This window comes from Colossoma macropomum, unplaced genomic scaffold (genome assembly GCF_904425465.1).
Source record: "Colossoma macropomum unplaced genomic scaffold, Colossoma_macropomum, whole genome shotgun sequence".
Taxonomy (NCBI): Eukaryota; Metazoa; Chordata; class Actinopteri; order Characiformes; family Serrasalmidae; genus Colossoma; species Colossoma macropomum.
The window spans coordinates 42,533,403-42,605,491 of NW_023494788.1; the positions used below are offsets into that span (position 1 = coordinate 42,533,403).

General features: G+C 40.8%; 3 protein-coding genes across 9 annotated transcripts; all 3 read right to left on the bottom strand.

Moving 5' to 3' along the window:
• Nucleotides 1-435: 435 nt before the first annotated feature.
• On the bottom strand, nt 436-13,408 carry rraga (Ras-related GTP binding A). 3 transcript variants are annotated; one of them, XM_036569414.1, is made up of 11 exons: nt 13,279-13,408; nt 12,126-12,239; nt 9,356-9,455; nt 7,323-7,389; nt 6,900-7,122; nt 6,591-6,686; nt 5,241-5,363; nt 3,343-3,434; nt 3,099-3,214; nt 2,722-2,862; nt 436-1,162 (listed from the first exon to the last, which is right to left on the bottom strand). In XM_036569414.1, exons 2-10 carry the CDS (start codon nt 12,150-12,152, stop codon nt 2,759-2,761), a joined length of 948 nt encoding a protein of 315 aa, XP_036425307.1. In that variant the 5' UTR covers nt 12,153-12,239; nt 13,279-13,408; the 3' UTR covers nt 436-1,162; nt 2,722-2,758. The 3 variants fall into 3 exon arrangements, with proteins under 3 accessions (XP_036425307.1, XP_036425308.1, XP_036425310.1); XM_036569415.1 differs by having other exon boundaries at nt 436-1,173; XM_036569417.1 differs by lacking the exon at nt 13,279-13,408 and adding an exon at nt 13,097-13,272.
• A 2,379-nt stretch (nt 13,409-15,787) lies between these two features.
• Nucleotides 15,788-53,990, bottom strand: LOC118807373 (fibronectin type-III domain-containing protein 3A-like). 3 transcript variants are annotated; one of them, XM_036569420.1, is made up of 26 exons: nt 53,772-53,990; nt 48,684-48,813; nt 39,541-39,616; nt 39,375-39,451; nt 39,007-39,208; nt 38,545-38,823; nt 35,590-35,648; nt 35,319-35,488; nt 34,092-34,151; nt 33,827-33,965; nt 33,310-33,363; nt 32,261-32,385; nt 31,952-32,135; nt 31,105-31,191; nt 28,779-28,917; nt 28,362-28,424; nt 27,438-27,550; nt 27,204-27,309; nt 26,871-27,046; nt 24,513-24,626; nt 24,269-24,418; nt 23,862-24,148; nt 23,557-23,769; nt 22,881-23,047; nt 22,637-22,758; nt 15,788-22,286 (listed from the first exon to the last, which is right to left on the bottom strand). In XM_036569420.1, exons 2-26 carry the CDS (start codon nt 48,780-48,782, stop codon nt 21,975-21,977), a joined length of 3,573 nt encoding a protein of 1,190 aa, XP_036425313.1. In that variant the 5' UTR covers nt 48,783-48,813; nt 53,772-53,990; the 3' UTR covers nt 15,788-21,974. The 3 variants fall into 3 exon arrangements, with proteins under 3 accessions (XP_036425313.1, XP_036425311.1, XP_036425312.1); XM_036569418.1 differs by having other exon boundaries at nt 27,438-27,556; XM_036569419.1 differs by lacking the exon at nt 53,772-53,990 and adding an exon at nt 49,295-50,179 and having other exon boundaries at nt 27,438-27,556.
• Nucleotides 53,991-56,242: 2,252 nt separating this feature from the next.
• Nucleotides 56,243-60,366, bottom strand: cysltr1 (cysteinyl leukotriene receptor 1). 3 transcript variants are annotated; one of them, XM_036569423.1, is made up of 2 exons: nt 60,325-60,366; nt 56,243-57,983 (listed from the first exon to the last, which is right to left on the bottom strand). In XM_036569423.1, the coding sequence occupies exon 2, from the start codon at nt 57,974-57,976 to the stop codon at nt 56,933-56,935; it is 1,044 nt and encodes a 347-aa protein (XP_036425316.1). In that variant the 5' UTR covers nt 57,977-57,983; nt 60,325-60,366; the 3' UTR covers nt 56,243-56,932. The 3 variants fall into 3 exon arrangements, with proteins under 3 accessions (XP_036425316.1, XP_036425314.1, XP_036425315.1); XM_036569421.1 differs by lacking the exon at nt 60,325-60,366 and adding an exon at nt 59,839-59,998; XM_036569422.1 differs by lacking the exon at nt 60,325-60,366 and adding an exon at nt 58,886-58,926.
• Nucleotides 60,367-72,089: the final 11,723 nt, after the last annotated feature.

Sequence of the window (72,089 nt, forward strand, 5' to 3'; positions counted from 1 at the left end):
CAACAGCGCTGGGAAATTAAAAAGGCTGGATGACCCTGAAAAAGGTGAAATCTGTTTCTGGCACTCGATCCAAATGCTTGAATTCCACAGCCTGAATTGTTATCAATTAAGAGCCGAGGAATGAGACTCGTCTCAAACGTTAGTAATCCAAAGCCTTTGACGCAAGCAGCTCAGACAGGGCTTCATAAATCTGATCTATCGCTCTTATTCATGTGAAGTCCAATAAAAACACAATACTTGATGCATTTATCAGACGCAGTGCTTGTTTAGAACTGACGTTTAAAAGCTTAGGCAAACAACTCAGAGGTTCGAGTCAGATTTCACAGGAGTGCAAATGTTTCTGCCACTGAACTCTTCAGAAGAGCTTAATCTAATGCAATATTCACAACCATATTTCAAACCAAACATGGACCCAAGGAATACGGAGTACAGCGGTTCATTTCTGAGGACAATCGTATTTCCTTTGATTTTATTTTGCAATCACCAAGATAATAAATATGGAAATACAAACAGTAAATCCTTTGTGTATATAAAAGGACAGATGTGACCATGTGCTTCCTTTGACACCACTTTTTACCAACATTGCAGTCAGGTCTCCTTAGACTCGTGTCACTGTTGTCTTGCTCCCAGTGTTTTGTAGAACAGACTGTACTGTGGCGAGCGGCAACACATGCAGCACTTAAACAATGCAAATCCATGAAAACTCAGTGAACAGAGGGAATAGAAAAAAAACAACAAAAAAAGTGAACGATATGTCCACTGTGTTTGTGTGAGGGGGTTGAATACAGGTTACTGTATGGCACTAATTACGTGTTAAGGGGACATTTAAATGTGCTTTCCCCCCAGTTTTTTCTGCTTTACATCCCAAACCCCAGGCTCCAGCACCCCCCGCAACCCAGAAGGATCAGCAGCTTAGATACTGTGTGTGTGTGATCCCAAACCCCACCCACTATCCCACCCTGTAGGTCATGATTTTGTACTTATGGTCAGATCTCCTTTAATCCCAACCAATATTACGTTCAAAAGATCCAGGGACCAAGCCCGGTCAAAGCCTTTCATCTTAAAGCAGGAGGAAAAAGTCTCTAGAAAACACCCTGGATGCAGTGAAGTCAGCAGATATGAGGAATTCCCGAGGGTGCCATTCCCCTGGCACGCACGCCCTCTAGTGGATGACCGGGAGAAAAGAAAATAAGTCATCAGATATATTCCAAGTTTTCCACAGTAGTGAATATTTGCAGTGGACATATTTGTCTTACATTTGTTGGACGACTCAGCACAACTATAACTCCACCATAACAGACGTCAATTATAAGGTTTCATTCTAAACAAACTCATTAAAGAACATTAAAGCCTTGTGCTGCTGTCATTAAAAGACCCTCTATTTTTTTATTTTATTCTTCAACATAAACATCTGATGCGCTGGTTTCTGACCATCATGAAATGAAGAGTATCATAGCTTTAAGGTTTAAGCCCAGAATAAAATGCCTAAATTTTAATTAAATTTGAATTTAATTAAATTTGAATTTGAAGTGTCACCAGACACTAAAGTAGCTGCAACCACTTTACCGTTTCACATGCTGTCTACAGCAAAGAGTGTCAGTTAAACACTGTGATAAAATGTGAGTTGAGTCATCATCTCATCTTTGTCAAGTAGAAGAACATCATAATGCTTTAAAGTTGTGGTTGTAATATAGTGTCATCTTTAATTTAACTACAAAAGTGTAATTAATTCAGTAATCAATAACAGAACTGTGCCACACAAACTTTAAAAAGTCTGTGGGCGCTTAGCTTAGTTATTTCTCTGAAGCCATTTCGCCCGATGAACAAGAGCTGAGACGTGATTTTACTTCTGTGTTCTCCTTGAGAACAAAGTCGTCTTAAAGCTGGCACCGCGATGTGAAGATCTCCTAAAATAAACACCAAACCACAGCAGCATCTTTTTGTATGAGGACGTGATCTGCCTGCAGCAGTGAGCGTGTTTGACCCTTTTGTTGCCATTTGAAGGCTAAAGCAGGTTTTACAGTGGTTATGGCTGTGTTTGGTGCTGTATTTCTGGGTTCTGGGACGTTAGAGCTGGTTTCTCTCAGTCTGGCTAGTGACGGCAGGTTCGTCTGAGTGATCTGATGTGAATCATGTCGCTATTTTTAACACTTTATTGTAATATGAAGGGCAAAAAGCAGAGCAATAATATCAGAATTTTTGGGTGATTTTCCAAGCCAAATTACTCACTGATGCTGACGTCACAGCTCGATGACGGTAGCCAGTTAGGGCTGGCTCTGCTGAATGGTCTGATTTGTGTATCATGTCTGTAACGTAAACCGTTCAGAAGTTATGAAGACTAGAAGCTACTTATTATTTTGGTCCTAAGGGTTAACACAGCTGCGTCTGTAGAACGTGGTATTCAAGTAGGAACTCACATTTAAAAGATCAGTTATGTTTATAAGTGTGGGATTACTGCTGTCTTGCTATGGTTTAATTATGGTTTAAATAAATGAATAAATGAACACCGCTTTTTTGTTTTTAAACTGGTGGTAAATGAGGTTTTACTGGTGGCTGTTACAGCAGTAATGTGATTAACCGTCACTAGGCACACACCTAATTGTTGTATTAATTTTTTTTTTTTCACCTAACCCAAAAACGGTACACTCTGACAACCGCAAAGAGCAAAACTAATGTCCAGACATCACGTCTACAGTCTGGGCAGCGCATTTATGGTCTTACCTGTTTAGAGAGCACTCACGTAGGCAGGGTCAGATGTCTAGCGCATGCGCATGTGCAAGCTGTGTTTGGGGCCGTCCACCCTCTCCAACTTCTCAAAATGCTTCCTGGCATTGCGAATGTTGATGAGAGTGGCAGCAGAAGCTACAGGGAATTGAAGAAGAACGGGAATAAGAAGTCTGCATGGGAAGAACCCCTCTATTCAGACTAAGCGATTTAAAATACCGGAATTATGTGCAACGTCAGTAAAATAACTTTTTAAATGAAGCAAAGTTCAAAACTAAAGCACAAACAGAACACATGACTCCACACACGCACAGACACATACAAAGGAAACTGCCCGACCGGAACCCCTGATAACCCTGAAGAGTGGTTCTTACGTATGGAGGGGTCAGACATGATCACCATGACGTAGGTGTTGGAGGTGAATACGTCAATGAAGGCCGCAAAGTTGGAGTTGCGCACTTCCATGCTCTGGAAGGAGGCAGCCAACTTACTGTGGGGTCAAAGACAAAGACTAATTGAGTTTGGCATCAAAAAACTGTTTTGTGTTTCATAACTGAGTTTTACAGCAGCTCAGAACCACAGTACAGACTGGAATATCCAAAGGGGAAAAAACATCACCTGCAGCTTAGCTTGAACTGTTTAATAATGTTGCTGATCTTCTCAAAGCGATGGGCATCACGTTGCTCCTTGCACTGATAGTGTGAGATCACCTGAGAAACAAAGACATAATTTAAACCCTTTGCTAAACTCAGACAATTGAAACTACTACAGTAAAGAGAAGAGAAGATGGCTTTTCAATTAAAGTTCCACTATGTTGCTTTGTTAAAACTGAAAGACAGAGCATTACTCAGCTAGGAGCGAAAAAACTTGCTAAGATATGGTGTCTGTATTTTCTACTGTTACAACTCTAAACCTCACACCATTCACTGTGTCTAATAATACTGTGCACAGTTCCACTACACTTCCTTTCTGTTTTCCTATTCAACTACGATACCAAGCGTTCATAATCTCTTTCCAAAGAGTCAGATCTTAGTTCAGTACCTCACTTCACCTACATTATGTCTGGAAAATATCCAGTTCAACACTCCTACGAAAGGAGATGAAGTGAACTGGCAACACATGCTTGTCAACATCTATAAAAACACCCCCCAGTGCGAGTAAGCAGGTACGCAAGACAGCCAGACGTGGTCAGTCAGGCCTTACAGTTTCATGTTAGCTAAGCATATGGAGCTGTACTCAGAGCTGGAGTCAGACAGCTGTTTTTAGGAAGTCTCCCAGGAAATGGCTAGGAGACATCCCATTTCTCTATTGCTTCACCATTTGGATCAATGAGTCACGCCGGGCGCTGGCCAGCTAACCATGAAATAAACCAGGATGGATGATGTTCCATTCTCATCTGCGCTATGATGGCAGTAAATGTCAGGAAAATATAAAAAGTTGGAGAAATTTACATCCTGTGGTCTTTACTGAGACACTCGTACAGATTTTTTTGTGAAGAATGTTTTATTACCAAGTGAGAATATTGATCACAAATATACACAACTATACACACAAAGCCCAACATGTACCCACAACAGCAATAATATAGAGTTGTTAGTTAATATTGGATACTAATGACAGATGATAGTGGCGGTCAGCGTTACTCATTTAAAAAAAAGGGGACACACAATACAAAATATGAAGTAAATGACCACAGCATGAAACTTTATTATATTATATTTCTATACACTCTTGAATGGTTACTCAGTTTACAGAGGTCATGAAGCTCTGATTACTATTAACAGTCTATTCTAGTTTTAAAGCAGGACGCAATCGTTCTTGCTCTGGCCTTATTTATCCGAGCCATCGTACATTCCAGAAGGGCGATGTCCCGAAAATAAGCAAGCCAAATAAGATGAGCAGGAGATTCTATCAGAACTTGAATTATTTTGAATGAGATATTTTCATCGGAGCTGCCACCACTGACAAAATGTGCATAATAAGTCATCAATCCTGGCTGATAACGGAGCATCAGTGCCTGAGAATCACAGCAAGTGTTAGTGGCCTGTAGACGCTACTGTAATGTCACTCACTTGGTTATACATCTTGTGTGCAGGTTTAGCAATGGTGCAAAGTCAGTGCACTGAATGTGGTTAAAGGCTAGAACGAGCAGAACTTGTACAGTTTCTTTCCCTAGGAAATTTGTTTTGGTGCCAGTTCTGGTGACTGGGAACGATTCTGTTGGCTTGACATATTTAGTGCAGTGCAATGTGTGAAGCGTTGAAACTACTGCTCAACTGCAGCTGCACTGTGATTTCCATCCTTTGCCAAATCAAACCACCAGTCCTTCTTTCTTCATCTGATTTGGAAACGGAAGTGACTGAGAGAACTATGGAGCTGTTCAAGCCTTCATTTCCTCACTGTGTCTAACATCCAACCTGTACTGTTCGTTTCAGATAAACTGTCAAAGTGACAATGACCAGTAAAACAGTACGCTACCAATAACGTGACGGTGGACCGGTTTTATTCATGCTTACCAGGAAAGTGGCTCTTTCAAAAAGCAGCACCTCGTCCGCCTCAATGATCTGGGCAAAATTGCGCAAGTTAGATTCTAGCTGCTGCACGTTGGGGATGAGCTGATACACAATGCTGGACCAGGCCTAAAAACACACAAACAGAAACACAGACTAATGAGCCACAGAGAGTCTTACACTGAAACACTCACAGAGAATCAAACACTTACTATCATTTTAGATCAGGTACTGGGCCCTTCTAACTCTACATGTACAAAGCCACAGTTCTCTCAGGCTGACCTAACTTTAATACAGCCTTATTGCAAAACCCTGAATCTGGGCATTAGGGAAGAATTTATGCAATGGGCCTTTACATCTACTGCCTGCGCCAGGACCTCACAGGCAAAAATTACTCGTTAATACACTCATTATAGATGAATACACTAAATCTTGCATGCCTTTGAACTGGCGCAGTTTAGCGGAGTAAACTGCTGAACTGTTCGACTGCTGGATATGCCTGTTACTACCATGATAACATTTTTCTGAAGCATTTATTCGTTCACAGGCCACTGCTGGGTCACAACCGCTACACATGCCAAATACTGCCTGTGCACCACTCGCTTGTTTGAAAACGTCTTTTAATCAGAGAATGTTGTGGAAAGTACAATTTATCTTTTGGTCTTAAAATAAGTTCTGATTTTACTCCCTTCACTCCATAACACTGTACCCATAAACTAAGAAACAGCTGATCACAGACCAACACATTCAAGCTGGATCTGCACAAGATATTGCGCACTTACTAGGGCTGGGAACCAAGCATGGCCAAATTTCAAAAAGGAGCCCTGGTAACAAGGGGTGTAACGATACACTCGGCTCACGATCTGATTCGATTCATGATACTGGGATTACGATTCAGCATTCTCACCAAATCTTAACCCAAATTCAAATGAAGAAAAATGATGACTGCAATCATGATGCTGCACAACTTTCTAATGACACTAGAGCTGCAAGGCAGGAGGAGTGCTGGAGTGAGGTGTTGACAGGTGCTGACCGGTTCCAAACTTTAGGATTCAAACACTGCAACTGCATCAGACGGCAAAATTAATTAATGTCCATTCCACATTGTCATATCTACACAATGCACACTGTCATGTCTTTGCATTGCAATATCATAATGCATTTTACACCCCTATTATTACCTACATTAGGTAATTGACTGTAATTAAAGACTCCCTGCTTTAGGTAGGCTCTCTAGTGGGGTTTCAGCTTCAACAGTCAGGTTATCATCATTCTGAGATGTTTCTGATCTGATTTTCCCCCAACTTTTTCATGCACACACACACACACAAAACAAAACCCAGCCCCAATGCTTACCTTATAAAGTGTCTCATCCCAAATAGAGGTTCTGAAGCAGGTGCAAGCGAGTGGGCGGGACAATCTCTTTAGGTCCTCTTCACGTTCTTTAAAGATCTGTAATGTAAATGTTGTGAAACATGGACACAAAGTTGTGGTCTGAGACATTTGACAATGCACTGGGAAACAAGAAGAATAAAGAACAAGAGAGAGACAGACAGACAGCAAGAGAGAGAGAGAGAGAGAGAGAGAGAGAGAGAGAGAGAGAGAGAGAGAGAGAGAGAGAGACGGACAAACAGAGACAGACAGAGAGAGAGTGACTTTTCTTACCAGGTCCCTCTGGTCTTCCTGAACGAGGTCCATTTTGTGCACTAGACAGAAGACCTTAGCATCGGGTGAATTCTGAAGGATGGCTTCCAAACAGGACTGGTAGTAGTGCATGTCTTTCTCTAACTCTCGGCTCTCCACATCAAACACATAGATCAGGACCTCCACGTTGCGGAAGATATTATCTCTCTGACTGGTGAAGTAGTTCTCCATGAAAGTGTCTTGTCTGAAGAGAGTAAAACACCCATATGATTACCTGAAGATGCAGAACTACATCCTGAAAAAGCACAAGTAATGACCTAAGATTTCAGAGTAAAATGGGTTGTTTTTTGGGAATGAAATCAAAGCTGGACAAACTACTGCAATTATAGATGTGGTTTGAAAATAGTCTTAAAATCTGTTGGGACTCTGAAGCAACACACTCACCCTCCACAGTCCCATAGGTTCAGCACCAGATTGCCCAGGAAACGCACGTGGGAGTGTTCCACATCAACTGAAAGGAACATAAGCATAGCTGTTATGCTTTCTGTTTTGGTTGGTAGTTGACTAACATTTAGCCCAATGAGGAAGAAAAGCGTTAATGTTGCATCTGGACCTGTTATAAAACTGAAATCACTCAAAATGGGAACTAAGCAGTGCATTGGATCATAAGTGCCCATGTTTCTGTTCTCCTTCTCAAAAGCACGAGACATGATAACAGAAACCAACGGCAGCCTGGACAACACACACACATACGACACTGCAGTTAAATCTGCAAAGATGGTCAGACAACATGTGCTTCTCGTTACTGGTAACACACCATTACATTTCCTGATTATGTAGGGATTTAAATAAATGAATTGAATTTTGAATAAATAGTAGAATTATAGTGCATAAAATTGCAGAATTGCAAACAAGCAGAACTGATTTTTAAGTTGTTAAAGTCTCAACAAAGTTATTTCCAGGATTATTTGACTCTTAGGTGTTTTGATTAAGACAGGCCTACAGGACACAACAGGCTTCATTAAACACACCACTGAATTCAATTAAGTGGGTTATTATGCTCTATAGAAGGAGTTGCTGGTAGATCAATAGCTCAGTACTAATTACCTGAAATTAAAAAACAAAGCATGTCTTTATAGAGCCTTTTTTACATTAAGCTGCTTGTTACTTTTGATTCCAATGCTGCTAAGCTTGTCCTACAAAACCAAAGGTGAGGGCACCCCCTGGTGGTTTGTTTTAAGCTTGTCACAAACAAGATGTTTACATTAACAACCATGACACTAGGATGTTGAGATGTTCTGTAATTCTAACATTACAGCTCCACATCGCTACACATTCAGTGTTACAGACCTTAACAGGAATTAATGTTCAACACTGGCTGTGTTTACATGCAGAGATTTTTGCCAACCTGATTGAACACATTCAGAGTACAGGTTAAGACTGAGGTGTTTATTCTCACCCTGCTCAACAATCTGATGGAAAATCCCCGTTCACATGCTCACCACAAGTAATCCTATCCAGAATTACGTGCATGCGCAGAGAACCATTTAGTGTGGATGTTACCATGACAACCAGCATCACGTGAGTCGTGTCAGAGTGAGATGAGCAGCAGTGAGCAGTGCTTGTGTTTGTAATTGCTTTAAAATGATGTCAGACTCAGGAAAACGTCCTTCACATGTGAGACACATAAGCTGGACGTCTTTTAAAGATCAGAACATAAACTTCGTCTCCTCTGCAGACCAGTTTCTGCTCCGCCATGTTGAATGGTATAAACTCTCACTATGACGCGACAAACATGATCAGAACGGACTTAAACTTTCCGATAGGGAATGTAATCAGATACAGGCGTTTACACAGAAATTATTCTTCTATTTAACAGATTATTTACAGGATTACTCACCTCGATCAGTCGGATAGAGATTGTATTCCAAATGGCCTCAATCAGACTAGACTACTCCGACTGAGTTGTTTACATGGACGTATTCTTTTCCGATTGAGCTATGAGTCGGATTATTAATTGGTTTAAAGAAGGCCGAGAGGAGGACGTCGTGTTCTGATCTTTAAGACGGCGGTGGGACGGACGTCCAGCTTATGTGTCTCAGAACACGACGTCTTCCTCTCGGCATTCTTTAATAAGGACATGTGAAGGACGTTTTCCTGAGTCTGACATCATTTTAAAGTCATTAAAAACACAAGCGCGCCAACTGAAAACTCATCTCACTGACTGGACCTCACGTGAGGTTCGTTGTCATGGTAACGTCTACACTAAGCGGTTCTCTACGCATGCGCGTCATTTTGGATCAGAGTTCTTGTAGCGAGCATGTAAGCGAAGATTTTCCATCAGACTGAATAGAGTGAGCATAAACACCTCAGTCTTAATCTGTGATCGGAATGTATTCAATCAGATTGGCGAAAATCTTTGCATGTAAACACAGTCAATGAAAATATCACATTAGCGAGAATCTTAATCATCTTACTCGTGGCTCCCAGTCGCCGAGTGTCTCTGGCAATATAATTGGCGAAGATGATTGATCTCATGCTGGTCTTTCCTGACCCACTCTTTCCCATCAGCAACACCTACAAATAATGATGAGATCACGCAGAATTTAGTGAGGCAACTTCAGCACTCAGGTGCAACTATAACCCGGACCCCACATTCACTTCGACAAGAAACAAATTAATATTCCCTACAGATTAATTCTGTCAAAAGAAATTGACAATAGGTCTTAATGCACATCTTAAAGTATTATTACATATAACAGAGGTCTGGTAACGGCACTGGCCCAGGATTAATAATGCTGTAAGAGCATAAGGTGGCGCTATGAGCATGTCTTAGTGAGAAGAGTCCAATCTGTTGTAAGCAGCATAAACAAATTCCAAAACTGCCAACAATGTGCTCTTGTGATACGTTCACAGGCATCATCTCTGGAGGGCGGGGAGGATTATAACCTCTGCAATGATAATAACTTGGTAGTGTGAACACCCAATAATTCACTTTCATAACGTTTTGGCAATAAAACACAACAAGTATTGGTTTTACTGATGCAATAAATGCTTTCGTAAGTATGTATCGAATGTATCAGCATCACTAATAGTGATATAATAAATATTGAGTATTAAGTTAGTTAATGTTATTTTAGCATTATCTGTCATTATAGCAGCCAGTGCTAACAGCTATCTCCAAAATGGTAACTTTACAGGAGAAGGAAAAAAAACACTTTACTTTTAATGGAAGTCAATGGAACCAGACTTTTTTCAAGTAATTTTAAGCCGTTTCTTTTGGTCCATTCATCATGAAATTTACACACAATGTAAAGGACAACAGGCATTCAAAACATGTCAAAAACTGAAAAACAACAAAAATGGAGATACAAGGTTTTGTTCCGACAACAGCGATATACAATCATAATTATAATAACAAAACAATGGATTGGGGGAAAACTTCTATGCATTTCTTTTACAGCATCCTGGTATCAAGGAATTATAAAATTATGAAAATACATCAAAGCTTAGCTGAATTCCAGAGGTCCTCTTCAGTAACACCATCACCACATTTTAGATCTGAATCTTGTAATTCAACAACTCACTTTAGTTAAATAAACAAGTTAAATAAAGATCCTATCCACGGGGGAGACCTTTCCCTTTATTGTGCTCTTTACCCTTGTTTTACTTTTATTATGTGGACAGTTACATAAGAAACAGAATAATAAATTAACAAGTGCTAAAATACCCTTTGATATCTTTGATAAGCTTTGTTTTGCTAATGTTTAAAGGCTGTAAAAGGTAACAGCTGCTGCCTTTTATTTCATGTGGCTGTGCAGCTCCAGACTCCCGGAGAAGGTTTCATCGTTCGAGCCAAAGTTACACGCTGCATTCTTACGTGACACCGACTCATTTCCTAGAATCGTATAAATAAACTACATGGCCAAAAGTATGTGGACCTCTTTTCTAATTAGTGGGTCTACATTTTTTACCTGCTGCTAAAAGACATACAAGGTCATGCAAACATGCTCTGTTCATAAACAAACAAGATGCCAGTCAGATTTCAGCAACACCTGGAGATGAACCAGTGTAGGAGTCCGGTGTTGTGGTTTATCTGATACGTTTATAAACGACTCAGCCAAAGGCAGAACAAAGACGAACTGCAGGGCTAGAAATAAGATAAGAAAGGGAATATTTTCACCATTTTCATTGACTTTTATTTTATTTCCTATTTCTGTTCCAAGTAGTGAACACGGCTTTTTAAAAGAAGAAAGTTGATGACGAAAACAGTGTCCAACAACGAACAGAAATCTAAATTTTTGTCTCCCTTATAAGTTCAAAAACAATGTGTATCACCTGTTTTGAGCATGTGGTGCTCGTCAATAGCGAAAACATTTACAGTCAGTAAACAAAACAAATCACTTTAAATTAATCTACCCACAAATTCCAGATCTGAGAACAAACAAACCCAAAGCTCAATATGAAAGTTCCACCTCAGTGCTTATCCACTCACTTACAGCACAACAGCATAAAACGTCCATTGAGAGTAGCCTTTATTGATTTTTATTATAATTAAACTGGATTATTAATTTATTTATTTAATGTTATGAAAAGGTGGAAATGTTTGTCTGTCTTTATTTTATCTATAATCTATATGTATATACACACACACACACACACACACACACACACAGAGCCAGTCGCCACACAATTTTAAAATGCTTGTTACATTATAAAAGTGTTTTAGTAACAGTTAAACTAGTAACAGTTTAACAAAATATCTTTGATTTATTAGTTGGCTGGACTAATCATTAATGATTACACATTCATTTTTTGTTGAATAGCCTGATCTAAGAGAAACAGCTCAGCTGTGATGTGAAAGCTGTGAGCCAGTCTCCTCAGGGAAATGTGTCAGCCTTCGTTAAGATCTGAGGATTCTAGGCCCTTTTCATCTTCAGCTTTTCTGTAATTACTAATATTACTTACTATAAATATAGTATATATACAGAGCTACATTAACTCAACTCTTCTCCAAACAAGTTTTGCACTCACAGACTTATGTTTTATCATTTGTAATTGTTTTTAACTGGTATATATGCTCAGATGTTTACAGACAGTTGTGGACTAATCGCATGTAAAAGTGATAGAAGGTTTTATATCTGACCACCTGAGATGGGACTCTCTAATGGAACTGGACAGCAGCGATTACAGAAGAACTGTGTAAGGAAACGGTCACTTTCGAACAAGACAGGACACAGAAAATACCTTTTTCTTCATGGCTGTGCTGGACATTTCCCCCGTCTGTGACAGAGTCTGCTGTGCACAATCTCAGGAGAGAACACTCGGCTACAGCGTGCAGATCTTACTGGGGTTTAACAGCTGCAGCAAAAGGAAAAACAGCTGTGATCAGAAACACTGGACACTGAGGATCATGGCACTGTCAGCCTGACCACAGTATGAGGAAGCTAAACGCTCACAGACACAGGGCACTTATTCAATATCAATAATAATAATAACAATAATAATAAGAACAATAACAATAATAAGTATTATTATAATTATTTTTTCCAGATTATTTTTCCCACACAGAACCAACATGAACCCGAACATTAACACAGACTTGAGAAACACCAGTCAGGTGACTGAATAATCACAAGTTGTCGTGTCACAAAGTTGCCCAAAGAGGCTTCAGGCTTGTTCAGAACGGCTTGTGTAACTCATCAGAATATAAAGCCAAACGTGCCTAATTATCACGCCGTATTCAAACACAGCGCATTCTAACGCTCCTCTGCTGTGAGGCGACTCTGAAAACAGACGCAGTCGCGACAGATGAGCCGAGCAGCCGAAGTTAGCGAGCTAGGCTACCGCGTTTAAGCTACAACCAGCTTAGCGAGCCAGCGGGCTAACGGCAATAGACGCGTTCACTGAAACCACGGAAAAGTAACCCTACAAACACGGAGAGTGAGCAGCCATGGGCAGGAGTGTAATCCGTCTCGTTTTGGTGTCAATTAGCTTGTTTTCTCACAACTGTGCTAGCCAGCCAGCTAACCCCCGCTAACCCCGCTCGGTAGGGAAATAATGGCAGCTAAACTAAGCTAAGCTAAGATAAGATAAGCTAACCACCGTCAGCTACAGCCTGTCCGTCAGTCCGTCTCGTTAAGCGAGCGGCACTATTTACTCACTAAACTCAACCGCAGAAAGTCCTCACAGAAACTCAGGAAGCCTCAGAAACTGACCGCATTAAAACACAGACTCTTCTGTCCGGCTTAGCGTCTGTGTGCAGCAGCGAACTCGGAGTAACCGAGTCTCTCCTGGAAACAAACCCGGGGCCACTTCCCTCTGACGGAAACCTACCGGCACCTGTAAGCGGAACGCTGACAGTGCAAGAAATTAAAAGCCCATTCAAACGGACTGAAACCTGTTAGACCGCAGAGCCTTGAACATCCTCGTCCCGAGATCCGCTCAGTCCCAATCCGCCGCTACAAGCCCCTGGACAAGCCGCTCGTCAGACTGAGCATGTGACCGGCCGTAAACACGGGCTGGTTCAACACCCGCTCAGGAGGCGTTTCCCAGCGCAGGGTTCACGCAGACGTTCAAACACGTCAAATAAACAACAATAATGTTCATAAATAACAACAAGGACAATAATTAAGTATATATAAAACGTTCAAAACACCACAGTGCTACAAAAGCGCCCATTTTTGTTACATGAATTGTTTTTTCTCCTTACACCACAGATCTTTCTCTAGATCAGGGGAGCTCAACTCCGGTCCTGGGGGCCTGGTGTGCGGCACAGTTTGGAGGTTTCCCTACTCAAACACACCCGCCTAACCTGGCAGTTAACAGACGAGTGTAATCAGGTGTTCTGGAGCAGGTAGATCACCAAACTGTGCTGGACAGCGGCCCTCCAGGACTGGAGCCGGGCACCCCTGATCTAGAGCCTTTCTTGTTTTGTTACTATGTAACAAAAAATCTCTTATTTTGAAATAAAAGTCACACTGATGACATCACTTGACTTCCTTTTACCCGTTTTCTGAGTATCTATGAAGAAAAGCTCATGGTGAGTCCACAGTGTCTTTCAGTTATCAGAGATTTTCTCATTTAGCTCATGATTTCATATGAAGCTTTTAGCTGAAGTCACTGGTGTGACCGACTTTATTCTGAGGTAATTGTGAAAAATAGAATACAAATGGATTAAATTCCATATTTTAGTGGATATTCCATGATTGACTACATGTGGTTTGATGTTCTGTAGCAGTTATTTTGTAAAATGTATTGTTCATTAAAATGTCTCTAGTGTTCCTTTATTATGTGGAACACCAATGAAGATCAGTAACACCAGTGACTCCTATGGACAGATAGAAAAGTGGACATTTCTGTAGAATGACCCTTCTATAAACCGCTGTCTTTTTGAAGGTGGGAAGTTCAATTTCTTGGCAGCTATACTGGTAACCAATCACCCAACAATAAAATCTTATGAGTACGTATCAAATCACCAGTATTTATTTTTTCTTTGTCATTTGGAAGATATATTTTATTAAATGTAAGTTATGTGGTGTAAAATACTGTGGCTAATTCATTAAATCAGGAACAATAACACTGTTTGAAAAAGGAATCGTCTTAAAAAGAGGTTTATGGCCAATAAGCATTTGTCTTCTTTCCAAGTAGTAAAAGTTTAAACAGTCAGGTGTCCAGTCTTATCCTCAAAGCGCCGGTGTGGCTACAGGTTTTCATTGCAACAAAGCAGGAACACACATGCTCAGCTGTTTAAAGACTGAGACGGACTGATTAAATGAGTGGATCAGTTGTGCTCTTCTTGTCTGGCACGAAAAACCTGCACCCACACGGCCCTTTGAGGATGAGACAGGACACCCCTGCTTTAAATTAATGTTCTCAGATTCTACGAGAACGAGAGTTCGGATGTGAGTAAAACAGGAAAAAAGGAATAATTAAGTGTTTTCATGACATTCATAATACAATTCACTGTTTTTTAGATATTCAAGTCCAACAGTGCAGACTTTAACACCATACATTATTATTTGCAATGTTCATCCATTTTTGATGGACACAGGAACTAAATTATGTTCTTCAGTTAAAGAGACCCAATCAACACCCTCAGAAGGGCCTGGCCGAGGAGACACCTGTTTCATTTTCACATGAGCTCATTAACTTTTCTACACCATTTCCTTTGGAGGAACCTCAGATTCCATCTTAAGGGCTGTTCCATTACTTTATTTGCTCACGAGGAGTTTGTTCGATGAGCCCTTGGAGGGGCGAGGGTGAACAAGTGTAGCAGAACCTGTCCAGTCATGATTGTGATTTGATGCATTTCCCTTTTCAAAACCCCCCAAAGTGGCAGACAAAGATGTTTATAAGCCAGTGAAATACTTCAAAAAACATAATATTTAAAAACAATATCATTTAATTTGTTACGTTCATCCTGGGATTTAAACATGACTGCTGTACAAGGCTGCTGGCGTAAATTCATTACTTTCCTTTGCTCACTTGCTGGTTAGCAAGCTAACTGCTACACAGATAAACACCAAAAATAAATACATCATTGGCCGAAACCAAAAAGCTTACAAAAGCAGTTAAATTCATATATGCTACATCTAGAATTCTCAATCTATCTATCCACAGTGCCCGGGGAGCAGCTGGGGGTTGGGTGTCTTCCTCAAGGGCACTTCAGTCACGTACTGTCGCCTCAGGGGATCAAACCGGCGACCTTCCAGTCACAAGGCTGGTTCCCTGACCTCTCTTATTGCTGAAGGTCTAACTGAAGATGCTTCAGTTACACAAAACACTGTTTTGAAAAAAGGAACGCGCCCTGCTTATAAACGCTTTTGGCATCAAAACATCACTTATGCTTCTATCCATCAAAGTAAAAGACAAACAAATAGCATAAGATACACACACATCACACTGAGTACATATAATGACTATAATTTATTTGCCATATTAAATATATTATCTATGATTGTTACAAGTCAGTTATGACATACAGTACATGGCAGTCTTTTAATGTGAGTTTTAAAAATAAGAAAAACGTTGATGCAGATAAATAATCTTTTTTGGAATGTATAATATTTTTTGTATTTCAAAATAAAATGTTCAGTATCAAAAAGTGTGGTCTAAAAATACTGGCATGACAAAAGGTAACCTAGAGCCTCTAAAATAGATTGACATAAGATGATTACATGTACAGGCAGGCATACAGTAAAGGCTATTGAATGCTTTTGTCCGTGTTGCCAATCTATTCCTCTAGTTTCTATAAGACAGTAACACAATGCGACGCTAGCTAGGCAGTTAGTTTAGGGATCTAAATAAAAAATCATCATAATGTGTTTGTTACAATTCATTTTAGTGTGACTTATTTTTAGCAGCGAGCCACAGAGAGACTGCGACGATCTGAGTCTCCTCTTTATGGCTTTTTAATGCTTTGTGACAGTCGTCGATCTGAACTGACAGCAAGTTTAAACTGACCAAAATGAAAGGAAATCAGTGTGAGCACAGTAAACTCGGTGCCTGGTAACAGTCTTTCTACTGGCTTTGGTTACATTTCCAGGAAACAGAAATACATGAGAGTAGAACCACAGTAGCTTACACTCAAATTTAAAGCACTCCGTTAATTTTATTTTGGCTACCAACAAAAAAAATATCTTAGTCTCAGCAGAACTTTTGGAAAACACAGGACGCTCACTGGCTTAGAACTACAGCACCATCTACTGGGGAAAAAAACTAACTGGGCTGCTTTAAAGAGACATTTCAGCATTTTTCAGCCTAATCTCTCTCTCTCCTGCGTCTACAGCGAATGGTTGCTTAACATGGACAATACTTTTGAAGCATTTCCATGCAATTAGTAAACAAACAGAAAATTCACTGACACTGAAAGCAGCTTTAGCGCCATCCACTGGCTACTATAATGTGTTTTCTCTCCTTTTACTAATTACAAAGAAACACGTTGAAATTACCGTCCATGGTAATTGACTGTATATTACAGATTCACCAAACAGAATTCGGCTGAAAAACGCTGCAGTATTGAGTTCTTTTAAAGGAGCATTCCATGCTGGTGGTTCACCAACTCCAGTCCTGAGCCTTATACGCAGTTTTGTGTTTTGTACAGAACTGTGGAACAGGTGCCATACAGGACCAGAGCTGGGACACATTTTCTGTGAAATTCAGAGTTTAGTATGTCCTCTGACCTTGAAGACAGTTGGGAAGGTTCAGTCAGGAGGAAATGTCAAAATGAGCTTGTGGTGTCTTAACAGCCTCAAAGAATCAGCTCTTCTGCTTGTGTCCTACTGACAGTCTGGGATGTTCCTGGACAGACACCAATTCAAAATGACTGTTAGGTCAGTTATGCATCAATCATATAGTCTGCCTGGAGAACGGCTTTATAATTAGTGATCTACATATCTTGAAGTAGTGATGTCTTTGGTTCTGAAACCCATGTATGTTTCCTGGTTTCACTGCTGAACGCTGTTCATTTGCAAAGATTCTGTAAAGCATACAAGTCTGACAAATCTGGCCTGTTTAAATTAAAAATCTGGGCTGTTTCCTGTTACCAGCAAAACAGCAATGCTGTAGATCCTAAATGTGTTTTATTGTTTCATTTTCATTGATCTCTACCATCAACTAGACCTCAAAAGGTGCGTGGCTACATTCGATAATGGTTAGGGGGCAGTTACGTTTATTGGAACTACAGTGCTGTGCCAAAGAACACACCTCATTTCTTTTTAATTTCCAATCATACCTTTAAGTTATTCATTTTTTAGTGTCAGGAAAAAAGGAAACATATTCAACAGAAAATTACACAGAAGCCTCAACAGCTACATATAATATCAGATTTTTCTGTATTTTGCATGTCCTCTCTTTGGCTTTATTACAGCTTCAGTTCTTTTTTGGAGACTTGCTTTCAGTTTTTCAAAAAAATCTGCTGGGATATTTTTCACATTTTCAAAGTTAATAGAAGTTTATTTCATTTTCTGCTTTTCACAGGTAATTCCAAACACTTCGAGTGATGTTAAGGTCTGGACTCTGGGGTGGACGGTCCATTGTTTTAAGAACACCAGCAGATTCTTTGTTTAATGCGCAAATTTTCTTAGTTTTTGTCTATTTCCTTTTCTCAGTACCAGCATGACAGCTACCACTGTTTTAAGACCCATAGCGCTGACTCGTCTTCTCACAGTGGAAGGATGGACAGAAACACCTGTGGATGTTTTCAGATCTGAAGTAAGAGTGGAGCCTGATTTTCTCCTCTGAAAGCTTTTAGTGCTGTTTATCTGATGGGGCAGTTTTGGTGTCTGTGCTTGTTAGGTGTTCTGTTTTCTTTTAATCAGCTTTTAAATTCCAGTTTAGGAAACTCCAGTTTTTTTTCTCCTTTTTCTTTGACTTTCCCCAAATTTATACAACGCAATTATTTTATATCTAACCTCCTCAGAAAAGCCTCCTGAAAAAAATGTATAACTTGTACTCAATGGGCGCACTGACTGCAAATAAAACTAAACGAAGGGCGCTCTCTGACTTTTGCACTGTACCTTCATGGTCAGGAATCACACATGAAAATATGAATTTTGCATGATATGCTCCTTCAACACAAACACATACTGTACTGTAAGCTCACCATGGACAAACTCTCATTGGGTGTGATATTATGCTGCCTCTTCTTTGCTAGTTTTAATATTTTTCTTGGCATAATAATAAAGGTGTTCTAGACCAGCACTTCTAGAAAGCATTCTGAGTGAACTAGACGTCTATTAGGTACAAAATATAAGACATTCAATATGTCAGATACACTGAATGAGATAGATCTGCAGTTATTTGATCCAATACAAAGCTTACATGTAAATATGAAAGTCCCCAAAGCAGAGGCTGATGACATAATTTAGAAACACTCTGTAGTCCTGAAGGTCAGTGACAAGCTGAAGAAAAAGCAATGACCAAAAAAAAAACAAACACATTGGCCAGGCTTGGATTTGCAGCATTCAGCCTAATTATGAAGATGAGCCAGTCTAGAATGGCTTTTGCACCATGAAAGAGGTATGAAGAGCAAACAGTTTACACTATAAAGTAGAAAAAGACAGCAGCTTTTCTCCGTCACCTAGAACAGACACAAGCAGCTCTATAAGGACGTCAACAACTATAACCGGTTAGAAACAAGCTTTAAAGGCCTGAGCACATACGCATCAATCCCCGCAGATCTAGGATCAACTCTACATCGTATATTTAATTACAGTCATTAAGATTTAAAAGGCAATGATTCTAACTCAGCACTGTGACGTATTTGATACACACGACCCCGGTCAGATAGAGGCACTTCACTCTGGTTCTATATGGGCGTTTACAAAAGCACTATTAACAATGTTTGAGTACAAAGGATAGTTACTCTTTAAAGGGGAGGATGTGAAATCACTAAACTATTTCCTTGTATTTGGCATTTCAGGTCAACGTTGCTTCCTCAGCTACACAAACAGGGCCCAAAAGCTCAGATCAGCATTACCAATTACAGCTAAACTACTTAATATGGTCACAATCTATGGCACATTTGCAGTGTTTTAAATCAGACTGGAAGTGATGGTAATGTAAACCACATGATGCTTAGATAAAACTGACTCTTTTAGTTTAATGTTAAAAATGTTTAAAGCAATAGTTCAGCAGAAATTACAGCTTTTCCTTTACCCTGATTGTAGTCGATCAGCAAAGACATGTTCAAAGTTTGCTTCTTTAGTTTTGTCCTGGAGCTACGATGCTAATGTAGGTGACAAGCAATGGAGGCTTATACTTCATCACTAAAACTGTAAGCCTAAATCAGCAGACACACCTGCTTCAAACCACACTGAGCTCTTAAGTAATCTCAAATAGACTCGCTGATGTGGTTACTGACACTCTGACATACAGTTACAGTTACTGCAAGCATTTTAGCTCCAGAGCAAAACTACAGAAGCAAACTTCAGACACCGAACACATCCAGGCTAAATTAGTACATATAGGCTGAGTTGCCAACTTTGGTGAAATGACTGGAGTGAGAAATTTTAAAATCCTGCTGAAGGAACTTGAATCTGTGCGTGTCGGTAGCTGATCTGAGGAACACCTACTTTGCCTACACTGATGACGTAAAAAGGTGGGGCTGTGAGCGATTCAGCCTATCTTTTCTTAATGGGCTACAATATGAGCCAATCAATGTTATCAAGAACACAAAACAGTTGGTATGAGCATGTAGGCTGGTTGGCTTTAGATTTTGTGGAGCTTGAGAAAAAACCCGAAATGATGAGTCTCACGCCAAAACTGTGAGATTTGGCAACCCTGCATTTTGGGTAAGAAGAAAGTTGGATACATTTTCACCAAATTACTTAAGCCGACCAAAGACTTAAATCCCTATTGTGCCAACCTCAGTCCGTGGCCAGGGGTCCATGAGAACACAAATGGCTGCGTTCTCAGGAGCCAGCAAGGAAGGCAAGGTCTTCCACCACTGCATTGCTAAGTGTCTACATCTGGGGTGGGTAACTGAGGGGTAGAGTCCAGTATAGTTCAGTGTTGCTCTTCGACTAAACCTGATAATTAACTGATAAGCTGAATGAGGTGTGTTTGAACAGGAAAATCACCAAACCGAGGTGGAATCCAGGAACGGACTTCCCCACCCCGATCTACATGGCGGCATGGCCGAGCTTTTATCTGAGCACAAGGAGATTCTCGACAGTTCCGTGCTGTGAGTAGTTATAAAGAGCGGTAGGTTTCGCTGGTAATGGAGGAGGCGTGTGCTACCAAATCAGTAGTGTTGGATGAAGAGTGAGACAACAAAGAGAATTCACTACGAATATAAAGTGTTAAAGCACATAGTAAAATAAAACTCTTAATCAAAAGCTTCTCTAAGACTGCAAAGGGACTACTATGCTCAGTTTGAGCTAAATAGAGAGACATTTATAACAAATGCATATCCATACAGGCTATCTACCCAATACTGCCATATCTGTATGTACATGAACATAGCTAGAATGTATGTATACTCTATTGTATAAGCACACACTGGTGATAGCAGAACATAAAAATCTAGCTCTCCCAATGTCTGAGATAAATGGAATATTACTCACGTTGTGGTTATGATGTTACAGAGCGGTCATAAAAATGTGAAAATATTTCTGCCGATGAGAGAACGCTGAGCTTCAGTCATTTATGAGGGCGCTTTTTACTATATCTATTAAAACTTTGGCACTGTCTCCCTTTTGAATTGTGATAAAAATAGGAAAACTGCCTGAGAGATAAGCAACAAACTCATCTCTTTGTGAGGCAGTGAGTACTCAGTCCCCAAGACTTACTTTCTATCAAGGAACAAAAACCCAATATAACATCCTTAAGAATGTCCTGGGTGTATCCCATGATGGCCAAATGAGGAAGGAGGCCCTTAAACATTCAAAAAAAAAAAAACAAAAAAAAACTACTGTGTACCAAATACCAGCCAAGGTCATCAAAGTACTGAGAGCTTGGCCTTGTCTAGACGCATTTCATTATAAATGATCTAAATTCATAGGAATATATAATCTGGCCACCACCATATATAGTAACCCTCTACAAGAACATAAGGCAGCAATCTTTTTGTCCCATTTGTCACAGTTTATGTTGGTCATGACAGAAAATGTATTGGGAAAAGTACCTACTGGCTTCAAATATAAATCATCTCTTTCTTCCATGCCATACAGTTTCGTCTGTTGCGCTGCTAAATCAAGACTAGGAAGAAAAACGACGGTGAAGACAGTGAGCCAGTATTGCCGTGCAAAGTATATAATAAAGTTGTTGCCGTGGCTCCTCATTCAATTTGGAGAATGTGGAATTGTACTGAGCTTTTACTGACCATTTTTGGTTTTGATGAGCCGCCACACAGGTGACTTAAAAGAAAAGCCAATCAATGAATAAATATGTCATTACGCTTACAGTTCTGCTGCAACGAGCATGGATAGCAAACCAGAACAGGCACAGTTTGTAAGCATTCTGTGCCAAACCGTGTCCATGTGGAAATGCCATTGGAAGGGTCACTCTCTGTGCTCAGAACCACAGTGAAAAAGAGGCTAATGTGCTACGAGGCCTGCTCTGCTCTAACACCGCTCCCTCCTTTCCCTTCCCTCACTCCCTCTCAATGACGAAGTACTGGATGAGCACCGCAAAGAGGACGGCCAGTATGACGAAGCCGAGGAGCAAGACGGTGGCAAAGGGCTCGTCGGTTAGAGGCCAGCTTCTCCTGGGCTGAGGCTCATGACAGCTGGAGATCCTGTGTTCCCTCGGCAGCTCAGTCGTGGGCAGGCCAGTGCTGAGGCTGCACTGACCCCACAGCTCGCTGCCATCCTGGCTCCGGCGCCCAGCATAGACTCGTAGCCGACACGCGACACTGGCTGTTGGGTTCTGCCATGTGTAGGAGGTCGCTGGGCCCCTGTATAGCTAGAAAGGAAACAAGACACAAGATGTTTTTGCTCACACAACAGCAGGAAACAAGCAATCAAACATAAATTGTTCGCTTACTACTATGAAACTAATGTGTGAGTTGTGTATTTATGAGATTGAAGAATTGTGAATGTTTCAGTAAATCTTTGGCCAGTAAAGAACATTCAATTTATATAGTATTTTGTGTTGCTTCAGGGTGTTTTGCATTCGCCGATCAAATCTTGGTCTAACTGATGTTCTCACAAAGAGAACATCTGGACTTACAGTGGTCCAATAAGATTTTTGTCTTCACGTTTTTCTGAAAGTGGCACCATTACAAGTACATGGTTAGGCAACCTCTTCCTTACCTGCTCCACTTCACGCCCCCTCAGCATCTGCAGTTTGTACACAATCAGGTCTCCTTTCATTGGCTGAAGGGCCTCCCATGTGACTGCATACTTACTCCGCTCAATGAGTTCAACTTGTGGGGCTATCAAAAGTACAAGACATCAGGTATTACTACCAACAAGCTGAAGGGCAGCTAATTCAGAAAGATTAGCTAAGATTCAGCCATAGAAAAACTGCTGAGGGTATAAATCTAATAAGGCTTACCTTTGAGCTGTGGTGGGGGGGAGCGGGTGGTGCTGAAGGTATAGGAAGGGGAGAGGGGGCCCATGCCCGCCTCACTGTGAGCTTGAATGCTGAACTGGTACTCTGTGTCCTCACACAATCGCTGTACTTTGAACGTATGGCATGGACCACTGTAGATACAAATCGACCTGCAACACAGAAATATGTTCAGAAAATCTCTCGTGACTGTATTGTAACTAAGACTAAAGTGATCTTAGAACCATTACACCATAAAAAAATAATCCACATTTCATCACATAACATTTCCTCTGTTTACAGACCATATACTGTATATTGGCGATAACACACTCCCTCTTATGTTCTATTGCTTTAATACAACAGTTAAATAAATAAAGTAATAAATAAGTAAACTGGACCATGTTTTTTTTTTTATATGTTTTAATGTTCGCAGTTCCTTCAGCCAAATTATAGTTCCTTAACAAGCAGCTTGTTGCTACTTCAGAGTAACGGACTCCGCCCACTCGCTGCACAGTCTGCTGTAAGCCTCGCCTTTTTAAGTACAAACATTATATAATTGTTTATTTTTTCAGATTTGCAAGAACTGTTTTTATACATGTGATCCTATCATGTACATTCCTGTTGCTACTGATAGACTGTTGTAGCAGTTGTGGAAGAAGGTAGTAACTGGTGTCTGTACCTGTCAGCGCCAACCTGCATGTGCAAACAGTAGTGTGTGCCTCGGCTGGTCTGTGGCCTGATGAGACCCTCTCCCCATTTCAGCTTCAAGCTCTGAGGGCCCGCCACCACACATTCTAGCACTGGGGGCTCTGGAGGCAACGCTCGTGTCCTGAGCTTCAGCGCTGAACTAAAAGGACCAGCACCCATGCTGTTCACAGCCTGCACCCGTATCCTGATGGGCAGTAAGTTATCATTTCAGCTCATCAGTCAAAGCAGTAAAATCTATACGGTTATTAATCATACTTATTTACTATCTGCTCATACCTGTATGTAGTGTTTGGCTGCAGATTTTCCAGTATGTGGTAGCTGGTCCTCCCTATAGATAGAGGGAGCTCCTCTCCAATGACTATATTATAGCTGGAAATTTCTGCTCCGTGGCAATGAGGCTCCTTCCACCGCAGGGCCAGAGTGGTAGCGGGGCTGTGAGCCATGACAACACCCAAAGCCCCCTCCCTCATCTCCTCAACATGCTCCACAGCTGCTGGGACTGAGGCTGGTGTGGTTACTGTGGCAACATCGCTGAAGAGGCCCGCCCCAACAGCATTGACTGCCTAAGTATTTAGAGAGAACAATAAGACAGGAAATAAGGGGTCTTTAGTCACTACATGTGACATTTATGAAGTTATGAAGCATAAACACATTAGAAAACCCCTTTAATAAGAGGCTCCTACCTGCACCCTGCAGCGATATTCTGTGGCTGGTTGCAAGTCACTCACTTCATACTGAGTTAAGGGGCCAGAATACAGCAACTCCAGAGTGCCTTCCTCTAACCCCCACTCCATCCTGAACTCACACACCTCCGCCCCATTGCACACTGGGGTCTGTAGTAGGTGAAGGAGAACATTTATTTAGTGTAACATTCACTTTTTCATCTAGAAAGAGAGACGTACATTCCAATCCGGCACGCCTCCTCACCTGCCAAGTAGCCAGTACGCCAGTAGACGTGTTCAGTATCAGCTGTGGCGCGCTGCACTGCTCTGGAGGTCCTGGGGCTGTGGAGGCCTGGCACATCTCCGACAAAGGACCCCACTTTGGAAGAAAATACACAGCTGTTCATACCAGAGCAGAATGACTGCTCTATACAAAATTAGTTTAATGTGCAATAGCTTGAAATGGCTATGGAAGAAGCCCGAAATGCACTGAAATTCAGAAATCAAAAGTTTTAACAGGAAGCAACAGCCTCGAGGCAAGGCAGGGCAACTTTTTTACACAGGACCTTTCATACACTGTGGTCATTCAAAGTGCTTTATGGAAATTAAAGCATGATAAAAACAATAGATTTTAAAAGAGAAGAAATAAATAAATAATTAAATTACAATTAAATTGAACATTAAATTAGGATAATAAAGTTTACAAGAGAGAGCTGCGGGAGAGCTAACAGTGTTTAAACTGAGCTGAAAGCTGCTCTAACAGGATCGTTTTCAGGCTGATTTAAAGTGTCCAGTGTCGGCTCTTCTAATGCTCTCTGTCCACTGGGTCCATTTAAGAGCAGCACAGTATCTAAACGCTGCTTCTCCATGTTTAGTGTTCACCTTCGGCAGGACTGACTGACCAGTTCCTAATGATGTGAGGGTTCTGCTCGGCTCATATCGCTGCAGCAGATCAGATAAATACGCTGCTCCTGACCAATAAGACATTTATAGAGCAGTAACAGCATCTTAAAGTCCGTTCTGGAACAGACTGGTAGCCAGTGTGAGGATTTAAGAATGGAGTCCTTCTTTCTCCTGGTGAGACTCTGGCAGCTGCATTCTGAATCAGCTGGAGCTGTCTGATGGTCTTTTTTGGGGGTCTAGTTATAAGACATGGATGAGTTTCTCCAGGTCTGGTTTAGTCAGAAAATCTCTGATCTTGCTGATGTTCTTAAGGTGATAAAATGCTGATTAAATAACTGCAGGAAGCATGTATATATTAAATATAAGCGACCCAAGAATTGAACCCTGGGGGTCACCACAAAGTAGTTCCTTCCTTGCAGGTATGAACTGAACCATTTTAGGACGGTTCCTGAGAGACCAACCCAGCTGTCTATCTATCAAGGGCAGCACTGAGATTGAGCAGTAGTAGAACAAATAATTTTCCAGAGTTTGTATTTAAATAAATGTCATTAATAATCTTAATTAGAGCAGTTTCAGGACTACTATTAGGCCGAAATCCTGACTGAAATTTGTCTAGAAGACAGAAAGCCAGTAAATTACCTGAAGATGATTTTCTCAGTGATTTTTCAACAAAAGGCAGATTCAAAATTGGTCTGTAATTATTTTGTAGGGTTGCTTTTAGATTTTTCTTCTTTAAGAGGGGCTTCACAACTGCAGCTTTTAATGTGTTAGGAAAAACGCCCAACAGGAGTGTTTACTATCTGAAGTACGACGTCCGCTGCTATTGAGTGAAACACATTCTTCAATAAGGTTGTTGGTAACATGTCGAGACTACAAGTGGATGATTCAAGATGACTCACTGTGTTGATTCAAATTTTATTATTAATAGCACAAAACTGGGACATTTTCTATTATTATCTTTATGTAATGATGGAGAGAACACGGGCTCAATGTTGGCTATAGATGTACTAATGTCTTGTCTAATATGGATTTTAGTGTTAATAAATATGCAAACTCATCACATCTCACAGCTGATGCTAATTCAGAGGCCATACATGCAGGTCACTTTATTAGTTTGCCAACCATGGCGAAGAGTATCATGTCTTTGTTTATATTATTGTTGATACTAGAGAAGAAAGATGGTCCATTATTGTTACATTATTGTGTTGTAATCACGCAGCCTATCTTTGAAGATTTCTTTGTGAATTTGAAGCTTGGTTTTACGCCATCTGTGTTTAACCTTCCCACATTCTCTCTTTTGGAGCTGAACCTCAGTAGCATTCCTCCATGGTGCTTTCTGTTTGCATGACATGGTTTTAGCTTTAACTGGTGCTCTACTAATCTTGTAAGGTACTTATGAATGGTTCTAGATCACAAATGACACTCCGACTCATTTCCAAGGTATCCGAAGGTGTTCTATCACTACAGAGAACACAGCTCCACTGCTCCACAGCCCAGTGCTGGGGGCATTCTACCCCTTTAGCCATGCTGACCTAATGTGTGGCTGCTCCAGAGCATCCCATTCTACTGGCAATGCTTTTCTTTGATGATTTTACAAGCTGTGTGCTCAGTTGAATGTCAGTGTCAGCAATGGTTTCACCCCAAAGAAGCTGAATTTACTACTCAGAAGAAACGTCTGCATACTTTAGACGTATAGTGTAGCTACTCTGCAAGAACTTACCCCTGCTGGATTGCGGGACTTCACCCAGAAGAGGTAGGTTCTTCCAGGTAGCAGCTGGCTGATAGTACAGCTGACATCAGAGCCACAGAACACTTGCTGTTGATACTCCTCTGCTGCCTGGGCCATTTCCACGCAGTACTGGGACACTGGTGCCCCACCATCACACACTGGAGGGTCTAGAAAGCACACAGAGGCAGTCCATATTGTGATATAACTCTCCCACATGCTGTTATATTTTATAAAATTCTTGGTCCTTACGGTTGTTTTTTTTGAAAACTAACAAAACTAACATATATATACAAAAATTGGCTGGTCTGAATGACCATCTCTCACCCCAACAGAGTGGAATCTCTGAGGTTGTGGCTGCACCTGCAGTACGCAATGCTTGGCACGGTCCAGGAGGCAGAGGTGGCGTCTCAACAGAGAGGATCTCTGACACCTCAAGAAATAAAAACACACATCTATCACTCAAGGAGAAAACAAATGAAAATAAATGTTTCTATGTCACCAAATTGAGCTCAGCTCCAAAATCTTAGATTTGAAAAAACCTTTTGTTGCTGCACTTACCTGACTCCGCCCTCCCAAACTCTGGCAGTACACTCGGAGCTTGTACCATGTCCCTTCCCGCAAGCCCTCACACACATGCTGCCTGAGAGACCCGCTGTATACAGCTTCCCACTCTGCTCCTGGGCAGACACATACGGACGATTCTACTGAATTAGTGCAAACTGCAGTCTCACAGAAAAACAGTTAAGGATTCAGACCTTAGATATTAATAAGAATAAGATGAATATTATGCTATGATATATTTAAATCCAAGCCACTAATTGAGATATTACGTTCACACGCAATGGAGCTCAGAACATCAGCCTCACACGGTACCATAAGGCACAGTGGATACATACACTACAATACTAATGAGCTATTAGCATCTCCAAAATTGTAACTTTACAGGAAAAGGCAAAAACTTTTATTTTTAATAAGGTAGAGCCTTATTTTAGCCACACCCCTGAATTTTAGACAAGGAACTGAGGCTGCATCCCTCATGACCACACGGTGAACAATTAAATCCCATTGTTTTGAAGTAAATGTGTCCCAAAATCTGAAAATCAGTGTGTAACCTTAAGAACTGTCACTACCAAAAACACATATTCTTTGTGTTTTAGTGAAAGATATTATGATTTTATGTGTGGATAACTGTTCACAGCTGTGTTTGCTGCTCATGTACTGGCTAGCATTTTTGAGTTCTGCTAAAAATTAGCAAAAACTGTCACTACCGAAACCTTTGGTAAGTTTTGGCAGAATTATGACTGTTTTGATCTGAAGTGCAAGTCAGTTAAAAGTCTGAAATTAGTTTTCAACTCTGACTTTGAACCAGTTCAGTAAAATGATCCATATTCAAAAACAAGGTACATCAACAGCATGTTGAACATCTATGATGGTAAATACACTTTACTACAAGGTGTAATTCAGGCAGAAGCCAATTCTCACCACTGTGACTGAGTTCCAGTACATATTGAGTGACTGGTGAGCCCCCATCATCCTCTGGTGCCTCTGAAATAATAGCAGACAATAGTGTTCGCATACAGACATATTACATAAACACATAACACAAGCAAAAGAAGGTTATTTTAAAATTCATACTTAAGTATTAAACTACTTATTGCAGTCTACTGCAGATTTAAGCCTCTGTTGCCTAAAAATTTAGTAAAAAGAATTCTAAGAAGTGTTGGCAGTTGGGATTTTCTAGAGGGTAGTATTAGACTTATTTACACTACCTAATTACACTGTAAATTAGGATTCGTCCTGCTTTTCAGCCAAGAACAAGGCATAAGCAACGTCTAGAAATTAGTTATGATATTAAGCACAACCTGTAGTGAAGCATCGTACGAGTAAGACGTAACTTACCCCAGATAACATGCAGGCTGTGTGGCTCCGCAGGAGAGCGCAGTGACGGTTTGCCTGGACTACCAGGTTGGTCTGGCTGGGTCCTGTACTCCACTACTGAACTGGGCTGGCTGGTGCCCTCTGAGCTGGCCACCAACACCTGCTTAAACATGACACTAGCATGTAGTGCAATAACCTCCCAGGCAGACACCTGCATAGGCTTGTGTAACAATACCTATATAAATAAATTGTAATTTTTTTGTTTTTGATGAAATCATTGTCATTCTATTCCTCAATTTGTCAGCAAAAACTTGAATAAAAGCTACATCCGTACACTAGGTGGCAATGTCCACCTATTACTTGCTAGACAAGGAGTGAGAAGAAACCTCACCATTCACAGACAGAGCTCTGAATCTTATCATACTGTAGTCAGCGTCATGCCCATGTTAGGAACTCTGGGTCTAAGCTGGTTTTCTCTATAACAAAAGTTAATGTTGTTTTTGAAAAATTGGTGCTGTTACATCCAGTGGAAAACAAGAATATTCCTCAGCAGATACATTTTGCCTCATGCACATTTCTGCTCCAAATGTCACCTGATCCTCTGAATAACGAGACTGTTAAGGAGCTGAAATACCACTGTTGCTAAATGCAAGCTAAAGCTGCTACACACTAAACTGACATCATAAGACTGGCAACCTCGTAAAAATACCCCACACAAACCAACAAGCTTTGTCGAAGGGGTAGTTAACCCCTTAATTGGCCAGGTCCCAAAACTATAACACACTTCTATAACCGAAGAATAGCTCAGTCAGTTTGCAGTGAAGCCCCTGTAGTGACTGAATAATAACACTTAGTATGTAATAAATGTGGGGTTTTAAGGGGTTGAGAGACACTTTGGCAGTTTGAGGAGCTGCTGTTGGTACAGGACTAAAGTTCAATAACAGACAAAATTTTTGTTCACAAACCCCCGGATACGCCCACAGGGCTCTTCACAATAGAAATAGTACAGAGTCAATAGTTACTTCTAGACACCACTGATAGTAGCGTTAATGATGAGAGTAGTGATGGTCAGTGTTACACTAATAGCAGATTTGATTTAATTCAACATCATTTCAAAGCACAGGAGTGTTAGCGTTCATGTGGTATGTGTGTAGCAGTATTTGTATTTTGACTGCCATACAACCTCATAATTAAAGAGGACACAGTGACACTCGGGGGAGGGAGGGATGTACACAGGACAAAACGTTTTTACCACAGTGCACAACAGAGGTGAGTTTCGAAAATAACACTCTTTCTTCCTATAGAGAGAAACTAAGGCCAAGTTCACATTACCAGGCTGAAGTGGCACAAATCAGATTTTTTGCCCTAATGTGACTCATATCTGATGTTTTCAGAGCTGTGTGGACACAAATCTGATCTGTTCAAATCCGACCTGAACCACTTTCTTATGTGGTCCTAGATCAGATATGTATCCGATTCGTGGCCATGCGACCTTAATGTGATGCTCAGATCGGAATTCATGTGCTTTTTTTCCACTGCGCCATCATTCAGCGTTACCATGGCAGCAGCGCCGAACAGAAGTTAAAGCCTGTAAACGGTGGAAAAGCAGCTCATCTCACCTTTTTCTCCTTCGTCTCGCTCTAATAATGAAGCTGAGAGCTGATCAGAGTTAATTATCTTCTCAGCGAAGCTCGTTCTGCTCGTTAGTTTGTGCTGATGATGAACGTGATTCATTCACGTGACGTTACTGAGTAGGATGTGGTCATGAGGGTCATTTCAGGACACCGGTTCATCACATTAATGACAGATTTGAATCACTGACCTAAACGAGTGTGAACCATCCATTTGAGCAAAAAATCAGATTTGAGCAACGAGGCTTGTAATGTAAACATAGCCTATGCTACTAATATGGGCATGAGACCGACTATAGAATGACGCAGCCATACAAAACTGCAGTTTTTAATTGGGAGTTATTTCGCTGCTGCAGATATTCTTTGACATATTACATGAATGTAACATCTAGCTAGCTGTTTGTGTATTACACCTTAATACACCTTTTATTTCTATCACAGTTCAAATAACTATTCAGATTTAAAATTGATCACTAGAAAATTGAGTCATTGATATTATTATTTGACATGGAATAACTAATATATTGTGAAAAGATTTTTGGCCTTATTGTTTAGCCTTTTACACATTACTACTTTCACGAGTAGTATTAATAGCAGAGCTAATTAATTTCTCCTTTTTCCTGTATGTTTCAGGGACTGTGGCTTGTTCAGTTTTTGAGAAAGTTAGCCCTGACATCGGTCAACACTCAGTTAGCCACTGCACTCCCTTCACTTACCCTGAATTGGTAGGACGTGAATCTTCTGAGCTCCTTCACTGTACACGACTGCTCCTCTCCTCTATGCTTCAGCTGAAAGCCACAGTCCTGTATCCAAAAAAATAATAATTCTGTCACCATCTGATCAGTTTTTACATATTTCACAAATGGAACAACTATTATAACCAATTTCTGGCTTTTGTTCGACTAAACAGAAGAAAAAAGTCTTAAAGCTAGTGTTGCTTTTTTCCTTAATGTCTAGTATGCGGCTGTGGAAGAGCGAGATTGCTGTCTGTGGTCCACAGAGACTTTCAGAGTCTCAGAAACAGATGCAGAGCCTCAAACATCTGCATCTAATTAGCCCTGAGCTGCAGCCACAGAGCAACATCTACAACTCAGACTAACACCGGACATATGCGCTGAGCTCTGGGAGTGGCGCACTAAAGGCCAGGGTCAAATACTGGAAATGTATGTGGTACTGGTCATCTCCAATAAAGCTGAATAGCAGTTTCATTCTTTTGGCAACAAGTGGATTTTTCCTTATATGTTTAATTAAAAAAAAATATGAACATAAAGATTTCTGCGCTGTTTGTAGAGTGTATTTGAACTGTAAATTATATCTTTTAACTGTAACAATAAAAATTGTCAAATTTTATTTAACATTTTTAAACAACAGCAAAAATGGTGTCATAACACATCTATGAATTAGTACAAAGAGTTGAAGGCATGGATGCCAAGCTCCTATTATGCCTATTTGAAAACAAGCAAAAGGAGTACCAGCTCATCAGCTTATCCGGTGACGTATCTGACACAGAACCACAGCTACTTTCTCAAGTTTATATCTTTTTACTCCTTTCTGCCCACTTACCGATTCTTTGTCCTCCATCTCCAGAATATATGTGAGTGTATCTCGGCTGGCTGACCCACAGGGGGCGCCCCACTCCAGACTCAGCCATGTGACTCCAGCCTCTGTCAGCCGAGGGGGAGATGGTGGTGCAGGAGGAGAGGCAGAACAGCTGGCTGTGCAGCAGCTCAGAACCGCACTGAAGGCACTGGAGAAACCAAACAGAAACATGCAAGGTTTTGTGCAGCTGTCTGACCTCAATCAAGCACTAAAATCAGAACTAAGAAATATTACAGTGGACAGTTGAGGACTGTACTTATTCCTGATACACACCTCATTCCCACATCGTTTTTAGCAGCAAGTCTGAAGGCATATTTTGTTGAAGGCATGAGTCGCATGACTTTGTACTGCTTGGCAAGGCCACTGTAAACCTCTTTAAATGCACTTTGTTTTCCCTGCTGATAAGACCAAACACATGTTCATGAAGATGCAAAATACATTACATTAGGAACAGGGATGCAAATTTTGACCGATAACCAACCATCATGAGTCAATCATTAACTGTTGACCGGCAAGCTTAAAATCACTGACGTGACCCATCAAAATATCAGTTATGAAAAGGGTTGTTTCAGTTCTGCCATTGTAAAATGCTAAATATGTAAAGATGTACGTGTGCAGACATCAACTGAATTCTGTATGAATGCAATGAGATTAATAGTATTCTTTGTATGGACCTTGGAACACAGTACTCATAAGTAGGGCCAGGCTTAAGAGGGCCTATGAAGTAAACGTCCTAAATTCTTATTAAACATGCCAAAGTAGCCCAACTTAGAAACCTGGTTTGGTTTAAACTGATGGGCTGACAACTAGAACATGTTCACGATTATATGACCTAAAGTTTTCTGGCATTACTGGAATTAGTGTACTTTAATAGCTCCAGGAAGCTGCTGGCATTCACTATATATTCTATATAATTCTGCACATCCATCTCACATCGCTCTTTTTTTCTCTGGGAGAACATGGGTGAAACAGTTGCTGCAGATGTTTGCTTTCAATGTGGTACACTGGTGTGTTAGTAGTAGATCCTCCTGAAAAGTGGTGCCTAACACTATTATTTTTATTGTGCACTTCACATTCAGTGAAACCAAATTATCCACTGCACTCTCGTGTGTACAGTTCAAAACACTTCGTAACTTGATTGATAAACCTGCCTATTCTAATAAGAACAGTTGCTTATTGGAGAACGAAATAAAGTAAATGAATGTTATTTTCTAAATGAACAGCATTGGAATCATTGTTTGTCAGTTAACAGTTCATCGGTTAATCATTAACATGTCAACTTGGGGAAGAACATTCATGTGTTTCTTTCTGCAGGTTCTTACCTCATGGTATTCCAAGCAAAAGCCAGTGATTTTGGAGCCGTTGTCATTGGGTGACTGGGATAAACAAGGATAAAAAATATGAACACTTTATGTAAATCATGGTTACTTAAATAAGCTTGACTACCAAATAAAAAAACACTGAATGAAACCTTCTAAATAACTGAAATGATTAGTTGTAATGATTAATTTGAACGCATTATAAATTGTCCTACTGGTCTCTCTGAACAGTAAGAAAACAGAGCCTGACAGACACAATTATACGCATTTAGTGTTTTTATTTTTTAATGACGTCTTCCTAAAAGCCTTCATTGTTTATCTTTATCTAATGCAATATTTTAATGTCTTGTGACTCTAGATGGTTTATTCTTCAGCTTAAGTACAGATTTTAATGCTTTCCCTTTTATAAAAACTCTGACTACTAGATTAATTTTGAAAATAATCGGTAGAATACTCGGTTACTAACATAGTGACAGCTCTAGTTTAGAACAACATCACTGTAAAAGTATAGCACTGGTACCCTCCACTGAAGGCTGATGGAGCTCTTCGTGCGCTGGATGAGTCGGGGGGCTGCAGGAGCATCTGGGGCACTGCACAGAGTAGTGAAGGCTACGGTCTCAGAGGGGGCTCCCTTCACCGAGCTACACGCCACACAAACCCTTCCACAGTCAAAAACACAGTGTTAGTACAGTGAACCCACACAGTCTGCTGCATTACAACTATGTTCATAGACAGACAGTAAATTACGTTCGGTAAGTCATGAAATGTGAACGTGTGTGTCTCACCTGGCGTAATAGTGCGTAGCGGGCCTGAGATCTCCCACCGTACATGTAGTGTCTTTCCCTCTGGAAGAGGATTGTACATTAGAGATGGGCCTTAATGAGCTGACAGTAATCAGGCTATAAATCAAGCCGCATTGTCTTTTAAAATATGAGCATTACAATTTTTCAATTTCAGTTAACACAAAGTCACTGAATGTGAGGTGTATTTCAGGCAAAGTTAAAATACTTTGTGTGTTTATTTGTTGCTTTGTTTGCTTTTCGGGACAAAAATTCCAGGACAGTTTCAGAAAAAAACATGTGCAACTGTTAGGACCAACGAAATGATCCTAACACTACATATACCTGCCTTTTTAGCCCACCGCAGTTTGGCCCCACACATTCACAATGAAGTTTTTCAATCCTGACTACTTTTTGAATGAGGTATAATACAGGACAGCCAAGCAGAACAGAGGTCATTTACATAAACCTTTTCAGACGGGACTGGCTTTACATAAGTAAGTGGGGAAATGTCATTTTTTACTGGCATTTCTCAGTGGTTTTATGTGTACTGTCCAACCTCAAATTCAGAACTTTAAAAGATCTAAAAAATCACAGAAAAAGTGTTTGATTTCATGCAATGTTTTTGGCTGTGAATTACTAAGCTAACGACAACACTAATGACACAGTGCATGTACTTAAAACAGCAAAATTGATGGTGAGGTTAAGAGAATTACAGCTAAATGAAATGATTTTATGTTTTCTGCTCATGTCTGAAGTGAAGGCAGTGCGTAAATCGAGTAGCTACTCCCATCTTAGTCATTTATACCGAGATTTCTTATCCCATGCAAACTGGTCATAAACATTACAGGCATCCTGTGGTAAACTGGCGTTACCCTACCTCCTTATAGAAAATGAATTCTGCCCAAACAGGGCTTTAAAGACACAACAACAAAAACAGCCTGGCTAATTCTACTGGATAAATAGAGGCTTCAAAATGCTCATGTAATATATATGTATAGGTTTTTGGTGCATAAACTCTAAAAATGATGGAAGTGGGGTATTACGGGAAATAAATTAAACACAAAAAATGTAGGGTATGGGCTCTTTAAATTTGGCAAATAATGTCTTTAAATTCTCAGAAACACTGATTCCAAACTTCTGAATGGTAGTTTGTGTCTGACCCGATGACCTGACATCACATAAAAACAGTGTATGTGTTTATGTGCAATGAAAGGGAAGGTTGTTGCTCACTGGTACACAAGATTGAAATCTCCCTCGGTGCCACTCTGGGACAAGGCCAGCTCGTAGCTGAGCAGCAGGGCAGTGTGTGCGCGTGTGTTTGAGTGTGTGTCCACCTCTGATGGTAAAGGGAGTGGGGGACGCCAGGAGAGAACAGCCGAGTGGGACGTGAGACTGCCCACCTGATTTGTAGAGAAAAAGCATGATGCAAAAGAATGAGATGAGATCTGCACGATTGCGCTTGAAATCTGACAGGTACATCATGCGTGTAGGTCACACTCACAGCTGGTTTGCATACGGCAGACAGCAGCTCCTGCACCCGTCTCACTTCTTCCTCCGGGTCTGCAGAGATAACAATCGCGTCAAATGTCAGCACCGATCACTTAATAGACCAAGAGCACACATGAGCACATGAACACATTCAAGCATCTTTGTAACTGTGCCATCTGAGGTTTGTGGGCAGGTGTGCCAGTATGTTTAAGCATTTACTAAACAACGGTTCATTATAAAATTTGTATCAATTGGCTTCAGAATTAATACAAACACTGATGACATGTAGTTTGTAGATCCTGTAGTATTTACTGTGACCTTTATGAGGGACAGTTCAATGATTTTACATATCAAAATCCAAGTCCATGTGCAGGAGAATGTTTTGGACTGAAAAAGAATGGTTTTAATGCACTCTGTGGGTCCAGAAATAGCCTTTTGTGTGCTCAAATTTTGGCTCAAATGGTGACATAATCAAGAGTCAAAATGGTCCAGCTTCAAACTACAAGCGGTGAGGCAGCAGACGTCACTGTGTCCCACCCAGCGTTCACTCAGGGGCGAGATCTTCACAATATTAGCATCCCAAATGTTGTTTCAGGGTGGCTCACCAACAGACAGACAAACTCATGCAAGTAACTACCATTAATACCACCCCTGGACAATAGAGGTCTAGGTGCATGCAGAAGTCTGTCTGAACATGTTCAGCCAGAACGCAGAGCTACAAACCTTTATAGCAGACAGGGGAACGAGAAGCGAGTCTAACCAGAGTTTAGCAGTTCTTTACTCATCCATGAAGTAAGTATGTCAGTTTATGACTAATGCACATAACACACACGGAGATAATCATATACCTGATAAAGTTAGCTTTCCAGCTGTAACAGCATGGCTGAAGCCTAGTGGTAGAACAGGTGAGACCGCAACCTGAAGGTCACAGGTTCAAATCCCAGGGCTGTGTGGTTTTCCCCTTAAGCAAGGCACTTAACACCCTACTGCCCCAGGCAATGCTGCTCTGTTGTCGACACGGTGCTGGTCCCAGATTGAGCATAGTTAGCAGAGCTTGACTCAGGCAAGTTACTCTGTTAAGAAGTGTCTGAGATGCTGCTGCATCTGCAACCTTTATTGCTGAGTCCTTCACATTCCGAAAGCACTTATGGAAAAGAAGTTTATTTTAGTTTACATCTTGGAGTCTGCCCTACCTCCGCCTCTGGACTGAAACGCTGACGGCACAAGGCCGGCTTTTCTTGTCCTAATATGCATTTTTTATCTGATTTTACAAGTGATTACAAATGTTTTGAAACATTAGCCTGGCTATCAGCTTTGTGCTCATAGGTCTCTCCGAACTTAAGTAGCTGGATCCTAATCTATGACTGGAAATATTTAAGATATCTGCTGATTGGGTATCCTTTACTATAAGGATGTTGATTGGAACCCCAGCCTTCCCTGCATCTTAAGGGATTATTGGCTGCTCAATTGTTTTGTGACCAACTGTTGTGTGTTGCATTATTAATTCATGCACAACAGAGCTAACAAAGGTCTGAAGTTGTTTCTAATTGTGGTGATTACATCTAGATTCTGTTGAAGTGATCACTCAACATGTAGGCCAAACTGCCAGTAAAGCAGGCAATCATAAGGCCATCATAATAAATCAATCAAAGACACAGCCAGAACATTAGTGGCAACATTACAACATGAACATCAACTCTTTGGTACATCCAGGAATGCTTTGATAAGCAACAACTTGGCAGACCACCAGACTGAATACCTTCAGTCATGATGAAAACACACCGGGCACAACAGAGGTGACACGTTCACATTACCAGGCTGAAGTGACACAAATCTGATTTTTTGCCCTAATGTGACTCAGATCTGATGTTTTCAAGGCTGTGTGGACACAAATCTGATCTTTTAAACCCGACCTGAGCCACTTTCATATGTGGTCCTAGATCGGATACGTATCCGATTCGTGGCCGTGCGACCTTAATGTGACGCTCAGATCTGAATTCATGTGCTTTTTTTCCACTGCGCTGCACCATCATTCAGCGTTACCATGGCAGCAGCGCCGAACAGAAGTTAAAGCCTGTAAACGGTGGAAAAGCAGCTCATCTCACCTTTTTCTCCTTCGTCTCGCTCTAATAATGAAGCTGAGAGCTGATCAGAGTTAATGATCTTCTCAGCGAAGCTCGTTCTGCTCGTTAGTTTGTGCTGATGATGAACGTGATTCATTCACGTGACGTTACTGAGTAGGATGAGCTCATGAGGGTCATTTCAGGACGCCGGTTCGTCACATTAATGACAGATTTGAATCACTGACCTAAACGAGTGTGAACCATCCTGTCAGAGAGATGGGATTTGACCAAAAAATCAGATTTGAGCAACGAGGCTTGTAATGTGAACGTAGCCAAAGACTGCCATAAAATGGATAAGCAGACTGTAGAGAATATACCAGAAAGTTTTCCATAAGATGAAAACCACTGAAAAGAAAGGTCAGAAAACACACTACAAAAAAGCCTGTAAAATCTGAACACCTTATGGAGCGCTGAGACGAAGATGAGCAAAGAATGACGTAGTGAGGAAAAGTGGAGAAGAGAAAGCGATCTCCTCGCGATCAAAACATCTTATTTACGAAACAGAATGGTAAAGGCCTGTAGGACTGTTAGTGGTTCAGTTCAGTTAAATGCATAAAGTTCAGGTGTCTTACTGATGATGTGACTGTCGACAACAGCATTACAGGGTACAAAGGCATTTTAACTGCTCAGATCCAACCATATGCCTCAAAACTCAGTAGACACTGCTCCACATTGTAGTGGATGAACTACGTACTTTTCTGGGCCAAAAATTGGAATTTTTATGACTGGTCAAGTCAACCATCCAACCTGAACACCACTGACCATGCACTTTTACCTGGTAAGGACAAGACAGAAGGTAAAAAATGCCTCAAAACAAAGCAGGAACAGAAACTGATAGAGCTCACCTTTAACGTCACAGCTGGATGTAGGAGAGGCTCTGGTCCGGCCAGAGTGTTTAAGTCGAGGGGGGGTGGGAGAGGCAGCTAAGCCTGTCCGGCCCTTGCTGTTACCGTTGTGCATGGCAGCCTGGCCCCCTTTAATAAAAGGTCCAGGGGAGCTGTGAGAGAACGGCACACCATTAGCAGTGCCCAGATGCCCGCTCTTCAGTCTTCGCTGCAGCTGCTCCTGCATTTTCACTGAGCGTTCTTCGTGGATTGGCACCGACATGCTGTGACACATCATGTCTGGATGGGCGCAAACACACAAACACACACACTTTCAGAGTTATAAAAGCGTTATGGCGCTATAGCTTTAGCATGAAGTTGATAATAAATGTCTGACAGTCTTGTATCAAGCCCTGGCTTGCTGGCACTCCAACTTGTACAAAGGTGGTGCATTTAACTTGGAACTTCTATGCTCTTGCTCACCCTGCTCGGAATAGACTGGCAAGGCAGGCAGCTGGTGGACGTAGTGAGGGAGCTCAGGGGGAAAGACGTGCGGGTGGTGTAGCATGGCTGGGTGCGGGGAAGCGTAGAGGGGGAGGTGTGGTGGGACAGGCGGTAGAGATGGGTGGAACTCCACAGCATGGGGCAAAACCAGCACTTTCCGCATGCCATTTTCCTCCACCACCTGTAGGAGGCACAAAAGAACATGAATACTGGCACTGGCATGTCTAATTACCCAAGAATAATCTAACATGACACAAATGAACAATTATGTTTATGAATTTTACAGCTAACAGCATGAACATTTATTATAATCTGGTATATGATGAGAAGGGATGGATGTGCACTACCTGAGAAATGTAACCTGGAGGAACAAAAATGGGAGGCATGGTGCCATTGGGGGAGACCATGGGCACTTGCGCTGGACCTGTATAAGCACAATGTTTGGAGGAGCCCATTAAGTTCACTGGAAGGTCTTGAAGACGCGAGTGCACGTTTGTCTCTGTGAGTTTTTACCTGTAATGCACTGAAAGTGTCCGTCTTCTGTGCGGATAGTGAACGTTTCTCCTGGGTTCACCTGCACCAAGATCATCTGGAAAAACCACAAACGGACAGAGCAAATCAAGTCAGCAACCTGACTGCACAGGCACAGTTACAGCACCAGAGATCCTGAAACACACATCCTTGTTTTTCTTTATTTACAGACAGAAACAGTGCTGCAAAACAAATACTTTGGGTTTCAAATCAAGCAGAGACGGCATGCGACACACCAGACATATCTCAAAAAAATTCAAGAGAGCCGTATTGGGTTTTCATTAGCTGTGTTTTTTGGAGGAGCAATATCTTGAATAAAATATATATTTTGTGATTTATTGTAACAAGAAGTTACAATAAATAATAAATGAAATAATACAAATGATATAAATGCTATATAGATAAAAAAAATGACAAGCAGCCAAACGTACTACAAGGATCTGCTTTCAGTCAAATTCTATTTCTTAAGATTTAACACTTGAAATATGAGTACTGCAAATTTGTAACAATTTATTTATAACTTCATTCTTTTTAACTTAAACTGCTTCTCAGTCATTTTAGAATCAATTACAGCTCTAAACTCACTCTGGACAAATCTATGGTTTAATTTTTTTACAGCTTCTTTCTAATTATTTGAAACCTGTAAATTGCACAATACTAGCACATTAGAATCATATTAGAATAGTATTTTTATAACCAAATGTTTTAGGGTATTTTTAAGGTATAGAATATTAGATAAGAGGGTTGAATTGGAGTCAGTTATGATGTAACCCAGTGTGTTCAGGCATTAAATTCAGTTTTATGAAATGATAGTAGAGTTGAAGTTACAAACAGACACACATGGATCATTAAGACAAAACATAAAATCACAACTCTAATATGTATATCCAAGTCCTGCAAGTCACAGTCTGTGCCGAATGCTCCTCTCTCAGCAGCCTGCGGCAGGGAAACGGCCCAGCCGGGGTGAGATCCAGCGCTGTGCAAACACCCAGCCACACTCTCAAAGAGGGAGTGTTTGTTCCCCCCGGCCCACAGAGTGTGTGCACAGGGCTCCTGCTACGTTTGACAAACACTACGCCTTCATGGGAAATGTACACCAGCCCTGATGCGCTCGTTCCCCCACACGCACACATACATACACAGAGACACTGTTTTAAACGAGAGCCAATCACAGTCCTGCATCAGTGTGGTAAAATACGTTTTATTTTCACATGATTAAAAACACAAACTGTATGCTTAAAAATGAAACCGTCTGATAATCGCTTTTTAACGCACAAAAAAATGGATCATATGTCAGATTAACATGCACAGATATTAACTGCCTATTGCCACTATAGTGCATGAGAGAAAAAGTGCAGCGCGGGACGGAGAAAGAGGGTGAGAGCGAGAGATAAAGTGAGTGGAATGAAAGAAAGAGGGGGGGCAGTATGTGAGGAATGCAGGATACAGACTGTGGAAGAGGGGCAGAGGTATGCGTGGTATGTACCGACCAGCCCCCAAAGCCATTGCCATCCCTGGGAGCCGGAGCCAGAGGTGGAGCTAGGAAATGAGGACAGAGGAAGGGAGGAGGGAAAAGAAGAAGAGGGAGGAGAAAGAGTAGAGACACACTATAGTATCGGTGCCACATTAGTCTCGACTGATATTTCTTAAAAATGATGTTTTTTGCTGGGCAATATGAAGAAACGTTATCATGTCTATAAAAAGGTGAACTGTAATTATATAGAGCTTGTAAACGACAGCCACCAGTTTATTACAGTAACTGTGAAACCATGAAAGTACAGTAATGGAAGTCGCCTCTTCAGAGCAGCTAATGAGCAAATGCTAACGAGTGTATTCTCGGATGCAGATGGGGACTCGACATCTACACAAGGTCTTTTCTTCTCAGCCGATGATGCGACACCATTTTACCCTTCCAGAGAAATATATTTTCACTGTTTCTGGACTTACATACTAACATTAACTAGAGTAGTTAGTAGATAGCTGCATTAGACTCAATAGCCAAGCTATCTTTACCTTCTCAGGCACATCCTCAAGAATGCTTCATTGGCAACGTGCCGACATTAACACACTCTTATTTTGTAGTAGCAAAGAGTGCAAAACAAAATTAACGTGCAAACCACTCACACTTTTCGGTCCTGTTAAAGCACAGCTGTTCAATTAACCTATGTATTTTTTTCTATATTCATGTGATGAAGCGTAACAAATACCAGAGTATTGATTTCAGTATTTAAATGCTGCCACCTCAAGTGGTTAACCGATTACTCGAGTACCTGTGCACATCCCTTGTTGAAAAAAAACTGGCCACCAACATCAATTCATCAGAGTAATACAACTATTTTTAAAGACTTAAAAATCTGACAGTATCTATACCACATCATATGTATACATAGATACCAAAATCAGGTTTTGCATCTCTAATGCCGGCCTGACACCAAACGACTTTTCAAGCGATTTCACTGTCGCAGACAGATATCCATGTCGGAATAAAATCCCGAGAGTCTTGTTAGAGTCGCGTCGCGCTCGCGTCACCTCGATCGTTTGGTATAAGGTGGTCAAGATGGAGGTCTTAAGTCAGTCTTTTTCTCGTCTTGACGCTGCGACAAAATCAACCGAGTTTAATATTTTCGTAAGTTTTAAGTCTTGGTTCATGCAAATAGTGAGGTACCAGGGGCGCGCGTGAGTGCTTGCGGGCGAGCGCAGGCACGCGGCGTGATAGAGAGAGAGAGAGAGAGAGAGAGAGAGAGAGAGAGAGAGAGAGAGAGAGAGAGTGTGTGCAGGTGTGACTGCCTGAAATTCAACACAATAATCATATTAACTTCAAATGTAAACTGACTGTTTCAATATTTCAGGTCCACTGAGCCTGTAACACGTAAGGAAATGTGCAGAGGACTTTAAGAAGGCCATTATTGAAGAATCATCAATGTTTTTCTTCTGTTTTTTTTTCTGTTTTCTGTTACAGTCGTTTCTTATTTTGTTTGTTTGTTTTTTATGGTTTAGTTCATAACACCTAATCATCGATGTTGCATCACTGCATGTTGTTTTAACGTGTAAATCTTCATATCAAATTTAAAAAGTAGCTGCACATTTTACAGGTTAATTAAAGATTCTGGGTGATGATCTGACCAGAACATACAGTCCTACAGTGACCTGCTCTGAGCCCCAGATCTTTACATGCTCAGCCAATGTATCTTCCCATCTGTACCAGGAAAAGGGTTTATCTGCTTGTGAATTTCCACCAGGTGCATGATGGGGAATAATCTCAAAAATCTAGTTGCAGTCTTGTAAATAGTGACACTGCAAGATTCTCAGTCTTTGCAAAATCATATTCTGTGACTAAAAACGCGACACTGTCTTTAGATGTGAGACGGGGTCAGACTTTAGTCTTTCACAAGTCTTTTCAAAGTCTTCTAGTGTATGGTCAGCATTAGAGACTGACAACAATCATCCAAGCAGGAATCCACTGTTTCAGTATTACAATAGGACACATGCACAGCAGCTGGGAAGAGTCCACCTAGTAGGAGGACATTAAAGCTCTGACCAATCAAAGAGCAAAAACTCAAACCCAAACTCAGCCGCCTCGTCCACAGAGAACAAAAGAAAACAATCCCACGATGTGTTTAGGCTGAGGAAGCAGTTTCGAGGGCACAGGGTAAATATTTTGACTTCTCCAACGTCAATGGGAGTGAGCAAAAAAACGGAGTTGATTGGTCATCGGTGGATCGCATGTGCACACAACTCACGGAGCACATCGCAGTGGCACTGACCCACGGCGGCTTTGGAACAGCATCAGCTTATGACATGAAGAAGGTTCCCCACAAAGCATACCAAAGGTTTACCAACCACAGCATCACCCGCCTGTGTGATTCCAAATAAATCTTTCCCAAACGTCCCAACACTGACTCATAAAACTGACCGGCCCTGGACAACACCTCGACTAGTCAGAGCCGGAAGCAGTCACAGGTTCTGGTGAAATGTGAGAGATAGGAAATTTGGTCACTGCCTGCTGCCTGAGTCATTTACCAAAGGCAATGAGGCAGAAGGAGAACGAATAACCTCACATTTCTTCAAACAGCAGTTTTGCCAAAAAAAATAACAGATTTTCCCTCTCATCTAAAATGTAGTCAATAAACTAAAACAAGTTTGGTGCACAAAGTTTACTACTTCAGTTTTGCACTGGAACTATGAGGCTAGCAAACGTACCTAACAAGGAATGAAAGCTTATACCCTAATACTCAGTATTACAGTGTACTGCCACAATATTTTGTGTTTAGTATTGATACATATTGATAGAAAGTATCAATACTGTGCTATTTAAGCCTTTAGATCACAACAAAATTCTAAAACACTTGTAGCTTATTGATCAATATTTTAAATAAATATCTGATCATAAAACCAGGTAAAAATGACAATTACAAGTGGAGTTCATTTTAAAAGTGCGTCCCACCTCTTCAATATAAAAGCAAAATCAAGGAACAGAGATCAACACAGAGCTATCAGCTCAGGACTGAACCGGCATTCTGAGTGTAACATTGAAAACACAGAATTAAACAGAAATTCCTAGAAATAAAGAACAGGGGTACGAAACCAACTGACTACAACAACTAAACAGGAATTCTTCATCATTGTTTCTTCAGGATGAAAATGCTGATGAATCTCCTTGTCATAGCCATATTACACTGAAGACTTATGTAAGACAGTAAGTAACAGATAAACAGAACTTTATCACCTGAATGGCTGCTGAGCGACACTCAGCCTGAGGAAGCTAAGCGCATCCACAATGATGAACAAAATACTTTTGAATGCCACAAGTTTCGTGCTTTTTGGAGTATTCATTCTATACATGTGCAAAACTTTTAGTTACAAATGGCAACCTGGATAGTTTTAGTTAAAAACTAAAAAACTAAAATGTAATTCATTTCAAAAATCTCTGTAATTGTCGTACCTCCTGTCAGAATTCATCTCATTAAATCATGGCCATAGAAACCAAAATGTTTTTCTTTTTTTAATAAACTAGATGGTAAAGATAATCTCTCTGATAAGAACATAAGATCAGTAGAGTAGTGCAGTGGATAACATGGTCACCCTCATATACAGAAGAACAGGGTTTGGTCCTCCCAGACGGGAATGAGAAACACTAATATTATACACCAGGAATCATTAGAAGCTCTACGATACGACGTTATCATGAGGTGTCTTTGTTCCCCTCTCTTATTTTCCTGAGGTAAAGCCCTGCAGTGGGAGGGAATGTGCTGGGCAGTGGGTTAGTTGGGGGTTGGGGTACTTAGTGGAAAAGTACAGAGTCTGATGGCTGAAAAGGTGACAGAGGGGTGATAGTAATCTCCCCCTCCCCGTCAAAAGCGATGGACTCCACGGTGGGACGCAGTGACCTGGACTCTTCAAGGGTAATTTGACGTTCACTCTCAAGGAGATAAAGTTGCTCAAAAGCAAAGTCCTAACTTGAGCTCTCATTCCTGCTCTTTGTGTGGCCTCTGAGTGCCCACCAGGCTTTGATCTAGCAGCCAATCGATGGGAAAAAGGCTTGGAATGTGGCTTTCTTCTTCAAGGGGGAGACATGAATGAATGAATAAAAGAATTAAGCAGACAACCTTCTTTTCTTCCTCATTGCTGTGTAAGAGCACAGTTTTCCAAATGGAAAGAACCCGCTGGGAAAGCATGTGCATGTGTGTGTAAATCTTCCAAACGTTCTGACGTACTAAAGAACTGAACTTTTTTTTATTTTTTGTTTCAACTAAGGACTGACTTTGCAGCATAAAACCAACATTTTGCTGTGGTATTTTTTAGACTCAATCTGATTTCTAACCAAATATTAAAGGTTTTTCATTTTTGACTGAAGTTCCTTTTCAGTGGTGTCAAAATTAATGTGTTAATAAGGCGTTAATGGCGTTTCGCCGCCATTTACACATTTTCCTGTTTTTTGACCCTTTTTGTAGTTCCACTCTGAAGCCAATTTGTTGGTTTCAAATGATAAGAAGTTCCATAATTAATAATTAACATAATGTGTTTAATAATAGCAGGGCGTAAAATCTTAACTAAGCAAAACACAGTGCTAAAGTTCGCATTACCAGTAATATTAGTAGCACTAGAGGAAGCCTTCAGACCTCGCTGGACAGTGTGTGTGCAAGAAATAATAACATTAACAAGCAGCAAACTGACAAATTAACAACAAACTGGAAATCGCCTACTTCCCACACAACGTACAGGTACAAAAGAGGAAGAACTAGAATTGCAGTTAAGTTGGAACGTGCAGACACTGTTGCTCTCACTGGATATCGATGATGACAATGTTACTAAATTAATGAAAGTGATAAACAAGTTCAGATGAAGCTTATTTTGTCCACTAACAGCTACAACATGCACTGCTTTTTTAGAAGGAAAAAAGTCTTTCTTTAGGATTAAATTTGTGCAAAAAAGAATGTGATCACAATTAACTGTCGTGATTAATTGTTTCAATCATTTGACAGCTCTACTTCTTTTCAGCAAATTTGTCTATAAAAAATGCTTTCATAGGTGTAAATATCTTTCTGTAAACATTCCTAAAGTTCTACTGCACAATTACACAAATAAACTAACAAACAAACTGCAAATAACCTCCACTTTCAGGTATTAAAGTTTCACTTTCACATATTAATAAGCATGAATATGTGAAAAACACACAGGCTGGGAACAGCACAGACACACACACACACACACACACTCACACACACACACACACTCATTCTCAAACACCCTCCCATCAGCGGAGACTATCAGGACTGAGTTCCGGATGTGTACACTTCCAGCCCCCTTCCCCCTCCACACCCGCCCCCATTTCGCCTCCTCTTACTGGAAATGTTGCTGGCAGAGCGCGGCTGTCAGGAATGCAGACGCTTCACTCTTCTCCTCCAGGCCTGGCTAACCCCAAAACCCTGAGCTGCGCTTCGGAGATTTCTGCCCGTGTGTTTGTCCCTCTCAAGAGACCCGAACCCTCACAACTAACCCTCAGCTAAAACCCAAAAACACAACTCACCCCCCAGTGTGTGCCTACAGACACATCTCTAAACTTTACCATATGGGATTTTACAGATTTAAAAAGTCTGTTATCTGTTTTAGTTCCAATTATTAGCAGACTGTTAATGATTAATATGTTCAAACAAGCCTGAAAAAGTCAGACTGAAAAAATTAACCACAGGGAAAGAGGCTGTTAAGCAGCCCAATGTCCACTGGGAAGAGAGAGTCCACTGCTCTGATAAAAGTCACCCGGGTTTAGAATACAACTGAATCTCACACAGATCAGCAAACTCTCTCATCACACAGCCGTCAGCTGACAGTGATTTATCAAGCTACAGGTTGGTGCATCATTTAATACATTCCACACAGTTACAAAACACAAATCCACCATTTCAGCCTCAGAAGTCTAGGAGTTTTACTGAAGCTTTACTGTTTAAATGCAATTATATAAGTATACATACAGGTGCAGAGTCAGTTACATAATGAATTACACTCACAGTCAGTTTACATTCTATATCATCAACAGGGTTGAATCTGCACTTCTGACTTTTTTCCATTTGTTTCAACGAAATGAAACAACAAAAACGAGGCAAAATGTACGGGATGGTTTTACTTTCTCAAAACTGGACTGTACACAGAATCATAATATCATTTTTTCTCAAATTCAAACCACAAGAATATATCTCCTCTTCCGCTAACAAACACAAATGAGGTACTGATTAAAAGTTTAGAATCTGCAACTCACAACTTGATTTCTCCATTTTTTATGAGAGAAATAATTAATATAAAATAACATCATACATTTATTACTGCTGGTTATGACTGTGACTTTTAAGGGATAATTAACTCTTTCAAGAATGCATTTATGTAAATTAAGAAACCAATACATGCACTTTACATAAACTACATTTTGACAACAAAATATTAGATTAAATATTAGACTAATATTCTTGATGGCAGCCCCTTTTTTATTTCAGACCTCACCATCTCTAAGTGCCATTTAAAGCTTGATTTGTGCATTAAAAGCTGCAAATGCAAAATTTGATGGTTCATCTTTTATCATTTTCTAGACTGTGAAAGTGAAGTGACTAATTTGCAATTAAAATCTCCACCCTTATCATTTGTTCTTAGCTGAGTGCACTAATGCATCAGAACTGTTAAGTAGCTAGACCACAATCGTTAATCTGCGCTGGGTTAAAATGACTCAGTCCCTGTTAGAAGCCTGTTACAACCTTTGTTTGCTAGATTCCAGCAGCGACAAGAGCCAACACAGGAACACAGACAGTTCACTTCAAATCAGCTTGAAGATGGTATAATACAAACGATCTAAATCTGTATTAGTTCTGTAATCAATATCAAATCAAGATTACATTTATTCATGAAGCGCTTTTTACAAAGGCTGTTGTCGCAAAGCAGCGTCACAGAAAATTCAGATCTAAGCCCCAAATGAACAAGCCAAGGGTGACTCCCGAAGAGCAAGAACCTTGACAGGAACTAAGACTCAAAAGCGGAACCTATCTGGTCAACAGCAAACCAACAACACAAAAAGAGGGACATAAATAAAAAATCGAGATTTGACAATTAATATACAATGATGACTGCAGACAACAGAAATCAGCCTGTCAAGTATTTAGATTCACCACTGATGACCAATGACTACTGCTGAACAACAAATGAGAAACAGATCTATAAAAACAAGTGACTACTGTTAGAACCATCAGCACCAGTATCATTACGAGAATAAAAGCAGTCTGTATGAGTGGTTATAAAGTAGTATCTAAAAGCAACACGCCAATCTCACCATTATCTCTAAATGTTTATCAAACTCGACTCATCCACAAGCAGCAGACTTTTCCCTTTGTATGTTTTTACATGTGGTTTCATTTCACAGTGGTCTGATTCTTTGTGCCGGTTCCTTGTCTGTTTCTCATTCAGCTATAAGACTGAAAATGGACATTGAAGCTTGACGTTTTTCATTAGAAATTTTTCATTATAAACACTGAAATTCCTCAAGACTGATCCAGCGCTAGTGAGGAAATTTATTATTTCTCTATCCTGAAGAGGTTAAAAACAAAATAGTCTGTTATTTAGACTTCACCCCAATATGAGCCACTCACCTGCTGCATGCCGTCTCCATTGATCACGTGAGGGAGGAGGGGCACCTCAGCCAGCATGGGCGTGGCCTCCAGAAGTGGGAGGTGCTGATCGGTCATCATAGTTGAAGAGAGCTTTCATTGACAGCAACACCTGTGGGACAGTAATGAAACTCAGTAAGATATGTGGCAGAACCCTCAACCTACTGCAACACCTGAGACACGCTGAAAGAACAAAACCTTTCACTGAGGTAAAATTACCAGGCAAGGTGGAACCAGATGCATATTGCATTACAGCTACATCTAAAGTAACACAACTAAAAATATCACCTGCATGAGAATCAGTATCATGATACCCCTCACATCTCACAACACCTGCTATCCTCTCAACAATACGCTAATACCGTGCATGGTACTGTCAATACCACTTCAACTTGAAATATTACTGAGGATTATTGACTTTCAAATATTTGAAGCTTTAAAAAAATTATAATAAATCATAAATTTACCCCCAAAAGAGTCGGCCAAAACAATATCACATTTTGAAAAATGTCACTGACCCCAATCTGACAATTAATCAGAGACTGAGAAACTCAAAAAAGCAAAGATAACTTTCATATCTGAGCATATTTAACCTCAACACAGTCCCAGTCTGTCTTCTGGGAAAGTCAAAGGACTTATTATGGTCCTCTGGCACAAAATGAGCTGATGGATTGCAGTGCTGTGGTGTGATGTTCTCTCTCTCCTCTCACTCTCTCTCTGTTGGTCCGTACTTCATGCTACATTTCCCATCTGGAGTCAATAACCCCACACTCCTCTGCATAAACGCAGGCCAGGCTGTAAACAGGAAACACGAGGAACACATGCGACATGACACAAAGCCTAGATCAATGCCAGAACACGGCACCAAACAACCTGCGCTTGCGTAGAATGAACAGCCGAAACTATAGCTGTTCAGACCACACACTTCCCCTGTGGGCATCAGCAACGTACAGCATGCCACGCAATGTATAGGCCTACAGGATGTCACATCACATATAGTCTCTACCTTGAGGCTTAACCCATGAAAGCTTACATCATCAATCTCACCACCGTTCAGTCACTTGTTAAGAACCCTGATGGTTACCAACCAAAATAAAAGCATATGAATGCGCCTATAGTTTAAATATAGCTTGAATTTCCATTCAGTCCAAATTTCTCACATTACCTGAGCGATGCATTAACAAATACATAACATTTAATGTTATATTTAATGTTAAGGGCTACGTATTGGTTAACATGTACTAATAAGACATGCCAAGACATTTTAATATTATACACCATATACCATATTTTAGTGTTCTCTTGTGTTTCACCATTCGTCACACAGATTACTGCCACCGAGCGGTCAAGCGGTAGACTTGAGCTGTTTTATGATAGTATTGTCAGCCTCGAAGATGCATAAGAGTAACTACATCTGTCTCGCCATTTTCTTTAAACAAGCAAGCAAGCAAAGTTTATTTATATAGCGCTTTTTACAACAGGTGTTGTCACAAAGCAGCTTTACAAGGAAGTCTTGTAAAGTGAATCAGCCCTGATACGCTGTCTGGCTCTGTTTTGCAGCACATTTTCGTGCTAAACTAATAAAGTTGTGCTGCAGCCTTTCACACACAGTAAAAAACAAGAAACACACAGCTACAGTAACAGCAGCCTTCAGACAACTTCACACAGCTAAGCTTTAGCTATTTTATAATTAAACTAAAGAAGTGAGCTTCCGGTAAAGAATTAGGTTTGTGACCAGAAAGAATGTTTATTTTCTCTGCTTTAAGCAAACATGACAGGTAATCAGCCCGTAGTTCGTGTTTATAGCTGCGTTTTTGCTTGTGCACTGTAGACGTGCTCAGATGGTGAGCTGGTGGTGCAGGAAAGTGGCTCTTTTTGTTTTTTTTTCTGTTGTTTGTTTTTTGGAAAATTACCTGACCACCACCCCAGATAGGATCATCAATCGCCAATGGACCGGCAGGGTGACTAGATGATGGTGCACTGCACACAATATCTCAAGCCTATCATGTGGTGGATGTTTCTATAGTGTAAATCAGGGTGTTCAGCACAGCCAAGGCTTCTAAGGCTTGTGAACAAACTGGCAAAATACACCAGCAAAAGTGCCTAATATAAACAAGGTTGGGTCTCGTTCACCAACCATTCTTAAGAAGAAATTTCTTCTTAAACCCACTTTTGATGAACCCAGTTTTGATGAAGACTCTGACTCACCAGTGTTCTCTTATGTGGGGTTTGTAAGAACAGAATCTACACACACTCAAGAGCACAAAGGTGAGAACAGTTCTGCGCTTTAAGAACACGTCATGAATCGGACAGACACTTTTTCCCAGGATCTTTCTCAACAACACACTTAAGAACAGACTTAGGAAAATACTGGAGAAGGAGGCCCATCGAGTACTACGATTTTTTAACCATGCTTTCACGGTTAATTAGAGATTTCCAAAAACTTAATTACTAAACACTAAACAAGTGAGAAAAACTCAAATAACTGATAGAAATAAACGAATAAACTGAGATAGCGATATAATGAGCTGCCAACTAATAATGTAATTAGTGACTTGTTACTATATAATTGATATAGGCTCTCTATAACACAACAACATATTTTTTCAATACATGCAGGTGTCAAATGTTGTAAAAGTACTAACACTGATCAAGATAATAATGACATATTGTCACATTTCCCCCACCTAACTGTAAAAAAATATTACAAATTTTAGACTTGGTTAAAGGATATTCTTTCAACCAGCTACTGCTAGAAATGCACACAGAAGGTGTATTTCTGAATACTGTCTACTTCTACAGTGTTATTATTTATACATTATTATAAGGTATTATTACTACATTATATATAATGATTTACAGCTTACACCAAATTAATTAGAGAACTGAGAACTTACAAGGTGGAATATGTTCATCTTTTTTTACATAATGTGAAAATGCCAGCTGTCCTTGACAATGTGTGAGGATTTCATTAAAACGCAACAGAATCGTTAAAAGAATTCCTTGGAATAAAATCTTGTTACATTAAAGTGCATCAAAGTTAAAAATGTTTTCCTTCTAATTTTTAGGTTACGCAGGATCATTAAGAGTCACTGCTTGCCCCCTCTCTTCCCTCTCTCTCCCTCTCTTTCTGTCTCTCTCTCTCTCTCTGTCATAGGGGAATATAAGTGGCGAGAGTCTGCTGTGGGAGTGTGGGTGAAGAGCCCCCGGCAGTGCCAGGCACCCCTTAGCCAAGGGCCCCTGTGCCACACAATGACTCTTTGACATCCGCGGCTGCTGGCTCCTTCCACTCTCCTCCATTCAACAGCTGCTACAGCGTGGGGCGCCCCCCAGCCCCGCTCGCTGAGCTGGGACCCTGCCAGGCCCCGTCTTCCAAAACTGCTCAAAGGCTGGGACACTCCACCAACAGGAAGTGACTGCAGTACCTGCTATCCCAGCTTACCTTTCTTGATGTAAGGGGAACACTGTTCCAATGTTTCTTTCTCAATATCAGTTATATCTGAGCTGCGTTGTTGGTATTGGATGATTCCGATTTCTGTATCGGCTGATACCGAATACTGATCCAATATGGATACCCTGAAATTTGTGTTTCACAGTAATGAAGTTTACACTATTACACTACTACACTACAGACTACTATTGTCAAAATAGTCATACATCAAAATTCTTTTTAGGACTTACAATTTTTAAAACTGTCATAAGGTTTATAAAACTGGTACGTTAGAATTTTATACCCGTGTCTACTGAGTATCTGATCCATTCAGTGATGTCAGTATCACTGCTGGTACCGTTTCAGTGTATTGTGTCGGAGCGTCAGTAATAACGGCGCAGCCGTGACACAGAAAAGCCACAGGAAAGAACCAGGGCGGCAGAGGAAGAATGCGTGTGGAGCGTAAAAATGCCCTTGGGGCGTCCTGCACCAGGCCAGCCTTTGAAAGGGTGACAGAGGGTGTGGAGCACAGGGGAAACTGAACCCTACCAGGACAAAAGATGCTGAAATAGTGAATCTCATTTTCCTGTGACCACTCCCTCTCCTCCCTCTCTCCTCTGTGATAAAACCTTCATCAGGCCCAGAACTACAGGGTTATCTAACCAGGCTAACACAGAATAGCAAAGGCTCTAAAGCCCAGCCTCAGTCTGCAGCAGGATCTGTGGCCCTTTGCAGAGCACCTCATTCTGTGTGTGTGTGTGTGTGTGTGTGTATTTCTAGAGTGTTGAGCTGCAACGTGCGCAGACACACACTCTCTCACTGCACACACTCCTCATATTAGACCTGCAAACACCCTCAGAGCCCACAGAGCCACCACACTAGTACTGTCCTACCCTCAGTCAGGGATCACGCTGTAAGACAGAGTGACCTGTATCGTCTCTCAATCTGATGAATGATTTATGACCGCTTATAAAGGTTTTAGCTCATTTTCTCACCCCAGAACACTGTTACTGTATCATCACAGCCAAAAAAGCCGACATCTAAAGTGAACTACAGTAAATTCTGACCATGTGGCTCACAGGTGAAGTAAATTCGACACCCTCCCAAGTTTGTTTTCCCCCTTAAGACGTGTCTGTCAGTCGGAGGGCATCCAAGGCTCTTATCACGGTTACGTGGCGATGCCAATTAATGTTTTCCACCAGAGAAAATAACACGGAGCCCGTCTGTCCTCCTATAACACAGCGGAGCCACGGTCTCCTGCTCTGTTTTGGTTCTGAGGGCTGCAGTCTGAAGCGACGGCGCCGTCTGCGCATTAAGACACCGCGAACCATGTAGCCTCCAAAACTCGCGGCGCCCTTTATGTTTGTTTTCAAGTTAACCTTAAAAACCGAACCGCCCCACGAAGCAGCTCGAAGCGCCGACTAACAACACGGGTTTCTGAATAATCCCGCGGTGTAAAGCTGAGGAAATCCTGAGGGAGAAGGCCGGTTCACGGCGAGCAGGGCGTAGGCTAACTCGGTCAGTCCTGAGGAGGAGGAGGGAGTGTGGAAGCCAGGCGGATCCTCGAGCGCGTAGCTGGAGAGCCGCGCGGAGGAGAAGCAGCGTTAGCAGAATGTAGGAAATGTAGGAAAACTGCCTACCGCGGTGAAGCCGAGGCGGAGAGGAGAGACGCGGCCGAGCTCGCATGTGACCAGGTGGACAGGAAGCGGTGAGGAGGAGGCCGGTGTGCGTTTTTCCTTTTTTTAATCCACCTCCGAGAGCCTCTGTACTCCCACACGCTCGGCTGCATGAAGTGGGCTCCGACTGAGGGGAATGCCCAGCTACAGCATCGCCAGCGGGCTCTGCGGGGACATGCGCAGTGAACACATTCCGTAACACTGGAGCTGAGCCGTGATCAGCCCAACGCGGAGAAACGGGAAGAAGGAAGAGTTCTTATTTCACCGCCTTCAAACAGAACCGCATTAGATTCTCTGACTCACCATTAAAACACGAGGCCCGCTCTGTCTCCAAACCTGGAAAACTCCCTGAAGGTGAGGGGAGCACGCGCTCAAAAAGAGGGTTCTTCAAGGGTTCTGTTTAGAACCATGAGTCCTGTACAGAAGATTCAGATTGATGGAGAATGTGTGGACCTTTTTGAAAATGGTTCTATGTAGCACCAAAAGGGTTCTTCTGCTGTTACAGTGTCAGGCCTGTAACAATAGAAGAACCCATTTTCAAAGTTCTATATACCGCACATTCTCCATCAGTCTGAAGAACCATTTCACCATGCAAAGAACAATTAAGCATGAAATGTTTTTTGCATAGAACTTATTGTTCCAAATAGAATCATTCTCATTACTAAAGAACCTTTGAAGAACCATCTTTTCCAAAAGTAGGCCTTCTATTGTTAGGATATCAAGCTTATAACAGTAGAAGAACCCTTGTTGGTGCTATATAGAACCATATCCAACAAGTTTTTTACAGAACCATATACAACACATTCCCCATCAGTCTGGAGAGCCTTTTCACCATACAAAAAAAAACCATTCAAGCATGAATGGTTCTATATAGAACTCATGGTTTTAAATAGAACCACTGTTTTTACTAAAGAACCCTTAAAGAGCCATCTTTTTAAAGAGTGCTATTGTTACAATGCCAAGCTTGTAACAACAGAAGAACCCTTTTTGGTGCTATTTAGTAGAATTTAAAAAAGGTTCTATATAGAACCATATACAACACATTCTCCATCAATTAATCTGAAGAACCATTTAAGCATGCAAATAGTTTAATATAGAACTCATGGTTCTAAAAAGACCAACTGCTTTTACTGAAGAACCCTTGAAGTGTAAAGTAGCTCAGCCTTAACCTGCACTGAAGTAAAAGTGTTGTCTCTTCAGTGAAATAATGGCTCAGACAGCTGCAGCTACCAAAAACAACTTGTGTCTGAGTTAAAAGAAAGTGTCAGATAAAAAAAGATTTTTTTTTTCTCTAAAACTGTGGTTCTTTAAGTTCTCACATCCAGTTCCCTCAGCACAGAAACTGAAGTTTAGTTTGGGGCCATATTCCTTTCTTCTTGGGTTCCTGTTGATCTAAACGTGTTGAAGGTGGTCCAGGAGGCCGATGCACTGATAGCATTCTGAGCTAAAGCTAATATCCAGTATTTTTCATGTACGTCTGCTGATACCGACGCTGACACAGTGCTATGCAAATTCAAATATTTCAAACAATCCAGATCAAAGGACGTTTTGTTGATTTCCTAAGTGAAAATAAGTGAACGCGTCCTCTACAGAGCTCAGACTTATATATGACATTTTACTGCATATTTTAATGCACAATTTATATTTACCTGAGTCAAACAGAAAATATAAAATGTGCCTTTAACTGTACATAAACATCTATAAAATGTAGAAATTGTAACTACATCCATCCAAATTAGCACCACAGAAAAATGTAACACTTATTTCTATAGGGTTACGAATGCAGTGAAATGAATAAAATGCAGATATTTTAGCACATTAGACCAGAGTCGCCTGAACACCCCATACAGAAATACATGGATATAGTTTTTATATATAACATACATTTCAAATACAGTGTTTCAATCCAAAATGTATTCAAGACACTAAAATATATTAAACAAAAAACAGTTTTGGGCTGTTTTCATACATTTATCAAATGAGTTTGATAGACAGATTTTACACACATTTCATTTCAACAATACATCTCCAAATATCAGCCTGAATTATCTGTCAAGTTGAAATATAATGCATTCCTACTGAATATGACTGTTTTTATAGTTCCATTTTTGGAGTAACAGTAATATACATATGTAATGTTCATGTGGACAGAAATAAACCCTGCAAGACTTAATTCAACACTGTGAATGCAGCTGTGTGATTAGGCCTGTGTCATATTAAATAGCTTTGCAAATGCCTTAAAAATGACATGATAGCCACCTTAGGCTTGGGTCACGTTTTTTTTAGAAACTAGGCCCAGAACTCAAAGTTTAGTTTCCAGCAGTTACAAAACTCAGTCACAAGATGGCGCAATAACACCATGAGGACACCAGGATGAAGGACTAAAGATCGTACATGATGACGGTGACCCAAAACATGAAGATGTAACCCTGTGGATTTGAGCAGAACCGTTTTATTTTCACACAAAATTAAGATTGAATGTCTTTTTTTACACATAGGACTATCTTTATAAATATGATCCACTGAATTTACAGAATCAATTTGTGATACATATGCAGTAATATACAATAACTACAGCAGGTCTATGAACCTACACTCAGTAATGTACAGTACATTAGGCCTATACATGCATTACTACTGCGCAAGAACAACGTGAGTATATAATACAATCTGGCATGTCGAATTCTCATATTTAAATTAGTGGCACAAATTACAAAGGTTTGGAAGCGTAGACCTCTAATATTTCACTGAGCACAATAAATGCATTGCATACACTTTTAAAGTAGCAGTATAAACACATCACACACATTCTGGCACAAGCTGCTCTGTACTGTAGTATGTGGACTAAAGTAGTTGTAGTATGTTGTCTGGAATCTGAATAAACTTTTGTCTTCCTCATCTGTTCTGGATCTTTATGTCAATATTTAACATCGATTAATCTACACTTCCATTTCTTTGTTCATAACTTGTACCCTTGGCAAGCACACTGGGCTCACCTACTACCCATTGGCCATCCTTCCTTTCCTGTCCTTCAGGTTTGGCTTGATCTTCAATAACAAGCAACTGGCACTTGTCTTTATCCCCTAAGGCAACTCTTTAGCAGGAAGGCCTCATCCTCTTCCATCCTACCCAAGCTTACTCGGGTTGTTGTCTTTATTGAGCTCATTCTCCTCGAGGGGGTGGATGGCTGGTGGCAGGTGCCGGCTGCGCTGGTTGTTACCGCTGCTCACGGATGCCTTACGGAAGGTGGACAGGCGGTGGCGGAAGTTCTCCCCGGAGAAGAAGTAGAGCATGGGGTCGAAGCAGGAGTTGGCGGCTGCCAGGCAAAGTGTGACCACCACCGACTTCTGCATATAGTTGATCTCCTCGCAGGAGGCGTTCTTCTTTTTGAACTGCAGATGCACGGTGCGCTGAATGTGATAAGGCATGAAGCTGATCAGGAAGGCCAGCATGACTACGATGATCATGCGGATGGCCTTTTTACGTGTGTTGCGCTGTTTCTTCAGGCCGTTGGCGTTGCGCAGCAGAGCTCTCATGATGCCCGCATAGCACAAGAGGATGACCAGAAATGGGATGGCGAAGCCCACGACCAGGGAGAAGTAGTTCAGCATGACCAGTTTATGGATGCTGCCCCTCTCCGCCGGGGGCTCGAAGCATTTGGTCTTGTTGGTTTTCGGGTCGAAGTGCTGGCCGGAGAAGAGGAACGGCGAGCTGGTGGTGCAGATGAAAATCCAGATGCAACCACAGACAATGCGTGCCCGGCGCTCGGTAGCCAAGCGGAGGTTCTGCACTGGGAAGACGATGGCCATGAAGCGGGTGAAGCTCATGGCCATCATGAAAAAGATGCTGCAGTAGAGGTTGACATAGAGGGCATAGGAGCTCACCCTGCACAGGAAGTCGCCCAGGTCCCACTGGCCCTTCTTGACGTAGTAGAGCACCCGCAGTGGCAGAGTGCTGACGCACAGCAGGTCCGCCACGGCCAGGTTTAGCATGTAGATGTGGAAGGCTGAGGACTGGCGGTAGGTCCGAAGGAGCACATACAGTGCAAAACCGTTGCCCACCAGACCGAAGACCGTGATGATGGAGTAGACAGTGGAGTAGACCTGATTGCGAAAGTCATCAATTGAGCTGCAGTTGCTGCTAAATGTGCTGTTTGACTGGTCCATCATCTGGTTTCTTCAGAGAGACAAAAGAAAATACATAGAAGCATTTCAGTTTGAGGAAATGGATGGATTTACACAGGTCAAAAGTTTGGAAGCAACACTAATTTTGGAAAATAAATAAATAAAAAAAAAATTCAATTTTAGTTCTTTTGTTTCAAGAGTTAACATGAAGTAATGCAAGTATTGATAAAAAAGAGCTTTGACTGAATGTCTGCAGCAATAGTGCACAAATGAAGTATGAATGTATTCTGGGAAAATGTATTTTGTTAACAAAAGCTTGAGTAAGTATTCACAATGTACATGATGCATTTGTTCTGACGTCTACTGTCACATATAAAAAATACTATCAAAAACTATAAATACAATGATCTGCATTCAACATTTCACATACTGTGCTGCACTGAATCCAATTAAATATGCTCTCCAATTTAATTACGCTCTCTTTGTATTGAAACACACAGTTAGGAGGTGTTTTTTGAGTACTGACAATATCCACCATACGCTGAGAGAAAGCTTATTTTGACAAAGTGATAAAGATATTATCATTTTGCCCAGCCCTAATATACATACACACAAACATCCATACGTACATATCGCTGCTGTCGGAACAAAACCTTGTATCTCCATTGTTGTCGTTTTTGTGTGTGTGTGTGTGTGTGTGTATTATTGCAACTACTTTACTTTTAATGTAAGTCAATGTGAAGATATTTTATTCCAAGTAATTTTGGTTAATTTCTTTTGGTCCATTTATCATCAAATTTTGACATGATGTAAAGATCAGCAACTGTGTTCAAATGAGAGAAAGCGTGTCTGTGTGTGTATAAAGGTTTGCTTCCATTCCGTTTGGCCCGTAATGTCTTTGCTTTAAATGAACAATGTCCTTATCATACTGTACGTCTACATGTGACATCTCACCACTGAACAGATAAATAAAACCATAATAATAAAGCCACTTCACAGTAACCTCTCCCCAAAACGTCTATCCTGCAGCCGCTTAGACAACCGAGACTACACAGCTCTGTCAGCATGTTCAAGTGCTCAGTCAGTATGAGTGAAGAGGTTTAACAGGGAGCTGCTTTTGAATCTGCTCGTCCTGCTCTGGGCTGCCGTGTTCTCCATACTGTATACAGCGTAAAAAGATCGCTCTTCAAGTGTTCTTTAATAAAGGCTATGGTTCTATATAGAACCATGAACACTCAAAGAATCAATTGCATGCTTAAATGGTTCTTTGCATGGTGAAATGGTTCTTCAGATTGATGGAGAATGTGCTGTATATTCTATATAGCAGCACAAAAAGAGTTGTAGTGTTGTTACGATGTCAAGCTGGTAACAATGAAGAGCCCTTTTTGGTGCTACATACAACACATTCTCCACCAATCTGAACAACCGTTTCACCATGCAAAGAACCATTTAAGCATGCAATTGATTCTTTGAGTGTTCATGGTTCTATATAGAATTACTGTTTTTTACTGGAACACTTGAACCATGCTTTTTAAGAGGTTATCTTTCATGTAAGGTAATAAGCAGAATTCTTCTGAAAGGAAAGCACTACTGACTTTCCACAGTTCTCGATCTGTAAGAACTTGTTTAGACACCTTAAAGAACAGGAATTTAATACGACACGCTTTTTAGGAGCTGTTCCTCACAGATCTGCCTGCCGTTTAATCTCCGTTTGCAGGTGAGGTTTTAGCAGCATTCAGCAACTTTTAGCTACACATTAACCTCCACTAACTTCTCCAGGCCACAGAACACGACCTCAACCACGAACTCAGCCCGACTGAGGCAATAAGAGGTGATGTAAACATTCCGGGCCACTGAGGAATCTGATATCTGGTGTCCGTGCAGAGTTTCTGGCAAAAAGTTCTTACCAAATTGTTCCGCCGTTCTGCCGGTAGCTCATCCAACGAGTCCCTGGAGCAGCTGCGAGAGGAGATAAAGTTCAAAGAGGAGTCGGGAGGAGTTTTTCCTTCTTCTGTGTAAAATAGATGAGGTCTGATAGCCGTCACGGCAGATTACGGACACCTACAAAGAGACGTGGACATCAGCGCGTGCAGCGATGCTGCTGAGACTGCGGACTGAGCGCGCGCAACATTTCACTCCGGCTGCAATGACTGTCTCCTGAAAGAATCACTCGTTTGAACCGATTCTTTTTGATTGACCGGATTAACCGATTCACAAGTCCAGCTGAACCGAACTGTTTTGGCAGCATCCACACCGTGTTGATGCTGGACGGAACACGTACTATGCTACTGATATTCCCCTCCGATTGACTTAATAAAAGCACATGATACAACAGCCCACTGCACAGTGAAACGGACACTCTGAAAGAGTCGGTTCTCTAATCTGAATCGTACCTCCCATCACTGCAGTCAGCCTTTATCACCAGAATGGCTGGCTGCTTCGTGAGTCCTCTGTGAAGGTGATCACCTCAGGACAGTTTAATTATACGAGTGCTAACCGGTTTCATTACTACTGAGTCAGTGCTACTTGAGCTTTACAGTGCTGTGAAAAAGTATTTGCCCCTCACACGATTTCTTCTGTTTTACTAATTTGCCATATTTAAATGTTTCAGATCATCCAACAAATTTTCATACAAGATAAAGAAAACACGAGTAAACACAAAATGCAGCTTTTTATGATGACTTCATATATTGAAGATAAAGATTTACTCAGAACCTAGATCACAACTGAGTGAAAAAGTAATTGCTCCCCTACACCGCACAACTGGTTGTGCCATCCTTGGCAGTAACAACTGAAATCAAACATTTGTGATAACTTGTGGTGAGTATTTTACATCGCTGGCCCCCTCGTCTTTGTAGACTTGTTTTAATTCGGCTACATTGGAGGGTTTTCAAACATGAACTGCTGATTTAAGGTCTTGCCACAGCATCTTAATGAGATTTACGTTAGGACTTTGACTCAAAGCCTTAATTTTTTGAGCCATTCTGAGGTGGATTTGCTTGTGTGTTTCAGCACACTGTCCTGCTGCAAAATCCAAGTATGCTTGAGCTTTAGGACACAAACTTACAGGCAGACATTCTCCTTCAGGATTGTCTGATTGGGAGCTGAATTCATGATTCCATCAATTATGACAAGTCTCCAAGGTCCTGCAGAAGAAAAGCAGCCCCAGACCATCACACCACCACCACGTTTCACTGTTGGTATGATGTTCTTATGGTGGAACGCGGTGTTGGCTTTATGTCAGATGTAACGGCACCCATGTCTTCCAAAAAGTTTGACCTTTGATGAATCAGTCCACAAAATATTATTCTTGGTGGTCATCTAGATGTTTTTGGCAAATGTGAGATGAGCCTTTGTGTTCTTTTTGGTCAGCAGTGGGTTGTGCCTTGCAGCTGTCTCATGGGTGCCAGTTTTATCCAGCGTCTTTCTTATTGTGGAATTGTTTAAATCGACCCTAACTGAAGCAAGTGAGGCCTGCAGTTCCTCTAGATGTTCATCTGGGTTCTTGTAAGACCTCCTGGATAAGCCGGTAATGTACTCTTGGTGAAATTTTGGTAGGCCGGCCACTCCTGGGAAGGTTCTCCACTGCTCCAGTCTTTCTCCTTTTGTGGATAATGGTTCTCACTGAGGTTCTCTGGAGTCCCAGAGCCTCAGCAATGGCTTTGTAACCCTCTCCAGACTCGTAGATTTCAATGACTTTGTTTCACATCTATATTTGAACCTCTTTAGAATGTGGCATCATGTGCTGCTTCCTGAGACCTTCTAACCTGCCAGACGGTTCTATTTAAGTGATTGTTAGATTCAGTAGGTCTGGCAGTGATCATGACTGGGTGTGTCAGAGAAATTGAACTCAATAGTCAGTTGAATTTGGTAAACTGGCTGAATTAGTTGCTAAGAGGGCAATTGATTTTTTTTAGATAGGGCCAGGTAGGGCTGAACAGCATTTTTACATCAATAAATGAAATCATCATTTAAAAACAGCATTTTGTGTTTACTTGGGTTGTTTTGTCTAACATTAAAAGTAGTTTGTTGATCTGAAACGTTCAGGTTGGAAAAGGGGGCAAATACTTTTTCACAGCATTGTAATTGTCTATTTTTATTAATTGAAAGTAATTTTTTGTATAGGGGCATTTTTTGTGCTGGGGTCCATAAAATCCTAGTTACGCCACTGATAATAACAGGGCAAAAATGTGTGCAAAATCTAGAGCCATTTACCACTAAATACACTCACCATTACAAGCAGTACCTATAGGTGGACCCTTATATTGGTCAATATGGTATGCTAAGTTATAGATATCAAGAGTTCATTCAGCTAGGCTTCCCTTAGATCTCCAGAGTCTTCAAACCAAGTGGTTTACTGGCTGCTAGTTTCTCCTTGTTGGGTTTAGCTGGTGCTGGAACTCAACAAAAGACATTTCTTTTGTACTATTTACTTTGCACCCAACTCATCTACTAAACTGACACAAAGCCACTCAACAAGAAGAAGAAGCTTCTACAGGACCTTAAAGTTCTCTTGTTTTTTTTTCATAATAAAGGTGTTATGACATTCTGCCCACAGCAGACATTAGAAGGAAATGAAGCCTCTTTCTGAACACAGCTGACTGTGTATTCCACATGAATCAGTGAGTGGTGAACAAGCTTATTTGCTAAAGTGGAACAGACTCAGATGGTCAGATAAACAAAGAAATACCACATCAAAAACCAAGTCATAAACAGAGGAAATTGCAGATTGAAAGATTATTCTTTTTGGTCATCTGCAGATTCAGCTGTGTAAAGCATGGTACACTATTAGAAATAAAGATTCTGTGCATTTTTCGTTCATCAAGGTACAAACAGTGTAAATGTTCCCTCAAAGCACCAACAGTGGTTTTAAGGTCTGATTGTGAACCTTAAATAAGTGTTTCCAGGTGAAAAGTTCGTATTTGTACCTTTTCATAACCGAATGTTTTAAACAGAACAGTAAAATAAAAGCCTGCAGACGAGACGGGGTGTGTGGAGTCAGTACAGCTTAGAACATATCATTTCAGTGGATTATGGTTCAGTTATGTTCCCTGACTAAAGGTACTGAGATGGAGCCTTGAGGGAACCAGACCAGTGACCAGAGGGGAACTGACCCAGTGACGGTTTAGTACCTTTATTTCTGAGAGTGTACACCTGAGTGGACATATATCATATGTTGTCAAGTTTGCAGACACCGTTTGAACCAAAGCACCTCCACTGTGCTCAAAGTGTGATATCTGTGTTTGTCTTATACTCACTTCAGTGCTAATGAAAACAGCTTGTCCTCCACAAAGTCAACATGGATGTCTGTTAGCATAACATTGTTAGCATTCTCCTACAAGCGCATTGAACCATTAACTTTGTGTCCACTGCAGTGGCTGGCCTCACATGACTTGGAGGAAGCATGTACTAGCCTTCACCCTCCCAGTGTGGCTGCATCATGTGATGGAAGTCACCTAACTAGTAGGCGGGAACTGGATGGTGCTCCATCAGTCCTGAGAACACATTCCACTGCTGAAGAGTCCAGTGCTGGGGTGCTTTATATCCCTGTAGCTGATGCCATTGGGCGTGGTGACTGAGAGCATGTTCGCCCTGTTTTACCTAACATCAGAGACGACAGGCTATCGGCACATGGATTTAGAGCTTTCTGTGTGCTGTGGTATTTGATATGACTACACAAAATAAGTACAGCGCTGCCTTTATTGTCGAATGCACCGTGATAGTTTCTGAGCGATGGAATGGAATTTAGAATGCTTATAGTTTGTTTCATCTGAGCAACAATAAAAGGAGAATAAAGAGTGAAATATTATCCTATGTGTTTTTTGATGATCTTTAAAATACATATTTTAGGATTTTTATTAGATTTTCTTGGCAGATCAAAAATAGATACAATGACATTGTTGAGAAACTACATTATTAAAGGAGAAGAGTGCATAAAAAGGTAAACAGCAGGGAAATGACTGCACCCTGAAGTAGCTAATAAAAGATGTTGAGAAGTCATGCAAGCAGATCATGCCACATCATTTTGTGGTAAAATTATCTTGAACTCAGTCAGTAACACAGTGAAAGTGGGGACTGTTCTCGGCAAATACTCTGAAACTTTACTCACCAAGAAATCAATGATTCAGCAAATCAATGTGTTGAAACCCTCAAAATCCTCAAAAGCCATCAACTCCAGCTCTCTCAGTTAGCAGGAAAACATGATAGCACTTGATGTGGCAACTTAACAACATTCAGTCTTCAAAACCATTATCACATCCGCATTACAACAACCCACATCAACAACCCATTAAGAAGAGGATATTTACCAGATGCGTTCAAGCTGGTGAATAATTTCTCAGGAATCAAAGCTCCACGGCGTAAATGCTCTATTGTTCCCCCACATGACTCCATGCTTTTCAGGGAATGCCTGCATCAGTTTGAAGTTAGTCTAGAACAGAGCAATCTTGTGCTAAATCAGATGTTAGTTGGGGTTAACTGGCATGACTTAAGACTTTTCCCAGAAGTGCATCAGCAACATTGCCCACTTCACCTTACATTGCAGTTGGATCTGTTAACATTCCAAGGAAGCAGAAGGAAAAATGGTCTCCTGCCAACCTTAAAGTTTATATAGTGGTCCTCACTGTATACAGCGATGCTGATTATAAGAAGCTATTATATTACAAGAACAAGTCATAGTGGTTGAGATCTTCCTCTGAAATGGGACCCTCAAATAAAAAGAGCATCACTTCATTAACAGCTACCAGCGCTGCTCTGTAGGCGACCCTGCCAGTCTGCAGTGACAGCAGAGGAGGGTAAAGTTCAGCTCCTCACTGCTGGGCTTTAGTTACATTTAGGGCATCATCTGCCTTCAAAGAGGGGGCAATTATTTATTATCACCCACCCCTAATTCTTCAGTGATATGAAGCTGAAGTCAGATATTCTCCAGCTTCTTGGTTGAATTCTCCAGTTCCACCTTAAATGGAGCAGCAGTTACATTCTGGTGCTTCAGGCGTCAGAACTGCTGGACTATTTAAGGTGGAACGGGAAATTTGGCTAGCTACCTACATTAGCATATGATTAGCAATTTTTATGCTTGTTATGAAGAAAAGAACCAAAATACACTGAAAACAAATTAAATGAAGACAATACGATGGCTACTGTAATTTTGTAACAGAGAAAATTCTCACATTTGTGTGTTTCTTTGGTCACTTGCTTTTTTCTCATAACTCTCTGTTTGGAGTCTCTGAAATGTAGTCCCAACACTTCGCCTCACCCCTCTATCTCAACAAGAATCAGGACACCCTACCTCTAGATGTAAACGCGCAAAATGGAGAGGTAGGGCTGAGTGGTAGGGGCGAGGGGTGAAATAGGACTGGGCCTTAATATATAAACCAGAGTTAACAGAGAAAGTTGTTAACAGCCGTAAATAAACTAATTGAATGCAGCTGAGTTTGTTCGGTTTTTGAAAGCTGGCTAAGTTGAACATACTTTGTAAAACAGACCTCAGTTCTCGAATGGACAAATAAATAGTAGAAATTTACATTCTGCAAAATCTTAAAGAATATAAATATTGCCAGTATCTGTTAATTAGCTCCTGTTTCTGTTAGTTCACTTCAGCTCTCTTCTCTTTCTTTGTCATGCTGTCCTAATGCTGAAGGTTACTTTTGGATGCATCACAGTGTTTTGTGTTCAGGTTTTCAGTCTTTATTGCTCTAATAATGATGAACATTGTATATCTATAACTTTGACAATGTGGTGTAAGAGCATCGTTGATGCTGACTGTTGATGTTGTTGATATTGTTGTGTTTGGTATAACAGAAAAGCGCCTGTGGAACCTTAATATCGGCTGATTTTATTGGCCAGCTGATACGTCCATCGGCTGCTACACTTTATTAATAAATGATCTGCTGCTTAGTTGACAGAAAATACGTATGAGTGTTCTCAAAGACGCAAAGCCATGAGGCAACAATACAGTGGAGTGAATGCAGTGCATTTAATTGGAATGTTTACAGTGGGAGTCCATTGGATTTGCTGTTTGTTTCTTTTGGCTTACATGAACAGGATAAAACATTTGTCCAAACATATTACACAAACCACCATTCAGGAAAAAGAGGAAACATGCACTGGAGCACTGAAAGCTTTGTTTATGTCCGTAGAAGATGATGGAAAAGATAGGAGTTCAGAGAATGCATAGGCATATATGTTGATAGTCGTGTGGCGTCTGCTTATGTGGTATTTGCTTTATTGAGTTGTTACGCTGCTGATGCCTTTACTGAATCACAGAAGCAGACATTTCAGATCTGCTGAGAGTTGCATTGTTAATTGCTTTATGTTTCCTGCAATTTGCAGAGTTTCCACTCGCTCTGCCAATCACGCCGGGTACTCGGGTACTTTGTTGGAAATGTAAAACCGAGTTTAAAGTTTGTGAGCAGACTGAGCTCAAACTCAATTAGAGGAGGCTGCATGCAGCAATTAGAGGCCTGATATGAAGTGGAAGTCTTGTGGTACCACAGACTTAATGATCTCGGTAAGATATTCAGGACTTGCACTGGGGCAAAGTGCTCTGATCACATATTAATAGTGAAACGATGGAGTAGAAACAGTGCATTAAGCAGTGTGCACTTCTGATGAACCTTCTGCAAAGTGATGCGTCTTAATCAAATTGGCGGTGGCGTTCGGCTCTGGCTGTGGCTGTGGGTGTGTGCGATGGCAGCATTGCAGAGGAAAATGATCTTTCCAATAGTGGCGAAACAAGATGGATCAGCTTCCAGTAGGACAGCTGTGTGTGCTCTTCAGTAATATGCAGCAGATGAAAAAGACCTACTACATACTGTCATGTCTTTCCACTTGTCTGTGCTTCACTGATCCTAATGATTAGAATAAAGATCTATAACGTTAAAGTTTCTGGTCCACATGCTCATCTTGACACACAGACACCTCTATGCAAAGTGTAGTGTAGAACAGCAATGTAAGGTCACATCACACAGGCATCAAACTTTTGCGTTCGTGACTGATTCAGACTCTTGTCTGTTTATATTACCAGGCCTTCTGTGGGCAAATTGGACCATATTCTTTTTTTCACACTAGAAAAAGTTGGACATTTAGCTAAACTAACAGGAATATTAGCATCCAGTAATATTAACAAAGAAGCTTTAGGTTTAAATATTTACTATATCCAAAATAGAGAATATGTTACTAAAATATTCATTAAAAAGTACTTTTATTTTCAAAGTACTGTAAAATTTAATGATCAACACCATTTTTAAGGTGAAATGCATGTTAATAAACCATGCATATTCTGTATTTTAACACTAATATTGTTTATTCACAGAAATAGAATGCAAATTCATGATCACCTTTATTTCACTGACATGTCACTTTTTAAAAAAACAACAACTAGTTAAACTAATGAAACTGTTGAATTACAGTAAAAGGCAGTTTTTATAAAAAATTACATGACTGTAGTTGTCCGGATCTTTTCCATCATATTTTTTATTTTTTTTTTGCAGTGTATCAGAGTTTCAAATGCCTGCATTAAATCTAGAGAGTTGCCAACATTCACCACCGTTAGCTTGATGCTAACATAACAGGCAAATCCTCCTTATTACCAGTTTAGTGGGAACAATACATGAAAAAACGTCACTTTCAAAGCAAATTAAGGTTTCTGCACTACATCGCTGTGTAATGATAAGCTTGGCTGGAAGATGCTAATGATTTGGTTTTTTAAGTGTAAACAAGATTCAAGGACAAGATACAAAATCAACACCAAAACCATGACCTGTTCTTCACACAGGAATAAATGACGGAGTACAACACATCACACAAATTTAAGGTGTTCTTTGTTTTACACTCTTCACAGTTTCTTTCAAAGAGTACAAGAAGCTACAATAAATCATAAGAATGTAAAGTAGTGGAATATGTAGAGATATAAAGTGTATTGCCACCCCACAATGTGAAAGAGGCATAGAAGACAATGTTTTATGAGCTAATGCATCTGTTTATTTATACCTTTACAGGGATAACACTGACAAAGGCTTAGCAAATCAGCCACAATCTGATTGATGTTTCTAAACAGTGATGTGCGGCCTTTTTGTATAAAGCATGCGTTCCTAATGGGTCTTATAATAGCTTAGTGCAGTGTGCAGAGTCACACCCATTGGCTTCCCTGCTGCTTTCAGTACTCAGGCCTAAGCTAACACTGTGGGTTAAAGCTATTAGGCAGCGCTCCAACATCAGATTTGGAGGTTCTGTAACAAGTAATGGACATAATGACGTCTAATCTATTTAAGCAATAACATGGTCACGGTCGGCCTACAGCGTGAGATATACCAGCCCAACTACCAAAGTTGGGACAGTGTGTGAAATACTAATAAAAAAGAAAGCAGAAAAAATAGTGCATTCAGTTTGACCTGCATTAAATTGAAAACAGCACAAAAACACAATATTTGATTATATGGTATTTGTAAATATACACACTCATTTCAAATTTGATGCCTGCAACATGTTCCAAAAAAGTTGGGACAGGATCATATTTACCACTGTGGTACATCACTTTCTTTATCAACACTTATAATACTTGCTTGAGGACTGAAGACACTCTGAAAACTGATTTTTTTCCATTTGTCTGTTATACAAGTCTGCAGTGTCAGCTGTGCAACCATACATACATATTCTGAGCTTAATAAGGTGCCATAGGTCTTCAGTAGGAGACAGGTGGGCCAGTCTAGCACCCACACTCTGATTGCAGCCCAGTCGTTGTAGCGTGCAGTATGTTTCTTGGTGTTGTCCTATTTAAATGAGCAAGAAGGTCCCTAAAAAAGAAGGCGTATAAAAAGGCAACATATGTTGCTCCAAAATGTGTTCAGTTTCAGGGTCGTAACTAAGAAGAACATTTTAGTGAAAGGTCCATTTTACAGAAATGTGACCTACATCTCATAGTGAATAAACCATCTGCTAAATATAAATATTACACCAACTGTAAGTTTCTCCTTTAGGTTTGTTTTTTTTTTACCAAATCATTGCTGCTTTTTTACCCATCCATAACTGTTATCCATCTTTTCCTTTAATTTGTTCCTTCCCCATCGTTCCATTCTTCCATAAACTGCTATTACTTTTCCATAAACTGCTTTGACTCCAGTTATCCTGTTTAAGTCTGTTTAATTAATAATTTAACTATTTATGTATGTGTTTATTTTCAGATCAAAATACGGTTGTATAGTCTTACAGTTACTGAGACAAAAGAAGGCCTAATGTAGCTGCTGATTTCTTAATAATGTTAGCTATATAATACTGTACCATCAATATGCTGGTTACCAGTGAATGTTCTCATGCTGGCTGTAGTCTGTTATGAGTAGGTAACACAATATAACTTTAATTTCTCATCTAATTTCTAATATAGCGGACTACAGAGCCTGCAGCCTACATTGAGCAGTTATTGGAGCCAGAATAAAGTTCACTGATTTAGCCAGCAACATAACGAGCAGCCCAAACAAAAACTGAGATACAGGGTTTGTATTTTACAATCTTAATGTGTTTTTTTGCGCTCATAAACTCTTAGCTAGATACATTTTTACCATAGTGATGCTATATGTTAGCCTATAGCAAGAGTGCTGCATAACTGAAAATATCACAAAGTCAAAGTTCCTCTGGTTCTCTTGGTGTCGCGGATTGAACAGAGATAAACTGAATGGGCAGTTCAGCCTATGGCCGAGCCACAGCTGTTCTGAGGTCAGCTGAGAAGCAGTCACTGCTCATTCGGTAGTTATGTCGCTTTTTTCCACACTGAATCTCTTCAAACCCTTCAGAATCTTTCTGAAACTACCGAGGTCCGGACCTTGGTGTCTTCATAGCCATGTTCAGTGTTCATCATGCCTTCACAGATGTGCACATTACCCCATTAATAGCTCCACATAACATGACACAGCCTGGCTTTGGTCACAACCTGGTCTTTTTTTTCTATTCAGGCACGGGTGGCTGTGGTGTCGCCAAGAATCAAACACACAATCTCTTGAGAACAGGGCCGACATGAGAGTCCCACCCCAGTCCTTTATAACCTAATCTTTATCTGTTTCATCTGTAGTATATGGCCGATGTCCATAGACAAACACTTTTATTTGTTTCCTTGAACTTAGGAAAGCAAAAGAAAACATGTTCATTCAAAACACACTTATATGCCGCTGGCATATCACTGCTGGAACAAAACCTCCTATTTCCAAAATTAGAACTATATAGGAGAAGGAAAACCCTGCATTACTTTTATTGTAAGTCAATGGAACCAGACTTTTTTACAAGTCATTTTGGGCTGTTTTCTTTTGGTCCATTCATCATGAAATTTACACACAACGTAAAGGACAACAGGCATTTTCAAAGTATGTAAAATGCTAAAAAAAACGACAGAAATAGAGATTTTCTTCCGACAGCTCCAAAATGTGTTCAGCAGTAATGGTGCTTTCACAGATGTGCAAGTTACCCACTAATCCTCTCTTCATACCATGACAGACCCTGGCTTTTCAACTTTACGCTGTTAAAAACCTGGATGGTCCTTTCCTCCTTTGGGTTGGAGAACACATTTTCCACCAAGCATCAGTCCATTTCAGAGGAGCTCCAGCCCAGACAAGCCTGCAGTGTTTTTGGATGACAATGATACATGACTTCTGCTATGCATAGTACGGTTGTAACTTGTTTTTGTGGCAGCACTGATGAAGAGTGTTTATTGACAAAGGTTTGTCAAAGTATTCCAAACCCAATGCAGTGATGTCCATCACAGCAGCAAGCTGCTTTTAATGCAGTGCCGTCTGAGGGGTTGAAGTGATGAGCCTTCAGTTGTGATTTTTCACCTTTGTCCTTTACACACAGAGATTTCTCCAGATTCCCTCAATCTGATTATGTTATGTACTGTAGAGGGTGGAATACCGAAAGTCCTTGCAATCGTTCATTAAGGAATATTATTTTTAAATTGCTGGATTTTTTGCTGATGCATTTTTGGCAAAGTGGCAGCCTCGACTCATCCATGCTCAAAAAGGACTCAGCCTTGCATCACCTGTTTAAGACATTTTTGAACATTTCACAATGACCCTGTCCCAGCCTTTTTGGAATGTGTTGCTGGCATCAATCTAAGGTAAAACAGTACACATATCGTCTGTGTGCTGTTTTTGTTTGGATACAGTCGATCTATAAATCCTTGCTTACAGTTTTTATTTGCATTTGTAGTATTTTTGGCTTGTAGTATTAGCACCGGTGGGCCAATAAAACCCAGTGTAACATGACGCTGAGAGTAGTTTTGTAATGTAGTGCCAGTTTTATTGTTCATATTTACTACTGGCATTTGAGACAATGGCCATATTCGAGCTGGATTTGTTTTACCTGGAGAGGTGCTGTATTTTGAGTGCTTACTAACCAGATCTGTGATTTTATCCAGTACAAACCTGCAAAGTAATAATTCCAGAGCAAATGACTTTTTATAGCCCGACTCAAGCTGGATCAGTTTCACCAGAGGACGTCTGATAATGTAAATTGTGCATTCTGTTTGTATCAGCCAGTCAAATCATGCACAGATTTCATTACTGAAACTCCTCTGGTAAAAACAATTCAGCTCAAACAGACAACAAAACAGGAACAGGAATACTCCAGCATTTTTCCCCATAATTTGGACATGCTGGTTTCCTCTGAGACATGTGAAGCCAGACACAGAATCTTTCTGAACATCACCAGACAGCTCAACATGCTTGGAGGAGAACACAGCCAACTCTGTTACATCAGCTAAGAGACGCCCACATTGGCTAGTATCTCACTGAGTGATGGGGAGCGAGGGAGAGCAAAGTCAATCATGCTCTCTTGGACTCCTGGTCACAGATGGCTGCGACATCACTGAGAATCAAACCAATTTCCTCATGATTAACCTAATCTCATCTGAAGCGTATATTCTGTGTCCACAGACAAACATTTTAATGTGTTTCCTTGTAAACCTTTTGATTTAAAACGATGGCGCTGCATAAAAACACGTTTCTGGGAGTAAACTGGGGGTCTTGGCATCGCTACACAGTCAGTCACACTCAGAAAGAACCATTTTTCCACAGGAATTTATGGACAGCCAGCACCGCGCCACAACACGCCATTCATGACTGCTTATTCCCTCACAACTTAAAAGGCTGTTCCCTGTTTCATATACAACCAAAAT

Bases quoted from the DNA above. Each gene is read 5' to 3' on its own strand.
- rraga (XM_036569414.1), bottom strand. From the start codon at position 12,152: ATGTCCAGCACAGCCATGAAGAAAAAG. The intron at 9,456-12,125 runs GTATTTTCTGTG...CATTATTTGTAG, and splicing joins GCACAGCCATGAAGAAAAAG to GTGTTGCTGATGGGAAAGAG. The intron at 5,364-6,590 runs GTAAGCATTGGG...GTGTGTTTTTAG, and splicing joins GGGATGAGACACTTTATAAG to GCCTGGTCCAGCATTGTGTA.
- LOC118807373 (XM_036569418.1), bottom strand. From the start codon at position 48,782: ATGATGACCGATCAGCACCTCCCACTTCTGGAGGCCACGCCCATGCTG. The intron at 32,136-32,260 runs GTGTGTATCAGG...TGGTTTCTCCAG, and splicing joins AAAAACGATGTGGGAATGAG to TGCCTTCAGTGCGGTTCTGA. The intron at 28,425-28,778 runs GTAAGTTACGTC...CTATTATTTCAG, and splicing joins CAGCCTGCATGTTATCTGGG to AGGCACCAGAGGATGATGGG.
- cysltr1 (XM_036569423.1), bottom strand. From the start codon at position 57,976: ATGATGGACCAGTCAAACAGCACATTTAGCAGCAACTGCAGCTCAATT.